Source organism: Dromaius novaehollandiae, chromosome 16 (genome assembly GCF_036370855.1).
Source record: "Dromaius novaehollandiae isolate bDroNov1 chromosome 16, bDroNov1.hap1, whole genome shotgun sequence".
NCBI lineage: Eukaryota > Metazoa > Chordata > Aves > Casuariiformes > Dromaiidae > Dromaius > Dromaius novaehollandiae.
Window position 1 is genome coordinate 21,282,781 of NC_088113.1, and position 62,629 is coordinate 21,345,409.

The 62,629-nt window shown below is 48.7% G+C and overlaps 3 protein-coding genes and 1 long non-coding RNA gene across 7 annotated transcripts in view; 1 reads left to right on the forward strand and 3 right to left on the reverse strand.

Moving 5' to 3' along the window:
- Positions 1-549: 549 nt before the first annotated feature.
- RPRD1B (regulation of nuclear pre-mRNA domain containing 1B) lies at positions 550-28,622 on the reverse strand. 2 transcript variants are annotated; one of them, XM_064521736.1, is made up of 8 exons: positions 28,256-28,622; positions 26,344-26,473; positions 25,105-25,238; positions 18,020-18,132; positions 16,058-16,184; positions 14,837-15,012; positions 5,033-5,088; positions 2,846-3,069 (listed from the first exon to the last, which is right to left on the reverse strand). In XM_064521736.1, the coding sequence occupies exons 1-7, from the start codon at positions 28,404-28,406 to the stop codon at positions 5,056-5,058; spliced, it is 864 nt and encodes a 287-aa protein (XP_064377806.1). In that variant the 5' UTR covers positions 28,407-28,622; the 3' UTR covers positions 2,846-3,069; positions 5,033-5,055. The 2 variants fall into 2 exon arrangements, with proteins under 2 accessions (XP_025962886.1, XP_064377806.1); XM_026107101.2 differs by lacking the exon at positions 5,033-5,088 and having other exon boundaries at positions 550-3,069.
- A 68-nt stretch (positions 28,623-28,690) lies between these two features.
- On the forward strand, positions 28,691-45,047 carry TTI1 (TELO2 interacting protein 1). 2 transcript variants are annotated; one of them, XM_026107100.2, is made up of 7 exons: positions 28,693-31,238; positions 31,752-31,943; positions 32,737-32,885; positions 33,725-33,865; positions 35,337-35,541; positions 36,275-36,362; positions 43,180-45,047. In XM_026107100.2, the coding sequence occupies exons 1-7, from the start codon at positions 28,952-28,954 to the stop codon at positions 43,394-43,396; spliced, it is 3,279 nt and encodes a 1,092-aa protein (XP_025962885.2). In that variant the 5' UTR covers positions 28,693-28,951; the 3' UTR covers positions 43,397-45,047. The 2 variants fall into 2 exon arrangements, with proteins under 2 accessions (XP_064377805.1, XP_025962885.2); XM_064521735.1 differs by lacking the exons at positions 35,337-35,541; positions 36,275-36,362 and having other exon boundaries at positions 28,691-31,238.
- Positions 29,350-39,031, reverse strand: LOC135330143 (uncharacterized). Of its 2 annotated transcripts, XR_010391959.1 has the most exons (4): positions 38,833-39,031; positions 37,156-37,422; positions 33,712-34,073; positions 29,350-29,434 (listed from the first exon to the last, which is right to left on the reverse strand). It is a non-coding gene; the product is annotated as an uncharacterized LOC135330143 (long non-coding RNA). The 2 variants fall into 2 exon arrangements; XR_010391958.1 differs by lacking the exon at positions 38,833-39,031 and having other exon boundaries at positions 37,156-37,619.
- A 5,691-nt stretch (positions 45,048-50,738) lies between the features above and the next one.
- The window catches only part of VSTM2L (V-set and transmembrane domain containing 2 like), an 18,138-nt gene continuing 6,247 nt past the window's right edge, over positions 50,739-62,629 (reverse strand). The window contains exons 2-4 of the mRNA XM_064521737.1: positions 54,662-54,831; positions 53,750-53,800; positions 50,739-51,323 (exon numbers count right to left, since the gene is read on the reverse strand). Of these exons, the coding sequence (XP_064377807.1) occupies positions 51,012-51,323; positions 53,750-53,800; positions 54,662-54,831 (533 nt within the window). The 3' untranslated portion in view covers positions 50,739-51,011. The remainder of the gene's footprint in view (positions 51,324-53,749; positions 53,801-54,661; positions 54,832-62,629) is intronic.

Below are 62,629 nucleotides of genomic sequence, written 5' to 3' on the forward strand. Positions count from 1 at the left end.
TGAAGAACCCACAAGCCCCCCCCGTGCAAACCTCTGAGATGATTAACACACGATAGACTGCAACGATGCTCCTCCTCTAAAGTAGGAACACTTTGACTAGGCAGTATAGCAAACAAACCCTGCCGGAACAGCAGCTCTTGATGCTTGTAGAGGAAAGCCGGTCTCCTGTCTCCCAGGTTTGGCTTTAAGTGGAGAGAGTAATTATTTACATGTTCCTCAGCACAACCTGGATTAATTTATGAATTAAGAAGCTAGCCTTCTGTACCTTCTGTCCCTCAAGTCAGAAATTATTCCAGGACAGCATATTTTATTTTTGTTGCAGTGATGAGCTGAGAAAATTATACATTGATTTGGCTTATAAACTTTTGTAAAATGTGACTGTTAATTTGGCAAGTCCAAATGATACCCCACACCTACAAACTCTAATGTACGGACCAGTCAGCGGTCGCTGCCCTCTGACTTTAGACCTCTGAAATAAAGCAAAGCCCATGGTGTGCCAGTGTAACACTGGTACTGTGAATAAAAATAAAAATAATAAAACCACTACTATTCAACGACACCCTCTTTATTCAAAAATAGATATCTATGAGACATTTCAGAATATACTGCTGTCACAAATGGCAGCCTATACTTCTAAATTAATTCCTAAAATCAATTCATATACAGATTTAAGCTTTTGTTAAAAAAAAGACACACCTTGGGGAAATCTGCTTAACCTTGAGAGAATTTCACCCAGTTTACCAGATGCCCTTTGCCCAAAAAATAAAGCAAATAAAATTAAAAACGAGACTTCATTTAAATTAAGCAAAATAAAACACACATGTATATTTGGAAAAACAAATCAAAACATTTCAGTTAAAAAAGAAAAAAGACATACAGCTTTCTCACAGAAGATCTGCCCAAAACAAAGTGAAATGTCAATACATTTGTCTACATAATTTTTTTTAATGACAGCTTTTTTTGTCCTATAATGGATACACATTCAATCAATGGTCAAAATAATTACTGGTTAAAACAGCCTCAGGGTAACACCATGAGCTGAAATAGGATAGAAATGGATCTTCTGGTTTGGGTTTTTGAGGTATTTTTTTTTTTTTTTTTTTAATTTTTGGCAAAAGCAGAGAGAATATACAGTGCTTTATCTAAATATTATTTGGACCATAAAGGGTTGCACAATCACACTAATTCATGGAAAAAGTACTTCTGTCACCGAAATTTTCCTGTAAACTGAAGGGAAAAGCACATTTCTTGGCTGGGCAGTAAGGGTGCAAGAAGTTTAACCGGAAAAAAGGAAATAATAAAAAAAAAAGGACGAAGTGAAGTGTCAGTAAGAAAAGCACACGAGCTTTTTAACAACTTCATGACCAAAAAAAGCTGTATTATCTAACTGAATGCTGAATATGCTACCTAGTATCCTGTAAAATAAATTAATGAGAACGCAGAATAAGCTTTGCATTTCTGTAGGTTTCCTCTCATGTCTTTGACAACAGCAGCTTAAGACTATAGGGAGGCACAAACACAGCACATTACTTTGACTAATTTCAGCCTCTGTGTTACAAAACCTGTATTATCAGATCAAGTGTTTCCAGAAACTTAAGATGTTTTATAGTGAGAGGTGCTAAATTTAAAAAGAATTGTTAGCCAGATTGGAATGGTTTTTAATGATTAGAGAGTCCAGCTTGTTAAAGCTAACACACAAACTGAAATCTAATTACATCCATGGCAGTTAAAACATTAGCTAGCAGAATCATGGAATTAAAGAGTATTTTAAATTTGTTTTTTGACTTTTCCCAATAATAAAATCAACTCACATTAATCTGTGACACAAAATTAAGTACATCCTTCTAATATCTACATGCATGGTCATGGCACATGTACATACAGGATATGTGCACACATACGGGTCTATATTCTATATAAATAAAAATTTATACCACATTTAACTTCTGCCCACCAAATAGCTTCACTAAAGCTAGAGAGAGAATTTATAGAATAGTATTTTCAATGTAATCTTCCTCAGAGTAAATCAGACAGTACCTGTCACTGGGATATCACCAGTTGCAATCCACCATTCCAACCTCTCAGCTAGTTAAAGCAAAGCTTCTGTGACCATCTACTTTTGTATAATGGAGAGGAAAAATGTGGTATAAATCTACGGTAGCTAGAACAAAATTTACTTCCACTCTTGTTTAAGTAATATCCAGTTCTGCATTGCTCAGCAGAGCGTAAATTATGAAACTACCTCTAATTCACAAAGAAAAGCTGTTTATTTTTATTGCCTGTGGTGAGTCTCGATTTATGTACATGCCAAATAGGAACTACCTTCATATCAGCCCTACAACAGTATGAGGAACTGTAGATTTAAGAAAATATTTCTCTGTACCATTGCTCAATAGATACCTTCTCCTTACACTGGCATGGCACAGTATCTGCACACATACACATCCCTAGGAAGCCCACTAGCCTCTCTACTGTTCTCAGATATGAGGTTCAGAAACCCAACTAAAACAGACGAGACTGATTCAGAAATAATACACACTTTTACAGAGAAAAATGTTATATGGTCAACCTTTCTTTGAAAACTTTCCAGGTATATATGTACATGATTCGCATGACTTTTGTGGGGGTAACAAGTGCTAAGAGCAAACAGAAACTAAAGAGTACAGGAAAAATGTGAGAACTAAGTTTGCCTATATGGACTACCCCCACTCCCTTTAGAGCTCACAAAAACTCACTCTTTATCCTCCCCTCAGCATGAGCCAATGTACACAGAGAGAGGGTGAGCGTGAGCAGCCAAGAGGTTGAAAGCGGGGTCTGCAAGTTCCTTCCTACGGGAGATCTTGGAAGACTGGATTTCCAGTCAACACCAGTCTTCTTACTTCTGCTGGTAAAAATGGAAACTGGGGGACAGCATTTGTTCTAGTCTGTTGAAAACAGGTCACCAGCAGACGGCAGAGGTGCCAGACCTCCTGTAACATTGGGCAGCAGCGACAGATCCGGAAGGCTCTGGATGTGCGACTTCAGCTCCTTGCGGACCTGGGTTACCCGAGCAAGCTTCTGTTTATATTCCTGAAGGAAAGAGACAAGGGAACAAGGATTAAACGCAAGTTATTTAACAGCGCTTTTAGTTAAACTAGGAGTACTTTCTAGGTGACAATTCTGGGAGAAGGTGGCAAGGTCCTGGCTCTCTGAGCATGCGCAGGCACAACAGCAGACCTTATCGCTTGCACCCAAATTCACAACCTGATATCAACAGGAAGCCCACAAGCTTTGGCATCCCAGAACCACTACTCCTGCTCTGAGATACATTACTTCAACAGGAATAACAAAGTGCCCCCAAATTCAAACTCCCTGGGGTCTGGGAGAGTATTTGGGAGAAGTATCATTATACAGTTGCTCTGTTCTTGTATTCTTCCCCGGGCAACTGTCTTTCGCTATTGTCAAAGACAGAATAATGACATAGCCTTCTGCAGATATACCTCTGGCGGGACTGCCAGCTTTATCAGCAGAGGCATTACTCTTCTGCTAAAACGCTCACTTTCTTCAAACTTGATCAGCTTTGAATATTTAGATAATCACATTTTCCCTTTTCAGTTATTAAATCAAAAACAAGTGTTGGTTGTGAAATAGGGTTTCCTCTATTAATACAATAACCCCTGGCTTGCTTTGGTAAATCTGCCATTGTTCTGAGGGTTTAAGAGGCAGCTAGAGATCTTCAAGCATATCTAGAGCATAACCATGAGGTGAGAGACCCTAATTTAAGCCATGATAGCTTTTATGATGGAAAGGATGCAAAATCTGACTTTGTATTATTGATGCTTTAAGCTTTAATATGATGTGTACTTTTCCTTAAAAACACCACTGTATTATTTGCTTTTAACTGCCTTGTTCTACAGGACAGCATATCTGCAGACACTGTAACCTTATTTGGATCCAACCAAGGAGGCTAATACCCCTAATTTGCTATATCACAGTCCTAGGGAAAAACTAGATCAATTCCAAAATATCATATTTGTTCAAGTATGCTGCACATAAGATTTCCTTTTGCCCGCACTTAAAGAGGAATTCTGCATAGATACTCTCTAGAAAGAGCAGGAAAGTAGCCAAGAATAAAGAGAAATCATTGCCATTAGGTGATTTGTGTTATTAGTACTTATTAGTACCGTATTAGACAACTCATTAGCAACCACAGCAGCTGTAAGCATTAGACTGGCATGTTAGCAAATAACACAGAAATATGCATATGATCACTAAATGTAAATCAGAGAAAGACACATCCAGACTGGACTGAAACCAAGCAAAATACAATCACTAAAATTTTCAGAAAAGTATGAAAATAAAAGGAGAAAGGCAGCAAGTTAAAAAACCCAAAGAAGGAACTTGCAAGTAGTTTTTCCACAAGTGGGGTGTGGATTGAGCACCAGAACTCCAGTAAGAAATATACATCCAGCCTCAAAAATCTCTGCTATCCAAAAGAGACCAGGTAACAGTGACTAGTATGTAATGAGAAGACAGAGGAAGAGTTTGGAGCCCAAAAATGAAAGAAACAACCTTACCTTGTTAAATTATGCTTAGAGACCATTTAAGAGCAGACCAATACATTCATACCCAAGTAAGCTAACTAACACAAAAGCTCAATTAAGGATTGATATTCACATCATCTTCAAAGTTATGTGATTCTAAACATTAAACAGTCACAGAAGACAGCTACTTAAAATCATATAAAAATCGGTATTGTATCATTTCTTTTGGAATGTACCAGTCTTTACCTAATTGCTCATGCCATATATCGTGTCATCTCCAAAATGCAGGAAACAATGGGATTAAAAAAAAAAAAAAAATAGTACACTGAGTGGATTTCTGTACAGTCACTTGTAATATTAACTTACTTTTGATTTCTTAATTACTTGACAAAGAAAGAACAGTTTACCAGAGAAGTGAAGTTTATCTTTGAAGATCAAATAAAACTAGGCACACATTTAATCATGACATCTTTCTGAAGAGTTTACAACTTTAATCCATTCTTTCTAACCTTCTCAGCGATGGAAATTCTCTTCACCTTCTCCAAATATCAAAGCACAGCAGTTCCTACAGGGTTACAAGCAATGGGTTTACATTCTCTGTATTTCATTAATTTGAATTAGAATAGTGAGAGCAGCAGAGCTGATTGCAACAATACAGAATATCCCTATATCACGAATGGCTATATAAATACGTTCTGTACATTTCCAGCCAGCATCCGAACTAGAATGTCCTTTAACAGCCAATTTCAAACCTGTATCATTTTACGAGGCCCAGTGAGTAAACATACCATTACAATCAATCACTTCTGTTAATGTATACGGGACAATATATTGAAATAATCAAACGAAGCTCTACCAATTTCATGAAGTGTACTGTTCACAAGCCTTAAGTACAATAACAAAAAGCAGCTCCAGAGAAGGTGCACCCATTAATTTAGGGTTCTGCTTTTTGTTCTAACAGAAGACAAAGAATCAAAATAAGAACACACTCGACAACCCTAGTCATACCACTCTGAGAAATACTTCTGCCATCCAAGATTAATTAAAAAAAAAAAAAATCAATATATTAGGAAAGATCTTGGGCTAACTGCAGAACAGTTTAAAACTCAGCAGTAGTTGAGACAGGAAATAAAGCATAAGGAATTGGTAGGAAACTATCAGAGAACAGAGAAACATTAGACTAGGATACAAATCCTGATGCCTCCGCTTTTCAAATACATGCAAGACAGGTCACTCTACCCTCAGAAGTGTAACAGAGAAACAAGAACAGTTCAGTGAGTAACAAAAATAAATCGAGGACATAAAACAGATTTTGTATAAGACTTTAAAAATTCATGTATTGAGAGCTGAAGTTAATTCTTCCCCCCTTCCACCTTCCAAAGCTACTCACTTAACTAATACAACATAGGACAAATATTTTAGTGAAAGGAAGGACAATGGACAGCACATAAGAGTAAAACTGAGGCATGAAACTTAAATAGGGAAATATGGCAAGAAAGTGAACTTCAGAAGACAGAGAACAAAAAAAAAAAAAAACAGAAAAAGATGGATTTTTAAGCATGAATGCAAAACAAAAGCGGATAAAGAGGAGAGAACTGGAAGTACTGATTCAGCAGTCTGCATTCCTACATTTATCATATTTCTCCAAGAGAATGTGGAAGCTGACGTGGGGGAAAGGGAGCGATGGTAAGCCGAGTGCTCTGCTGAAGTCTGGCAACTTGATGATTAACATGAGGCAGGGAGACAGCAGAACACCACTTCTTGCACATACAGAATATAGACAGCAAAAGTATTTATTATATGCCAAATGCTTACAGATGGAAGGTAGATGTTGCTAAATTTAGAGATTGTGATTTTTTTTTGACAGAAGACCATCTTAAAACCATAATTCAGGACCCTGTCAGAGAGTGATGGATATCAAGCTGGGAAAGAAAGGGCAGTGCTTTCTCAAGAATGCCAAACTCTATAAAGGCTGAATATCAGCAGATTTTTTTTTTATTTGGCTGCAGTAATTCTTGCTAAAGATAGGAGAGAAATCAAGAATGATAAGACAGCTGGCAAGAGCAGCAAGCCTGATAAACAGGGTAGAAGGTGCAAATTCCAAGCATAAACCAAGGATTGGCTTAAATTGCGAAGATCATGCATGAGAATTCTGTAAAAACAGATGTAATGTAATGTCTGCCTCCACAGGAACACTAATACCTTGCCACTTTCAGTGGAAAAACTGACAGGAGGACTAGAATACTCTACTTATAATGGATAATTAGGACTAGAATACTATACTTTTAAGCTGAAGACCATTTATGTGATTGTACAATTATATTAAATTCAGACAGCATAATTTCTTTCCTGATAGAAATATTTAGGGGGAATAAGAATCTTTGAAATGCCTTTCTTGATGGCGCAGCTCTGAGAAAACACTCCTATGAATGAATAACCACCAAGATGCATGCAAACCGTGATTCTGTCCCACTTTGTACACCAGCACAAGCATACAAGCTTAGGGACAATTCCTCTATGGATTAACAATGGCAACGTGTTCTGAGATTTAGAATTAACAGCTTCAGATGTTTAGGAAAACACTGTTCTTGGCATAACCCCATTTTTAGGGATATTCTACCTTGAGAGCTCCATGGAGTACTGAGCTATGTGAAATACCTTCTTAATTTGAACAGGGACTTTTGCACAGGTATGATGACAAAATAATTCAAGTCACCTTGAGAATCGCATCTGTGCAATTTTAAGTACTTATACCTTGTTTACAGGATAATTCAGGCATTAACTACTCTAAACAAAAGTTTTGGTTAAAGCAGTAAGGCCTAACTCCTACCAGGTGAAAAAAAAAGAAAAAAAAGCCTCCCATGAAAAGGGTAGCCCCACAGACATTAAAAACTCTGTCTCAGAAAAGGGTGGCTAAGTTCGGGAATGGAAACAATGTTCTAAGGGAATAATCCACGATCCAGGAACCAAGATTTCCTAGAAGAGATGATCATTTGCTGGACAGATTTGATGCACAACACAGACTGCATTAGAGAGGCCATCTCCTTTATGCTTAACAGTTTCCATCTGCTCTGGTACCGACATCTTGCTGATTCATGGAAGAGCAGTAAAGGACCAAAGGGACTGGACACCAAGGTTGGATCGGGGACTGCAGACTGAACTGAGGCACCTGCGAGGCGTAACGAAAGGCAGCACCAAGAACAAAGCAATGATCTGAAGACAGGATATCAGTGCTTTGCTACCCAGTCCTTCCACGCAAACACAGCCTGGAGGCAGTCCATCACTTCCAGATAACCACTCTCAGAAGCAGAGAATTCTGAAGTCCCTCTGGAACAGGGAAGAAATGCCTACTAATGAGAAGCAATCATAGACCTCGTTATTTTCATATGAAGTGCAAGTCACATTTATTTGAATTTGCCATCTCTAATATTCAGCAGCATACACAAGCTCTACTCAGGAACACATGCAAGCAGAGACATGCAACCCCCTTCTAGGCTCAGTGGTTTTCCTTTTTTCACAAACCGTGTTGTGCCTATATTCTGCAATGCAGGACTCTGGAAGCAGGGTTTATGAAGAATCATGTTTTCCAGATAGCTCCCATACACGATGTGCTCTGAAAGCACACTTTGCAGATTTTTGCATAAGGTCCGTCTATTCCATAAAACTGAAAAAATAAGTAGTGCACTTAAAAGAAACTGTTGCTTTCTGAGGTCTTAGTTTGTACTCCATGTGTCTAGCTAATTGCCTCACTGCATAGTCAGCTTTCATTAAGATTAATAGTATTTGGATGCTATTTGCCTTTTTTAGACAAAATAATGAGATCTTTGCTGTAGCAGGACTTTGAGGACGATGCAGGAACAACTGGCGCTGTGCCTCAGGAATGCCTTTTCTAATCAACATTCTCTTTCAGCATGTGGATTTCTAAATCCACAGCAGCCAAGTGAATTAGATATTTAGTCCTTGAAACAAACACAAAATCAGAATTAAACAGCACTGAACAAACATAAGACCTGATGGAAGTGTTTCATTCAGAAGGAGCCTTGCTTGAATGTTGTAAATCTGGCTTTAATTGAAATTAATTTTGAGGACTGTTGCATGGCTTGGTTCACCTTGTTGGATTACACAGTGTGAACTTCATTTTATTTTAGCTTAGAATTTGCACCGAACACTTCCACTCCTGTTCTGGGCCAAGCAATAACACTGTAAGTCATCGCAGCAATTGCATCTACTGAAAAAACATCTAGTTAAGTATTAATGAGAATTTAGAAAGTAAATAGGAAGAGCAGTCAGTCAGCCTCAGCTTTGATATAATATAGCTTAAATCAGATATATGAAAGCAAAATACCTGCCACAGAAGTCAAGAAAAAAAAATGAACCAGAGGCTCAACAACTGTACATAGCATAGTAAGAGCCTTGACAGTAACATGCTAAAAGTCATGTAAACATTTCTAATTAAAACATTAAATATATAACACTGACAGAGCAAGATGTTTCTTAGCACTTGCTGCTTGCCACTTAACCTATGTAAAGGACTTTTAACATCTATTCATTAAAACACATTAGAATATGACTGTCAAAATGACAGCATATCTATAAAAAAGACAAACAGGAAACATATTGGGAGAAAATTACTGGAAGTGGAAAGCTTTCTAAAGCAAGGATAGCTGTTTTCATGCTCAAGTAGTATTTTAACAATATACATAAGCCCTAACCTTACAGAATTTTCAGACATAGCACATTAAAATGAGAACCGTAAGACATATAATGAAGTGCAGATTATTATTAACCAGTATAACCACTAAATACCTAGAGAATCACCCAGCAGCATTTTTTGCATAGATGATTTATGAGATAATTTTAAAAGCTTACAGTTTAATTCTGCTCCTGTGCTCAAAAACAATTCTACAGAAGATCCCCAGATCCTGTGCTACATGTGCATTCACTTGAACTCCTATCAGGCTATTGTTTTTTGCCTTTTAAAAAGCAGTTCAGCATTCCCCTTCCATTCTCCAACTTAAGCAGCATGTTTAGCGCATCAGCAGTTTTCTTCTGCCTCCAAATTCCTCAAGTGTCGTGTTTGAACAAGCCCACTTTTAAAACTGTATTCTAGCCAGTACTTCATACCAGATAAGCATAAATCAATTTTCCCCAAATGAAGGCAGAAGGCCTTGGCCAGCCCACCAAGCAGAATTACTAGCAGGTAAACTAGGGGAGAAAATAGGATTCTCCACACCAGTTACAACCCCCAAACCTCTTAGAAAGCAACTTTAAAGACCCTGTCTGAAAACTGGAGACATGAATTCGCCTTACAAGGAAACATTACACTCATAGAAATAAAAAGCTTCTTGGTCCAAAGAAGGCAGCTGACAAACGCTAACACAGACACACACACACACACACACAAAAATTTGAGAGAAAAAAATGGAAAACAAAGTATCTATTACACATAAACTTGCTTATTTTCCATTCAAATTCAGCTGAACACAAGTGATAGATCAGACACGTTAAAGACCTGATCCAGAGACCACAGTCCTCACAACGATTTGTGTGCTGGGCTCGGGTCACAGCCCATGTAACACCTTGGAAAGAGACGTGAACCTGCTCTGATACGAAGCCAGGGAGCTGCACAAGCATGATGGCAAGCATGACCCTGCCCTTCGTCCTCTACAGGGCTCATTAGTTCAAGCCCAGCACTGCACTGATACAGCTGCTTGACAGAGCAAGCCACAGCCCTGCGGGCCTACGGCTGCACAGTGCACCACTTTCTTCTGGAGTCCCGAGACCGGAGCGTGTGTTCCACCGTCAAGGGGACAAACTGCTTCCAGCAGCTGTCCCAACTCAAGAGCAACATCACAGTCAATACAGCAAGTATTTTGCGGCATCCTTACAACTATACAGTCATGAAGTCAGAAATCGGAGAGGGAAACATCTTCCATTTCACAAATTCAGTGCAGAAGAACACACCTCAAAAGCAAACTGAAAACAAACACTAGCCTAAGAACCAGTTTCTCACTTTGTAGCAGCAAAAAAAGCAACAAAGAAGCTGAGGCATTTCAACGCTCACAGATACATTACCAAAGAGGGGTTGCACAGATTAAACAACATGCAGATTTTAAAGGTGCCAGGAAACCATGAATGTTAAAAAAGAAAAAACAAAAACAAAAACCCCCGCACAGTTCTCAGTGAGATTCTAAGCCAAAATCTTTTCAGGTGCAAGTGAACAATCAGAAAAATTACTCTAAACTGAATCTTAAATACAATGCATTATTTCATATATAAAGACACACACATGTATACACACCCACACTGTACTATGGATATATACACACCCTATATACGATGTTCTTAATGTTGCCTTTTACAAATGCAGGTAGACAAGATTGATGGAGGGTGTGGGGAAACACTCAGCACCGCTGACTGCATACCAAAGCAGAAACCCTGAATGCATTTTCCCCTCTTTTCCCCATTAGACGAAAATACTCCCCCTCCACCTACTCCATATTTTATACTGTCAGCAGTTATTTTAGATACCCATAAGGCTTTCACGTAATTTGCCTTTTTCTAGCGCTGCTTTCACTTGATTTTTCTAGTCTCATCTACTTAGTTGACTTTATTTTACAATCACCTCGTACACCAACATGGAAGTTGCCTCCTGCAAATACCTCCCCTACATTTCTATTCTATCCAATTTTCCCCCATTTGTCTGCCATGCATCTACAAAAAGAGCACAATGACTTCAAAAACGCAACCCTTCCCCTTAATGCCCTACAGACTCAGGTGCTGAAGGACAAAAAAAAAGAACCTCCCCAACTGGGCACTCAGTAATTACAGCAGGGTCAGTGATGGCCAAAAATAACACATGGGGCCTAGAACTTGCAATGAAAGCTAAATATTCACATGAGATAAGAAGTCATTTTATCTCATTCTTTATAGAAATATCAGTTCTTGTTCCTATGCTGCATTTGAAAATAGATTTTAGTGCCTTACACCTATGACAGCAATCTAGGCTGAGCTCTGATCTAGTATAGGTTTTGGAAGATCATCTAGCAGTTGCAGTATTAAGCTCATAATTTTGGACCGAGATGAAGCATCCTTTAAAAAGACACGCAGTTTTCAGACATCAAGTGATACTGACAGAAGCCATGATAGTTTTCAGTAAATTAACCTAATATTTACTCTTAAAAATACATGCCTTGTTATAGTCTGCTTATCCTCAGCTTTGGTCTGGTCAATTTTGCTCTGCAGGCGACTGCCAGAATAAAAGGAATTCTACGTTCCCCTCCTTGTAAGTGCTTTTACACCACAATCAAGTCACCACAATCTTTTCTCAATAAAGCAATCCTCATTATTACACTTCGAATTATCCAGCTGCTGCCTGGGAATTACTATCCTGAAAGCAGACTTTGTCCATATGTTGTAATCTTCAGGCCCTGTACTATGTTTCTCCCTTCGAGTTACCAGTGTTTCTTAGCGTTATGCTGTTGAATCCTCACTCGCGCCAATCTTTACCAATGCTCAAGTGTTACTCATTGTCCAAGACCATCTTTCTCAGCATACTGCTCCTTGATAAACAGCTTTTCTGCAACCGATGACAAGAGTTTTGTGCTCCAGAGTTATAGTATTGCAAACTATTTTGGGCGTTAGCCCACTAGAAATAAATACACTCAATCTACGTATATAATATTTTGAGAATCTGCTGTTTCAAGAGGGATAGTACTAATAGGATAAGTAAACAACCATAGCTGTTTACATGGCAAAAGCTTTTTCCAAAGATGTAAGATTAGCTATTTTCATTACTATCATAACGAAAGACTTCATTTTATCAGCAAATCAAGTACAACAAATACCCAGGGATTTTCTCAATCACCTGTTTCTCCCATCTTAGAATAAAGTCCTGATTCACATTACTAAGTAGGAGCCCCCATTCCCCACCTAGCAGCCTTGACTGGAATAAGGTACTTACTGAAGTAAACAATCCATCTATATCTAAAATGCTATCTCATTTGAGAGGCAGGAAGCTTACCTCACCAGAGAAACAACTTAGAGCCAATATTGCCAAAGATGATGGAAAAGATCTCAAGAGACCAAAACATAGTATGAGAAAATATTCAAAACCTAGATTGTTTTAAGTTATTTTCTTCTTTCAGTCTTTGCTTAAGTAAATGTTTTTGTGTTTTTTTAATACATTTCCTAATTGCTGCAAGACTTTGGATACTTCTATTAAAATGCTTATTAGCACTACAAAGAAAAACCCTGGCCTTTATCAGTAGCGTTACTGTCAGAACATCAAAGACTCAAACAAAACTGATCAGCAGATACAGCGTGCCATATCTGTAACCGACATATTCCACTATTTATTAACCCTCTGTAAGTCAAGAACGATGGAGTACTTTAATCAGGCAATATTCCTCAGCTAAGATTTGCTATTTGAAGTGAATATAAATTGTGCCTTCATGTTAAATAAGTATTTAAGAGTCGCATTTCCTGCAACTTCTACAGAACTAAGGCCACCTCGTTTTGGTGGAGAGACAAAGATGCTATCCTAACCAGATGTTTAATAAAATCTTCTTTAATATCTGATGTATTAAACAGCATGTTTACACTTAACACTAGACAAGCAACTTGCCCATCACCACCAGCAGGATTATTCCTATGAACAAAGTAGTTCAGCTCATCTGGTTAACAGCTTAATTTGCAACTCGGCCTCAGTAACATTTTTAAAATAACATTCCTTACCAAAAGCAGAATTTCAAAAACAAAAACAATATGCTTACCACATCATTTCAGTTAGTTTGTTAGAAATTTTAATTTAACATTGTAACTGCAAATTTCTTAATTTTGCATATCTTCAAACTGACTAAAATTTATGGATTGTTCTGGGCCTCTTAAAATGCCTCTGTGCAGCATTTCCCTACCCATTTCTTGCTTTTCTAGGGATTAAGTCTATTATATAAACCTGCTTCTACTAGACAGGTGTCTTTTTTCAGAAAGAAAAATAAAAAAAATTGACCCAAGACTTCCACTAGTATTCAGCAAATAAATCATGTGCCAAACATGATCTACTTTATGACATCTTTCATATCCATGGCTGAAAGTACCTTATTAATGACTCAGCCATAAGACAGACATTATGTTTGAAGAAATTTAAGCTAAACAAGCTAATAAAATTATTTACTATCAACACTAATTCTGAACACAACACCAGCACTTGCCCTTCTGATTTCAAATCTGGAAAGGCAACATGTTCACAATTACAAGACATTCAGAATCATAAGGACACACTACAAAAAATACATCCAAAGTGAAATTTACCTCAAACAATGTTGCCTAGCTGTCCAAAGATAAGGTTCGTCATGACAGTTAACAGAACATGCAATCGCTACAACAGTCTCCTTCCAGAAGACTTTGTCCTCTGCAGCAATTCATGTCCCACCCAACAGCTGTTCTTAATAATCAGCAGCCGATAGCATAAAGAAAGCCCTTAATGTGTTGCCAAGGGGCAGTTTAACAGATGGCAGAGTGACATACAACCGAAATCATTAATTAAACTTCCATATTAGTCCCAGGGTGTGGCGCTGAAAAAACTTCCTCCGAGAAGGAATGTTTCAGATAAATGGCCGTCTGCCACCGCCTGTGTTCTCACTCTAGGACTTGCGGCTGAGGCCGAGTTCCCACTAGAGGAGTCTCATTTTTACACACTCTCCTGCCCTCCTTGTTCACGAGAGCTATGGCATGAAATGCAAGTCATCATCTTTTGAGATCAGCCCAATTTATACTTAATTACAGAAGCTGTTGGTAAAAGTGGCTGTTAAAGGATACTAGAAGATCTCATTTAAACTGCATCTGCTTATCAATTAGGGAGTGGGAAGAGAAATGAAAGGCACCCAACCATAGGCAAAAGACAAAACAACCCCCCCCCCCCCAAAAGAAAGAAAGAAACAAACAAACAAACAAAAAAACAGCTTAGGGTAAGGGGAGCTCATTTGGAAATTCATTCTCATTTGGAAATGAGAATTTCATTTTAAAAAAAAAGGGAGGGGGGAATCTGAACCAAACAAAAATGTTTGTTAAACGAGTATACTTTGTTACAAAGTTTTGAGTTCTGGGCCTTCCATGTCCATGTGCAGTAAAACGTCTTGGACCGATTTGTTTTCTTCAGTGTTTTTACATTGCTTCTTCACCCCTGTTTTACTCCAAATGGAAAGATAACTCCTAGAACCATCTTCACTGACAGAAATACCTTACTTAGGAGTCAAGTGGGAGTATTTGCTGAGACAATCCATTTGCCAGCACTGCTTTAAATCAGTACTCACTTCTAGCTTTTTCTCTTTTTCTGTCAATACATCCTTTTGATTCTGCGTGTACTCGATCAGCATGCGTGCCAGCTGGCGCCGGTCTTCCAGCTCTGCTGCCAGCCGTCCATTGTACTCTGCTAGTAACAGACATGCTTCATCCACAGTCTTCGAAAGACGTTCTGCTGCCTCTTTGTCTACGTGCAAAAGTGTTCAGTAATTTACAGGATGAAGTTTAAAACCTTTTATCTTTTGACAGAAGGGTTATAATTCACCAAGAGCATGCACAATAACATTTCATTCATAAATACGGCCCTGGCTTGATAGGAAAACAGAACTCTAATCACAAGGAATATAAAGAAAATGGGCAAGACTAACAACTTGAGAACAGCGCTTTTCAGATACTGATGAGACTGACTGTATTTTGTTCTTGCAGAGAGGTCAATGATTAGAAGTGAAAAAAATCTATAAAGTTATCCTCTATAACAGATTAAACTAGAACTTTAGGCTGCACTGTCAGAATTTATTTAAATCACAGGGTTTTAATGTTTAAACATGGTGCACACTTTTTACTTCCTCTTTTCTCTCAGTATCTGCTAACATATTCTTACAAGCAAACATACAAATTGCATGCTAGTCTTCACAGCTGGACACAGCAATTGTGTATTATAAAAGACTGAATAAGTGACAGTTCATAATAAGTTCTAAATTAAACTACTTTCAGGAACAAGAGTCAAATCAATTAAACCTTTAAAGGCTTCTATTAAGATTATTTTTAAAATATAACTGCAAAAGTCACTTCAAATAATGACTGTCAGATTTATGGGAGTAGCAAGTTTCTTTTTCTGTAGCTGTGAAGGAGTACATGTGTACTCAGCACGGCCTGACAAAACTCATTAAAATGCCTAATAGTCAAGGTGTTCAAGAGTCAAGCACATCCATTTGAGAACTCTGCCTCTATTTCCTCTACATTCTTGCAAAATGCTGTTGATGCTCTCCAAGCACAAAAACCTTTGTAAACGTGCAGATTGGTCCAAGCCAAGAAATGGAAGAACGTATACAAATTTCATCTTCAATTATATTTCATAGGGTTGTGATCTATTAACTACCCAAGAATTAGAAAACAAGCACACAAAACCTGAAATTTACTCCCCCTGTACATTATGATTATGTAGAAATCAAAGGTTTTTTTTTTTTAAGTTATTCTTTGGACCCATTTTCATTCACCATTAAGTTTCATACCTGTAATTTTCTCCAGTAATGATACATCCTGAACTTCCTGAGGCAGGGAGGCAATTTTTTGCCGCACTGTTGCATCTCCTGATGCTGCATTTTCTAAGTCTTGCAAGGCTTTGATCAAATCCTCAGTCTACCAAATGGAAAGACAAGTAGGCTATCATTAAAACCAGGTAACTTCTATGCTGCTTCCTGTGGATATGGACACTGCATTACCCTCTGAGGTCACTTACCTTTGAAGGCAACCATTATTGGAGTATTTTCTTCAATTAATTTTTAAACAGTTTCTTCCTAACACACAGAGTATTCACTAAGTTTACAATATACTAGTATTTATAACTTATGTGTAATTACATCATTATTCAATGGATCATCATTATTCAACACTCTGCAGTTGAAAACTTTTCATTCCAATTAAGAGAAGTGACCATTTCAGACAAAGCTGAAAAGACCACCACCAATTTGAGAAACAATCAATCAATCCTTGGCTTTGCATCAAATTTGGTCTGCTTATTTTAATTCTGAATATTTCTTTGACACTTTCCCTTAGCATTAGACTAAAAGGAGCGTACATGCACCTTTTGTTCAACTCTACAGGTACACTTCGACTTAGCAAGAAAAACTTGTATCAATCTAAACAATACTGTCTGTCAGCTTTTTATAGTTGCCAGTTTTAGAATTTTGTACTTGGTTACCTACTATAAACTTTGACTACGATGAAAAATACCCCTATTAAAGCAGACTTTATATTGTCCTCCTTTAGTAAAGCCATTGATATTCCTCATTTAGCTAAATTGGCTCTTCAGAAGCACACGGCAGTTAAAATAGACTCTGCTGTATCCCATCAATTTCATCTTCCAGCTATTCTCAGTGCATGGAGAAAAATGCATCAGTATAAATAAATATGCTCAAAAGGTATCTTAGCATAAGATGAATTTGGATGAGTACTGCCTTATAAGGACCTTCACTGACCCACCATATCCCCTCCCCCTCAAAAAAAGAGTGAAAGAAAGGGAGATTCCTTGAAAAAGTATTCTGTTTCTGTGTTGTAGAACAACACCCAAGGTTTAAGAGATAGTTTTTGAAACTGCAAGGCTAGCCCTGTAAACAACTCCAATTTAATACTTAGTTTGAAAATTAATAAAAACATTGAAAAAATAGCTTTTAAATAAATATCTTATGGAAGTCTTGCAGTTTTATCAGAAAACTAAAGATGTCCATTGCCTGCCTAATATTTAGTCCTTCTTTGCAAACTACTAATGATTTCCAATAGTAACAAACACAATGTTTACATTAAGAGAAACCCGGATGCCTTGCAGCTCATGAGGTAAAAACAAGAAGCTCCACTCATTTCTTTGACAACTGCAATTTATTTTTATATTTCAGTGTTTACAGTCTACCAGATGGATGGCGTAACTTTTTATTTTTTCAAATAGACAATGGTTTAACATATGTTCAGGTTGCAGCCTTAAATAGTCAAAATGATTCTCTTTATTCCGTTCCTATTATTACCACATCGCTAACATGTCAGCCTCAAAATAAAGTCTTTGAAATTGATTTTTGTAACCAACTCCACACAAACCTATCTAAGACTGGGCTTTTAATATACACATTGAGACACATGTCCTACAAAAAAAAAAATAGTTTTAACTGTTACAACTTTGGTTTTGAGAGATCACGCACCAATCTTACGAAGCATTTAAAGTACAGCCTGTTCTTCTAGCAGTCCTTTGAGATTCTTTACCGGTAGCACTACTCAGACCTTGGTTTAGACTAACTGAAATCGCTCAGATGTTCTGCAGTATTTTAATATGAGAAAAGAATCTGTTCCATTACATATTGGCTTCTCAAACCCCAACCGAGTTTCTCCAGTAAATGGCTTTTGCTTGTTGGCAGCTCCACCTCGTGGCTGTACCACACGGGAGGTCGCTTTCCAAACTCCTCCCACCCTCGACCCTTGAGACGTACCAGAAGCGGCCCAGCACTAGAGTCTTGGGGTGAGTAGCTCCCAGGGTAATCATCATCTTCCTCCTCCTGTATTTGCTGAAAAGTCCGCTTTAAAGACTTCTTCTCCTCTGCAACTGAAGACACATATAAGCAACTCATTTGGATGCCAGATCTACACACCTCAACCACCTCTACTAAAAAAGCACCAACCACTACACCAGCTGCTTTGATGATTAGGCCTCTCTAAAGAGAAGGATTGGCCACAGATGGACTCTAATATTGGCATCATATTGCAATAGCACACCAGCAAGGGAAGGCTAATCTCACCCACACAAGTCTATATACGCATGTGTTCTAAGCACAAGGATGCGGTCTTATCAGCAGTATGCACTGCACTTATATCTTTGTGCCTTCTACACTGAAAATAGGCATGGCAAGAAAATGCCCTATTTGCCAATAAATGGCAAATCTTCAACACTGCTCAAAATCTCTGGTTAATACTATGCATGTATGTAAGGGTTCCCGACCAGGAGAAATGGAGGATGGATCCGAAGATACATATGAACTAAAGAAATTCAAATTATTTTTTCCATCAAGCACATGCTCATGGTGGTCTTACAATCAAAGGACAAATAACTGCTGGTTATTCAGCCTTCCACTTCTCCATCAAAATAAAGACCTCAAGACAGCTCTATCAAACTGAAGCTCTGCAACAAGATGCGACAGCAACATCAGTAATGGACAGAACATGAACTGATCTCCAAGCAGGTAACCTGTAATGCCGCAGAAATAAGGATTTCATAAAGGAAGACACTGCTGGTTGAATGAATCTTAGCATAACATGCCTTAGCTTGAAAGGGAAAAGCCAGTTTGAGTCAGAAGTCTTAATGCAGTATTTGATCCAGTTACAGAGCCTTCAAAAGAAAAGAACTCATTTTTCAGACTTGTCATCAAAACTCAGAAGAGTGAGAGTAATTTGTAAGACAGCTTAGGACAGAGTCCCAAGAATATCTCTTGAATGGAATCAGGTCTCACCAAGATAATCATGGAATTCAAGGGAAACAGTCAGAATATACACAGATTCACAGAAAAATCCAAGATCATTCTTGATTTAAAATGGTATCAGTCTGCCCAAATCTAATGAAGAAACAAACAGAAACGTATGCCCTTAAATGCTGAATTTTGCTTGTCTTGTGAGCTGAAAAAATGTTATTTTAACAGAGAGAAGGTCAGAGGTGCTGCGCATCCTGCTAGCGTGGGAAAAAACTGAACAATCTCCATAAGGCAGACAAGAATGCATCTCTGTTAGAGATCAGATTAACTCTATGGGAAGCAAAGCAGCACAGAAAAAGTAGTTATCCAAAATCAGATGATATTTTGATGTATGCTAAAGTAAAGCTGTCTAGGCTAGAAAAAGGTATGATATAGTTATTGTACATATACAACTGAGGAAAGAGAGTACTTGATAATATGACTGATAAGCAAATAAGATATCAGATTAACAAGAAGAATGGCTGCAGTCCACTAAGGTCTGCAAAAAAACAAACACACACACCACACACATAGAATTGTGGTCTGCACATTTTCTATTCAAAGTGGCCAAAGAGAGTATTTAAAGTTACATAGCCTTGGTACAATGTGCCATGAATATTTATCACTTGTATGTACTTTATATTAAGTAATTAACCAATAAAACATAAACAGAAGGCAACTGACAGAAGAGTGAATGACCACAGTGCATACAAAAGTGAAAACATGAAGGAGAATTGTTGGAGAACTGATCCTGCTGTGTTGCCCACTGGTCTATCCCCCAAAAGTTTCATGCTTGCTATTAGCCTGCTACTCTAACACAGAAGCTTCAGCATTCAGTAAAATTTTCTGTCTGAACAAGACTGAGTTTGATTAGAAAGACTCTAAAGATGATAGGTGCATGAATATCTGCAGGCCTAAGTATCAGTACCCAGCTGGTGTGCTGGAAAAGTCACAACTTCCTGAGAATATGAACAGCAGCTAACGAGACAGTGCCCAGGAGAAAAAGGAGCCTAGACAAAGCAGTTGGCTTTACAGTACCATTTTGGGCACCACATATGTGGGATCTGGCACTCTTTCTTCCTTGGATTGCTAAACAAGGGCAGCAGAAGACCTCTCTAAAGAATTCTGGAAACACCATTTCCATTTCACCCAAAAAAAAAAAAAAATCTATTTTCAAATACAAGGGACTATCATGAAAAGAGAGAACAAGGAAGTCAGGCTTGAGTCACAAAGGATCCTGCCTAGGTAGCTTTGAAGATCTGCTAACCATGAGTAATTTAACTGTTACAGTTTACACTTCTGAAAAAACTCTCAAATCCATCAAAAAAGAAAAAACATTACGAACATCTAAAACTGATCAGAATTCAACAGTGGTATCAAACATGCGGCCTCTGAAACAAGCGAGATATCCTTGTAGAAGATGGACAGTTTCTTCCAGGAAAATTAAACAGCCCACTGTTGATGCTGACACATAAAGAAGGTAGAGAAGCCACTGCTCAGAGAAGAGATGAAGTCAGCTTTCCTGCTTCTTCTGGGTCTTCTTCATAGCTCGAAAATGAACCACTCCCTAAGAGCCTTCAAAGAGCAAAGCACTGTGTTTCTCCAAAATGACTGACAACTGCTGTCATAATGGTTTTGCAGTGAAACTTCAGGTGGTTGTTGATCTCACAGCCGCAGTGTGAGAAGCATCCAAAGATGCCTGTAAATGTATTTCTTCACCAACTGACTTTTCAGTCTTGAAATCATCTGGTGGCTTGAGGAGGCTTATAATGTATCATGGGCCAGCCTTTAGTAACAAAGTATGAGTTTTCCTGTAAATTGGCAAAGAATGAACTCTTCCTATCTAGGATGTTTACCTTTTTGTTCTCTGCTCCTGAAGATCAGTTTTAGAGGTAAACAGACTTCTTTGATTTCATTCCAGGCTCACACACACAATATATAGAAAGCGATAGTGGAATCTGTACATGCATTCAAAAGAATAACTAGAAATTTAAAACTTTGCTTTGTTACAAAGAGTGGTTTTATATTGTCTTGAAATTAAGAACAAAAAAACCTTAAAATGAACATATTATCATCTGTTGTGAAGACTTGGTTACATTCAACTCCTCATCCAAGAAGCAGCTACACAATATTCTAAGAAATTCCATATGTAGATTAATGAATTTCACTGGTGGGACATAGGCAAGTTTATATTTTCACAAAAACAAATAGTCCTTAATTTAAGTGACGATTTACCAGTGTTGGCACAGCTATGCCATGTGCTTTTTCTGAAAACTAAGCACACAGCTGTAGCTTCCATGACAAGCTGCATGAGCAGAAGCTTCTGCCTACAGAAATGAATGTGAGGAAATATGCTAGGAAACTCCACTCAAACAGATATTCCAGATCTGGAGTAACAGATAGACTTCTAAGACAGAGGTTTTTACTTCTGAAATTCTAAAGATAACTGTTTACTTGAAGGGTAGAACAGCTGAATTTAAGTGCTTTGTTTACCTAGTGCCAGAGCTATCATCCTCAGCCAGCATAATCAGAAATAGGCCTCCCAAAACCGTAACAAAACAAAACAAAAAACCCCAGGCTTCATGTTCCAAGGAACCTGATACAAGAGGGACACTTTTGGAAAGCAATTTAGGACAAAATATTGAACACAGCAAAAAACTAATCTTCCTGAAGAAAAAAGACCACCATCATAGAGCACCAGAAGACAAAGAACAACAAAATACGAGAAACCTAATGCTTTGGTGTACCTTCCAACTATTCTAGCACCTTGATTTTAAGGTGTAGATTATTCATGATTGTTAAGTTCTTCTTACAACATATATTCTTTGGTAGCCTGTCCCACATCAAGCATAACTAGAACTGATCTGCTCCAAAATGATACCTAGTCCTGTCCCCAAGTGCCTTTATTTCAATTATTCTTGGAAGAATCCCTGTCTGCTTTCCTTTTTGACATTTTTTCCTCTGTATTTCAATACGGGTCTTACTCCCTATGCCTCAGTTTGCAATATAAGCTCAGTCACAGAGGATGGGTAACAACAGTTCCGTTCTACATTATCTTGTGACACTCCCACATCAGAGCACACTCAAGGACTTCCTTCAACTGTTTATTAAAATGACAATGAAAACCTGTCAGCTATATGGGTTATATTACCTAAAGGATTTTACATCAAACCCCTGCAGACCTATTTTTTTCCAGCACTTAAGATAAATGGGTTCTTCTCCTCCCTATCCCTTGTAAAAAGAAACATTCTAAGAAAAAAAAAAAAAAGAGATTAATGAGAAAGCAAATGCAAGCTTAATAAATACATTCAGAGTTGAAATCCCTATAAATAAAGATAGCAGCATTCAGAAGTTTATCTGTATGTGTATGCATGTTTCCTTAACAAACCTGAAAGACTGTGACATGGTACTAAATTGCATCACTCTAAGGAAGTAAGAGCTAGGAAACATAATGCTTAGAAAGGGCAGGCACTTCTCTCCCACCCCCCCACACCCTCCCTTAAGGGGGGATTTCATTATTCATGCAGTTCCATGGCAGGTATCCAGCATGTGCTTCCAACTGAATTACTATATACACATCTATCTGAGGCTTTGCTATTAACGAAACAAGAAATGGGCTGCACCATTAGAACATGCACAGATAAGTTTTAATGATTTCTCTTCTCATTCATACAGGACTCTCTTACTCTGGCAAGTTTCACAGCTGTAAGTAGAGCTGGTACACTTGAACCCAGGCAGAGCCGTCCTGTTCAGAAAGCAGCACCTACTCATCCCAGTAATTTAAGAGGCCTTTCACACATTGCAACATTAAAAAGCAGCAGATTTGTCTGCACAGACTTGCTGCCCTATCTTAGGCTTAAGATGAGTATATTCATCACCACTGCAACAGATGCTTTTAAAAAGCTTCAAAACTTTGTTTTAATGGCACAACACTAAACCAACCTAAAGATACTAATGCTACCCATTTCTAACCTATGTCTACTTTGTAAGCATGCAAAATCAGGAATTCAGATTTTGGGGGTTTTTTTTTGAAAAGTGGTGTATTATGGTTATTCCATTTTTTATGGCAAATGCGTCTGTAAAACAAGCAAGATGGACAATAATGCATCTTCTGTTAGCTTGAAAACAGAGACTTCTGCTACATAGATAATTGCCCACCAGAAACTGGACAAACACCAGCTTACATTAGAAAGCCATTAAAATTCAATATGAAACTAGTTCTTACCGTTATAAAGCTAATTTGAAAACAAGCCAGTCAAAACAAGGAGAAAAAGTCAAGACAACTCTGAGTTTTTCAATTTTTTTCCCCTTATTAAAAAAAAAAACCCACAATTTGTTTTTTCCAATGAGTTGACAGGAAGGCAGCAATACCCACACTTCTGAAAAAGTCTGGACTGTTCTCTCAAACAAACAAACAAAAAACATTAATGCTCATTTACCCAGATATAAACTAACTTTCTAGCCATGATGTGCACAATAAAGTTCTTAGAACATCTATATTCCTTCTCATTTTGTTTCCCACAAAGTTCTGTAACAATTAGGAAGAGTTTGATCTTGCGCAAACAGCTGTAAGTTCAGAAGGTAACAGTAGCGGGACTGATTGATACCACCGCTCAGAACAGCGGATGATACTGAGCAACAGGTCATCCATTGCCAGTTCACCTGGATTTCATATCAGCGTTTTTTTGAACAAGAAGCATCACTTTATTAAGACTAAAAAAGAGATATGTTTCTAGGTACCTTAGCAGATCAACAGTTTCAAACACTCAGTTATTCAGTTTAACAAGAATTCAGGCATGCAGAATCTCTGTCCTTTCATGACAAACAGGTGTCTTAAGCACTATGCCCAATCAAGAAAAAGCAATCAAATTTGCACTTTCATTTAGAGACTGTACATGTTCCAGCCCTCCCAGAACACCCTTCCACCTTCCCATTCACTCATGACAGAGACTCACTTGGGAGGTCATGTGGATTCCATGTCCCGATATGGAAGAGAGAATCCCTTCAGGCAGTTGGCCTCCAAGCATTTGGGAAAAAAATGCAATACCTTCTGAATGTTACAATTGTTTACATTGAGTTGGAAGGTACTGGTTGTAAGTTGCTAGATCTGACCCACTCACTAATTTTGCCTAAAGCAGCATGTTAAAAAACAAAACTGTAACCACAGATGTATGACTTCACATGCTTTGCTCATGTCTTCAGATTAATACCGGTCAATTACCATTATCATCCAGTAAAAGGTTTACATGCATCTTACTTGTTTTCACCAGCTAAGAATAGCGTAAGGATACTTTACTAGTGATTAAGCCAAGTCTGCCATGAAGTATAGTACCTCTGTGGGGAACAGGGCAAAATCTGGCCAAGCAGCTTTCTGATTTTGGCTAACTTGAAAAGACTGAGACTGAAAGATTCTCTTGACTGGAACTCCTCAATTTTTAATGACTCTCACCCTCAAGAGGCTAGGTATCCTCCTACTCTCCTCTTCACAGTACTACCAGTTAAATTTCAGATGCTACGACAGAAGAGGCAGTACCTGCCAGAGGAGTAGAAAAGTACAGTAAATTCAAGAAGTCTACACTGTCTCTCACACCTGCCTCCTGCAGCAATAAGGTTGTAATCATGATGCTCTAAGGTTACTAAATGATGCAAATTATTATGTTATTATACCAACTGACATCATTTGGAGAAAAGAGACCAGATAAGCTTCTGGGCATATATTCCAATATTCATTTATTAAAAAGTCTTTGTTGAGTCATAATAAAGCATAACAACTACACAAAATAAAAAATAAATATGAAAATAAAAGCACAAGCAAGATTGAATAAACCATTATAATAACCCAGCTGATTACTCTCATACATATGAAGTGGGACAATTTTAACTCCCAAGCAACAGTTCCTTGTGTCCTATCAACTTAACCTGACATCAAAAGGCAGCCCTAGAGTGTTCTGTCTGCACACACAGAGCCAGAATTTACCTGATGTTAAGCTCATTGCTGGGAACAAGTCATGAGGCAATAAACTGGCAAAATGGAGCTTGGAGTTTAAAACAACAAAAAACCCCACCACACTCACCTTTAGTTTGGGGGCTATTGGAGTCTTCCATAGAAAGTTTCAATTGTTGTATAAACTCACTGCCATACACACTCCTTTCTTGCCAGATATTAAGCAATCGTTCCAAGGGCTTTTTGCAGCCCTCATCTGCTTCTCTGTTTAAAGATTTAAGAAGTGGTTATAGTTCAGCTGAAAACATAAGAAATGTTTTAAGAAAGCATCTTCCAAATAAGAAGTTGCACCCATTGCAACATCTGCACTTTTGGAGAGACTCTTTCTCATGCTCTCTGGCATAAACTGTACAAAACACACTTGAAGCCAATTTTCCTCTTATATTAGAAGCAAAGATTGCCTGAAAGCACCCGACCTTCCCACCCCAAGGGAAGGGCCAGAAAAATTTTGAAGGAAGAAACTTGGTATCTTTCAGAATCTGCAAAAAGAGTTACAAAACACCTCCCAAGTTGCCATATTTTCTGTTTAAAGTATTAACCTGGAACAGTTGTTTCAGTCAATAACATCCTAGTTAAAAAACAGATTGTTTGGATCATTAGGCATTTAAATGTACTTATACAGCACACTGAAAGTTAGATAGCTATCCAGAACAGGATACCACTAAACACACATAACATTAAAGTTGTTTAGTTGAGATAATTATTATTATGCTATTTAGAGAAAATCTTGACTAAATGGTAGTCCATTTTCTGGCAGCTGCAACACATCTCTCTTCCTTTCACATATAAAAATTCTTCCTTCTGCTAACAAGGAAACTAGTAACTGTTAAAACACGCAATGCAAAAGAAATTATGCTCAAACCAGAAGACTGTCAAGAATCCGGTGACTGAAAAGTATCAGATCTGTTTTAAAATCTTCTGAAAAGGGGAAAGAGTCATCATTATGTAGCTTTAAAAAACACGTGCAACAATTAAATGTCAGTACCTTTGAACAAGGTGTAATTGTCATCTTTGAACAGATCTGCAAGATCTTTTAATAACAATTAAAATAAAGTATTTAGGAATTGCATGCAGAGCAGAAGTGTTTGTGAATCAGCCCCTCACAACTTTATATAAGTATCCCCCAGGAGAAAGATTAATACTAAACAGTTCCTATCCACAAAGTAGTCAATGTCCACTTTCTACTAGAGACGGGGTATAAACACTCCTGAAATTAAAAAAAAAAAAAAAAAAAAGTAAAACTTGTTATAACAAGAATGCAAAAACTTTAGAGAGAAAATTTGAGTTAAAAAGTGATGTAACAACGTACCTGGCAACATGAGAAAAAGCATCCACAAGAACAGATTCAAATTCCCTAGTAAATTCAGGACCTTTCCTCTTACTGTTCTGGATGACATCATTTGCTAAATATAGGAAAGTAAGCTTCCTACTCGATTTTGCTAGGAAAGGAAAAAAAGATAGTTTGCAATTGTTTCTCACTTCTTTCACCTGGCATTATTAACAAGCTGTTAGAAGTTGCTTATACTTTTTTAGCCTAAAAAAAGAGTTCAAAGTATTTCTATGTTACTATCACAGCAATAGCAGCCAGAGGCCTTCAAGTCAAGTAGTTCTTGTCCTCCTTACTTTTGCTAGATTTTTTCAATTAATTTATAAAATAATCATGAGCTTGATACTTTTTGTGCAGTCATCTCAACTCTAAAGAAATCTGTGCAAAAATTAAGCCTTAAATATGTCTCAAAATTAAAACAAATTGTTCCAACCTACCAACAAATTAACATAACGCTAAATTTATTTTTCATTATTTTTCATTCATAAGTTTAAAAGTTTGCATAGAATTACTTAGGATAGATCCACAGAAGGAATAGTGAAACTGCAGAAGAAAACTATTGCAGAGACTCATTTTTCTTAACAATGCTCTATGGCAACAGATTTAAATTTGCTCCCTATATCATGATTCTCCCAATCTGACGCCATCAGATTCTACTTCACCAAGGGCAGGATCAGGAGGAGATGTGGTTCTCTAGAATACAACAGTCGAGAATGTACATACACGAGCCAGAAAGCAAACGTGCTTACTGCCACAGCAGGTCCAATTCAGATCTTTCAAATATTCGTACTCAATTTACTATAAATGACAACAGCTAACAATCACATGAAAGATGTTTTAACATACTCCAATTAGGACTTCACACAGCATCGCACAGTACAAGGGTCAGACACTGCTGGCTGCAGAGGGTGAGAAGGGTGACATTAACAAGACGCTGGCTGGTTTCAGGGAGGAAACATCAACAGTGACACTGGCAGACTTCTTATCTCACTATGAAGCTCTTCAGAAAGCTACCAGCACTTGCAAAGGCAGACTTTAGTTAAGTTAATCTCCAACGGAAGAAAGCACAAAACATTTCTGGATGATATTACCAAACAATTCTTCCATATCTCTACAGTCAGCTTTACTTTGCATATCTCCTAGTGCCCTGGCGTAATTCTTTATTGGAAAAGTAAGAGGAATCTAAAAGAAAAACAGCCAACAAAGCACTTTCACAGATAACTTGAGGACATACAGAGAAAAGGAAACCACCATATCTTTATTTTACAGCCAAGCTGTCTGGCTCAGTGAAGATTCAGCAAAGCAAGGTAGCTGAGCATCCTCTGCTCCCTCAACTAACACTTCGCTATTTTATCAAAGTTTCTAGCCTCTTGTATTTCCAAGCACCATCTCTAACGGTGTGCACCAAAATACACGCACGCCGCTCCACGTTAATTTGCGCACTGACCTCCCTCCAGGCTCTAACAGAAAACCAGCACAAAACGCTCTCCACGCGCTTGACGCGCCTGCTAGACTGTAACTCCCGAGCTCTCACGAGTTACAAAGTTTTCCGCTTGCCGAGACAGAGTTCAGAGACCGGGACCAGAAATAACCGGCCACTCGGCAGCGTCCCGCCCCCGGCCGAGCCCCACAGGTGCCAGCGGGAGCGCGCCCCGATCTCTGACAGGACCGGGGCCGGCCCTTCGCGCTCGGCAGCGGGCAGAGCAAGCTGCCGCCGCCGCCCGGCTCCGCGCGGCCGTTGCGCCCCTCGCCCAGACGGTGCGGCCGCCGCGGCTCCCGGCGGCACCGGGGGCACCGCGCACCTTCGCCGCGGCAGGCCCGAGCCGGGCCCCGGAGGGGGCGGGCGCCCCGCGGGAAGCGGCGGCCGCCACCCCACCCCCCTGGCGCCGCGTACCTTTGCGGAGCTCCCGGTGCCACACGGAGACGATGGGCCCTGCGTGCTTGCGGTGGTGGATGAGCCACAGCGAAAGGGTCTGCACGCTCTGCTGGGAGTTGCTCAGCTCCGACAGCTTCTTCTCCAGCGCCGACTCCGAGAAGGAGGACATGGCGCCGGGCCGGCGCCACGGCCTGCTCCGCCCGCGGGGGAGGGCGCGACACCGCCTCACCGACAACAAACCGCCGCCGCCACAAGATGGCCGCCCGACCTCTCACCCCGCCGCGGCGGGTCAAAGGGCAGCATCCTACGGATCGCCAGAGGGGAATCGGGGAGCACCGCTACGGCCGGTGCAGTTTGCATGCACCGGGGGGAGGGGGTAGCGCAGCAGGGCGCATGCGCGGCCGCCTCGCTGGAGCCCGCCAAAGAGGCAGGCGCTCCCCCCCCCCAGCCGCACGCATGCGCAGTGAGCACATCCGGGACCTTTCTCGCAGCACTCCCACCCCGCCGAGCTCCGGGGGACGCTCTTTGTGGCGCCGAGAGCTTAGGCTGTCGTATGTCACTTCCGGCACGTGGCAGCCCCGCTACGGGAGCAGGTAGGCGCGCCGCTGTCGGGGGCCACCCGCGCCCGGCGCCCCCGCAGGCCCCGGGGCGCAGCGGCCCCTCCGCAGCCTCCGAGCGCCGCTTTCCAGCCCCGCAGGAGGCGCAGCCGCCAACATGGCCGTCTTCGACACCCCCCAGGAGGCCTTCGGGGCCCTGCGGCCCGTGTGCGTGCAGCTGACCAAGGCGCAGACCCGGGAGAACGTGGCGCAGCTGCAGGCCCGCCTCGGGGCCGTCAGTGCCGCGGCCCTCCAGGAGCTGCAGGAGTACGTGCTCTTCCCGCTGCGCTTCGCCCTCAAGGTGCCGGGGCCCAAGCAGGAGCGGCTGGTGCAGAGCGTGGTGCAGTGCATCTCCTCTGTCCTCGCGGCAACCTGCGTGAAGAAGCAGGAGCTCCTGCAGGAGCTTTTCTCCGAGCTCTGTTCGTGCCTCTCTCCCCCTTCTGCCGTGAAGAAACCAGCCTCGCTGTCGGAGGAGTTAAAGCTGGCTGTAATCCAGGCGCTGCACACCCTGATGCACTCGGCTTATGGGGATGTTATCTTGTCTCTGTATCAACCTTCCACCCTTCCTCTCCTGGGATTTGCTGTGTCTTTGCTTCTGGGCCTAGCAGAACAAGAAAAAGCAAAGCAAATTAAGATCTCTGCTCTGAAGTGTTTACAGGTCCTAATTCTGCAGTGCGACTGCCAGGAGCATCAAAACCTAGATGAAGATGAGGCACAACAATGTGGGGATTTGTTTGCTTCCTTTCTGCCTGGGATCTCTATTACACTCTCTCGGGTTATTACTGGAGACATCAAACAAGGCCATACAACCACCGTTTCTGCCATCAGACTCTTCTACCAGATTGTTGGCTTAGTAATGTCTGATGAACAGCTATCAAGAGTCCCAAAGAATAAAGAGAAGCTGTCAGTGGAACAAAGCAGAATATCAGAACTCATGATCCATAGGGGACCTGACTGGAGTAAAAGTACTGCAGAAAAACTCACTCTCCTCATACATAAGATAGTTGAATTTTCTTCAGTTCACCCCCACTGGAAGGTGAGGCTGGAGCTGGTAGAACTGGTCCATCACTTAATGAGGAACTGCAGGCAGTCGCTGGTGGATTCATTCAGTCATCTGTTAAAGGCCTTGGTTGGGCTGGTTAACGACGAGAACAGCGAAGTCCAAAACAGGTGTAACGAGGTTCTGCAAAGCATTGCAGAACAGAGGTTAGTAGCAGAAAACAGGGCTCTCGCTGATGTTCTGTCAGAGAACCTTCATTCCCTTGCCACAGCTCTTCCTCGCCTGATGAACTCTCAGGATGACCAGGGCAAATTTTCTACTTTGACCTTACTGCTTGGCTATTTGAAGCTTCTGGGCCCCAAGATTAACATTGTCCTCAACTCTGCAGCCCACCTCCACCGTCTCTCTAAAGCGCTGATGCAAGTTCTGGAGTTGGACGTGACAGACGTGAAGATTGTGGAAGACCGACGCTGGGGTTCTGAAAGCTCGTACGAACCTCCGGGCTGCTTGCAGAAGGGAAAGCGTCAGAAGAAGTACTTCCGCTTCTTCACAGAGGAGAAGGTTTTCCAGCTCCTTCAGCAAGTTTGTCGTGTTCTTGGCTACTATGGGAACCTCTATTTGCTTGTGGATCATTTCATGGGGCTGTACACCGAGTCTGTCACGTACCGAAAGCAGTCTGCTATGGTCCTCAATGAGCTGATTGCAGGAGCTGCTGGAGTGGGGGTGGACGTCCTTCATGAAAGGGAAGATCCAGTGAGCATGGATGATCTCAAAGGGAGCATAACATCCATCCTTGATGAATACACAGACCAGGCAAACTGGTATTTGATCACTAGTATTGATACAGACGAAGTTGGCACTGAGCTCTCTGTGCGGCATTCAGGACTTCCCACCAGTCCAGGAAGCGCACACAGCAGCGTTCTCATTCCACCCTCAGACCCGCACCTTTCCACTTGCACTATGAACAGCAACATCTGGCAGATTTGTATCCAGCTGGAAGGCATCGGCTGTTTTGCTGCTGTCCTAGGGAAAGAATTCCGGTTGCTTCTGCTATCAGCTCTTTACCCTGTGCTGGAAAAGGCTGGTGACAAGACTCTACTCGTTAGTGAGACAGCAATGGGGACGCTGGTAGACATATGCGAGGCCTGCAGTTACGACTCCATGCAGTGTTTGATTAATGAGAACTCTGACTATCTGGTGAATGGGATTTCCTTGAATTTGCGCCAGTTGGCACATCAGCCACATGCTTCCCGGGTCCTGGACACTATGCTGAGGCATTCAGATGCCAGCTTGCTGCCGCTGGTAGAAGATGTCATCCAAGATGTCCTGTCTACACTTGATCAGTCTTACGATAACCAGGCTTCCACTTTCCTCAGGGTCCTCTACTCATTAACGGCAGCTTTAGGTATCTAAACGATGTTTACTTTGCATAATTCAGTCTTACTTTCACTGAGGTGCTTGTCTCTGACCTTTCAGCTTACAGTGGGACATTCCAAAGGCAGTTTCAAGTCGATGAGGTGCTGCAGCATGGTGACAGCTGTGCTTTGCTTGACGGGCCAGCTCTCAGGCAAAGACTGCTGACAGTGGTCACCATCCACAACCAGTTTCCTGTTTGTCTGACCTTCAGCATTGTCAGACCATAGCCTGTGCCAGTTCAGAAAGGATGGATCTACTCCTCCCATAAGCGTTCTGTAGGAGCACACGGGGTGTATCCCTGTCTACATATCCCTGTCTGCATTTAGCATTCTCTTCTTATCCTGTCAGGGAGGTCATGGTGATTTGACAGCTGGTGCCTCATTCTGCAATTCAGTCCCACAAGATTTGAGTCATGTTGTTCTCTCAAGGAATCTGTGGTACCTTGCTGACTTGCAGGAGGGGATCATGACTGCTTCGTGACTTACCAGTTCCTCTTTTGCAGTCCAGTGGTTTGGAACATCCTGCCGCGAGGAACACCAAGGGCAGACTGCTGAGTGGCGGAGCAGAACTTTGTCCCAGGTGCAGCAGCAGCAGCTTGTGACAAGGCAAGAAGTGGAGCAGTTCTTCCTCGACTATGTCAGACAGAAGCAGATTGCAGAGGGCAATCTCCCTGACGCAGATGATGAGGAGGCAGGTCAGTACTGTGCAGGACTGGGGAACAGTATGTTGAACTCGGGGAAAGACAGGGACTTCTGAGGTGTTCTTTTGCCAGGTGGGGGACTTGAGACCAGGCTGAAATACTACCACACTCCTGGCCATCTCAGGTCCACTCTGAGCAGACTTTAGCCCATATAAGGTGCTACTGGGTGTTCCTGCTTAGTTCTGTGCTCAGGAAAGCAAACAAAAAAAGAAGATAAAACGGTTGCAGATCAAGGCTTGCTTTAGGCCTGTGACACAAAAAACCACTGTGCTTTTCCTCACCTCATAATAGGGCATTGCACAAGAGGCTCACGACCCAAAGTTGCCTCTTTGCAGAATCAGGAATTCCTGCACCATTTCTTTCCTGGCATATGATGACACTACTTCCTGCCTGCCTGGCCTTGGCAGGCCCTGCAGACATTCATATAGGGAACATTTGCTGTCTCTTTGCTGGACTCTGCTGCAATCCTGACCTTTAAATACTTCATCTTTAAATACCTAGGCTTTTCATTTTTAATAAAAATCAGTGGGAAATAAAGAAGTCTGTGGTGAGGAGAGACTGCAAATGTCAGGCTAACTATGCTCTCCAGTAAAGAAAGCAAGCCTTCTGCTCCCCAGTCCCACACTCTCGCTGAATCTGCCACTTAACTCACAGAACTCAAGCACAGGCTTGACTATACCTAAATCAAAAATGCCAAAGGTCTTATTTGGGAATCTGCACAAGAGTCGTGGGTGGATATTGGGATCTCTCAGAACTTTCAAGTCATTATCGTGGTTTTGTTTTCCAGATGTGGTCCCTCCCCTTGCTGAGCCTGAGCGAAACAACTCTGACACAGAAGGAGAGACGCCACTGCCAAGCCACGCTCAGCTGGCCAAAGACGTGATGGAGAGGTGCATCCACTTGCTATCTGACAGGAACCTCCGAGTGCGGCTAAAGGTTAGTAGACGCTGGCTTTGAGGGGCAGGTGGTGCCCGTGAAGGGGGCTGGTGCTTCATCAGCATGTACGTGGCACATGTTGGGCTTCTTGCTGTAATGGGGTTAGTGCTGCCTTATGCTTTTCAGAACAGACCCTCCAAGCGTTGGCAAGAAAAAGGGGGACAGTTTTCCAAGAGTAGCCTGGCTGCCGCTCCCAGAACAGACTGAACGCAGTCTCAGTGGTGGCTTCATATCAGGAATCTTTCCTTGATGCTCATAAGAGTTAAGTCTCGTGCCTCAGTCTTTGGAGAAGAAACATCTTTTCTCCCATCTAGGCCTCCCATCCCCCCTTCCTCAAACCCTAGTGCAGAGACTGATAAACACTTCAGAAGTTTCTAGGGTGATGATAAGCAGGGCTGAAAGTCTGGGTTTTTTAATTATGAAAAATCCTTTGAAGGTGGCCTCCTTTTAAAGTGCAAAGCAAGACAGAAAATGCAGCAGTGAGGCATAACCCAGATTCTTACCACGCGGGCTGCAGTCGTGCTAGGTGATTCTGCTGGCGTTCTGTAGCAACACCAGGGTCCTAGTGCATAGCTGAGCCTGCAGGATCAGGCCAGAAGTTGTGTCCTTGTCCAGCCCAGCCCCTGTAGCCCAGCGTGAGTTATGTCACTGTGCTACTTGTTGCTTGCAGAATAGGCCTGTGTTCTGTGCACCGTTCAGTTGATCCCAGTTCATACTGAGGTAAAACGCTGTCATTCTGCTGTCATTTGCCCTGATGTAACTCTGGGGATCCACCTGAACGCCTGGTGTTTCGGGCACTGCAGCAGTTTGAGGGTCTGTTACTTACCCCCCATGCACAGGTCCTGGATGTGCTGGAGCTCTGTGTAACTGTCCTGCATCCTCATGGAAACCATCTGCTTCCCATGGCTCATCGTGTCTGGCCAGCTCTCGTCACCCGGCTGATTAGCGACGACCCTCTGGCAGTGCTCAGAGCCTTCAAGGTACAGCCGTGAATCCTTGCCAGCAGCCTTCAAGTTGGTGCTCAGAAGGCAAGCAGCTAAGCCACTGCTCTGGCCTGCATGAGAAGCACTCACTTCGGAGAGCGATTTTTTTTTTAAATGTGGCTCAGAACAGAGGGGTAGCACCTTGCAGTGGGTAGACTGGTACCACTCTTGCAGCTTACCCACAGATCATACCTTGACACGGCTCCTGCAGGAAACAGCAGTATTAATTGTTATTATAGGGAAGGGGAAACCAGTTCTTTTACAGCCTAAGCAGCTGTCAGAGGCACTGTGTAGTGCAGCTTATCCCTTGCCTGAACCAGTCTCAGCAGCCCCCTTTAGAAGCACCCCACCTTCTTAGTCTGAAGAGGAGGGGTATTTTTGTGAGAGAGGAAATGGTGGGGGGGAAGTTGCAGCTGTACCTAAAGCAAAGACTTAGCTTCATAGTAACAACACTTAGAGTTCCTGACTCTGTCAATTAGCAGCATTCTCTTCCTGAATCAGGAAGCTGGACAATAAAACATGTTACTTGAGGTTGCCAGCCCCAGAGTTTTACAGGGCTTCCTCTGCTATGCAGAATGAGATTCATGTTAGAGTCCTTCAGTATGAAGGAAAGGAAAGTTTCAATGCCCCAGATTTTGGGAGCTATACACTAGAATTTCAAAGTAGCCATACCTTGCGTGTGCCTGCCTTAGAAGAATGGAGAGGCCGCTACACAAAAGCTAATTAACACTTGGGAAGTTCAAGGGATCATTAGAAGTAGCACTACATTTGGGTTTTGTTATGAGAAGCATCCCAAGAGTGTATTCTTTCTAAATCTCAGAACAAGAAGTATAGCATCAGTATAAGCCAAATACAACACAACCAAGATCTCAGCCCTGCATACTAAGACCACATACATGAGCTTCGTGAAGTTTCAAGAGAGCCAAGTTTTGGCCACGTGGATTGGCCCCATGGGTTGGCCCTTCAGTTGTACATGTAATTAAGGCTGTTCTCTAGTCCAGTTTGGTTTCTATCCTGGGCACACACCAATAGTGCTGGGTGCCCTATGCTATAAAGAGTTGCCCTTTCTGCTCTGTGGCATACTTGTGAAGATGGACTGCTTTCACTACAAAGCTGATTTATATTTTAACGGCACCTTGCATCAGAGGTTTCTTCAGCTTTTTTGCATAAGGCTTCACAGTCTACTCTTTCCTTTACTGTGCTGAGGAGGGAAGTGCAGTCCCACAGGGTTAGCAATATGAAATTGAAGAACAGGACGCAGGTCACTTGGCCTTCCCCATCAAGCATGCAGCTTCTGCTCATGGCAGTAATAGCAGGTGCCGTCACATTGCTCTCAACTGCAAACAGCTATCACGGGAGAATGCCTCATCCCCCAGAGTGGTGAAGACTGCTGAGCATAGCATCCTTGAGCAGCCTACTCAGACTTGTATCTGCACTTATCCTCCAGTAACTGGTGTTTCTCCATTAGGTGCTATGTACCCTGGCTCAAAAGTGTGGGGACTTTCTGAGGCAAAGGTTTTCCAAAGACGTCCTGCCTAAGCTGGCCAGCTCCCTCCTCAGTCAAGCCCCAGCCAGTGCCAGAGCTGGGCCTGTGTACAGCCACACACTCGCCTTCAAGTTACAGCTGGCTGTGTTGCAGGGACTGGGTTCTCTGTGCGAGAAGTTAGACATGGGTGAGTACCAAGGAAAGTATTAGATAGTATGAGATCTCTGCCTGGCTTAACTCCTCTCCTTTGATCTTAGCTGACCAGGCCTGTACTTGCTTCTCATCTCTCTGCTGCCCCATAGGATTGATTTCCTGATTTCCCCAGCCTCATCCCTTTCAAGTCATGCTGGGCATTAATCTTTCCTCATTGAGAGCCTATAAAAGAGGGCATGGTCGCTTTACTCCCCAAGAAACAAACTAGTGGAGAAGATTCCCAGTACCCTGTAGAATCTGACTGCTCATCTCACTTGTGCATGAGAAGTGGGTATAAAGTGGAGTTCCTGGGTTGCTGCAGCCAGGTGGGTTGGGCCATACTTTGTTCCTAATTAATGGGAGAACTGATAAGCCTCCAGGCGAAGTTGACTGGTTCCATTTGGGGACATCTCTCTGGATGACCCTTTAAATGCAGCACATCACATTCTTCTACTGAATGAACCACTGAAATTCTCCTGGGGCAGATTTTTGGATGCAACTTTGATGAGGGAAAAGGTTTGCTGGTTAGTTGTTCTTGTCCTCTCTCAATGCCCTTGATTGCTTTCTCAGCTCTGCAGCAAATGCTCAAGGGGACAGGTCAGAAGAGCTCTGGGTCAGACAGTTGGAAGGCTCAGAAGCCACTTGCTGCCAATTTAGAGCAGAGCCTATTAGGCGGCAGCAGCTGAGTAGGTTACCTCCTACCGTTCTCTTCTGTTCCATTTCTGCAGGCGAGAGTGACCTGAATAAAGTGGCAGATGCCTGCCTGATCTACCTCAGTGCCAAACAACCCATGAAATTGCAAGAAGCTGCCCAGAGGTAATGTCTCTTAAATGCAGGTGCATCAGATGTACAAGGAGTGTGGGGAGGGAAAGCACAGTAACCCCTTTTCTTTTACACCTTTTCCCATTCCTGCCCCCAGCATATTTGAGTCCTGTAAAGCAGAGTCTCTCGTGGAAGTTAGCCCCTTTCTCTGGTGAAGAAGCAGTTACTACCAAAATGAGTTACAGAGATTAGCTTGTCCAGAAATTAGTTTATTTTCAGACTACCTCTCAATTCATCTGGGGACAGAGGTGGGAAGATGTACTACTTGCTTTATGCTAACCACCTCGTAAACTAGAATTCTTAGGACTCGGCCCATTGGTGGGGTAAAATTGCAGAGAAGACAGTTATACAGGAGAATGTGTCACATTCCCACATATTCTATCACTAGTGGGTTTCATGCTTAATACCTTCTGCAGGCTGAGATTTACTTCTGCTGTCCTTCTGTTTCCTGCCCCCCTCCCCATGATTCCTGTGTCATCACCTCAGCCCCTCTGCTACAGAGACTCTTTACAAGGGAGCTTTATACCTCTTTCAGTCCTATCTCCTAGACTTCAAAGTTGCACCAGAACCAACAAGGTCTCACCCACCAACATCAAGAACTTTCCCTAAGACTTCAGAATTTCTAAGAAGTTATTGTTCAAAACTTATTGCTTGTCACCAGAGAAACACCAAACAGCATGCAGCCTTGCAAGCTCAGACAGTAAAGCCTGTTCAAAATTAAATTATCCATGTGGATCAGAACCATCAGAGAAACAGGTCTGTTGTAGGACCCAGTGAAATGACTTACCTTTCCAGCTGCCAGCCTGCAAGAGGCCAGTTCTCCCCAGGCTCAGCCATGTAGGCCGGAGTTTGTTTGGGACACTGTCAGTCCTGGCACCAGTTTCTTCACTGTCTTACTCCGAGAAGGCTGGGAGCGGTTGAAAGGGCACAAATAGTTTAGATGTACACACATTAAGTCTATGAAGTGTTGATAGACAGACTTGGTTGGTGTTCAGAATCCTGTTCTGCATGTCCTGCTGTCAGCATAAGAAGCACTATTGTCATATGTTGTCACCTGGAAAGAAGGCCAGAGGTTTCAGCAGACAAAATCAGTTACAGAACATGTAAAGTGACCACGAAAACCAGGCATTTCTTTTTCTGCTGAGGGGCAGGGGTAAAAGCCACCCTCTTTCTGGGTGGCTAACCTTCCCTTCCCCTAATGGCGGAGGAAGCCAGCTGTGAGCAGGCTCAGCAAGCATCGCAGGGTTCAGAGGGCTGACTGTTAAAAAAGGAAAAACTATCAGTTGCCTTTCACCTGAGTGCAGGGCTCCCAGGGGCGTGCAAGGTGTGAAAAGCTTTTGTGCGGCTGGGCAGCAGTTCAGGCAGAGAGAGGTCTCAGAAGCTGTAGCCATGCCTTTCTGTTTGTATTCCAGAGCTGGTGAGAATAGGTTTATTTTTACCCTAGTGGCTTTTATTGCATCACAGCAGGCTTCAGCAGCATTCTTTCTGCAAAGGGTTTCTTAGCTGAAAGATTGTATACCCTTAATACAACATACCTTTCTTCTGTGTAAGCAAAGCAGAACACCAGGATTCATTTAGATATTTGGAATCTTAAGCTTTTAAATCACAACACAGTAGTCTAAAAAGCTGTGTAATTTAACAGCGGTGCAGGAAGAAATATTGAATTAGCTTTATGGTGTGACAGAGTCATTAGAAGTTATATTGTCAAGCAACTTCACTGTGGTTGGAGAAAGGGGAGCAAAGTTCAAGGCAAGAGTAATTTTCTCCTGTGTAATATTTTTATTTTGTTTTTAAGTGAAAAGTGCCACATGTCACACTGCTCCCCCCATGTCTTTAATGCACTGTACATTACATATTTCATTGAACAAAGCAAGATCTTCTGTGAACAGCTCTCTTGGATAGCCCTGTTGCCCAAACACGTATATGCATCAAGGCATGCATCGTGTCTGGCCTGACGTTAACCATGCATATAAGGTAGCACTTTTACCTTTTAACTATAATGCACATGATATGCAGTTTCAACTTGCAGCAGTCAAAATGAGTTTGTACGATAACAATCAGCTATAGTTCCATGATAAGAGTCACTTCTCAGCCATACTTAGCTTCCTTTCTCCAGCTGTTTAAGCATCAGATTCCTGTAAGCCCTGCTCCTTTTCTTTGCTCTCCATGTGCCTGAAAATAATCCTGCAAAGTAACTCAGGCTGTCATAGGGAAGGCCCTTTGTATCTAGGCAAGGGCAAAGTTATCAGCCTGCTGCATGAAAAATTCTGAATTTTAAATGCTGCTAAAAACAGATATAACAGAAATAATCTTACCCACAGCCTGAGTGCCAACATAAGTCACTTGACAACCCAGCATTATCACTGCAGAAATCATACAAGGTAAAGAGATATTTGGAATCAGCTTGCCATTTTGATTTATACTAAGTGGTATTTCCGAACAAGAAGTAGTCGCTATTGCTCACCTTAATGGATTCTAACTGAATCCATGAGTTGTGACCTGCCAGGAGCAAGGTCAGCTCTTATGAAGCCAGTTGTATCTCCAGCTGACTGAGTTTAATTCTAAAGTGAAGATTCTGTAGGCACATAAAGGGCTAAGCAGGAACTTTTGGCCAAGGTGCTGGAGCTTAAAGGAGGAAAAGAAGAAAAAAAATAAAGCAAGAGGAAGCTTTGTCTGTCTTCCAGGGATGTTATCATGCTACAGGGAGGCTGTTTAATCCCATTTGTGGGCCCTGTAGTTTTATTAGATGAACCAGTGGGAGTAAGTGAATGTGGTATATGCAGCATAGTGCAATACTCAACAGGCAGAAATAGATGCCGGGAAAAAATGAGCTCCAGTATGTCTGAGGAAGAGAAAAGGGTACAGCAGGCTTTATTGTAAAATGACAGCTGGTAATATTCCAAGAGGGGAATATTATTCAAAGCTTGTAAAAATAAATAAATAATTGCACACACACACTGAAGAGGAGCTTGGGAAAGCCAGGGAACACTAGTTACATCTTTGCTTTTGTTGAAAGCAAGCCAGTGCAGCTGTGGGTAAGGTGGCCACGGGCACTCAAGCAGCTAAGTTGTTTTGTGGTGGAGGTAAGAATAGGGAACAAGACAGAGGGGGAGATGTGGTAAATTGAAAGTCACAATACATAAAAACAGATTCTGATCAATTTATCAATTTGCCTCATCCCTGACAGACTTCTCACTTTCAAAGCAAAACAACACTGAAGGAAAAGAGATTAAGAAATTGTTATTGGCACACATCACCACTTTCAGAAAGAACAGTTCGGCATTTTTTCAGTTTGAAGTGACTGTTTTGAAATGAACACACAATTCTTTTTAATAAGTCTTTACAGCCTATAAGGTTTACCATTTGACCTTTTGGTTAACATCCTAGATAGAGATCATTTTTTTCCCCAGGATGCAGAAATATTTTTTCTCAGTTGTCACTGAAGTCTGTGGTCAATTGTGTCTAGTTAACATTCGGCAGAGATGCAAAAGCCAGAAAGACTTGTCCTTTTGCCAGTCTGTTCACATTGTCCCTGGTTGCTTTAGATTTGCTTAGGCCTTGGGAAAAACACAAAGCAATAGAATAGTCTAACTCCACTCTGTGCCAATAGAACAAGTTGTTTAGTACAACTGGAACAAACAGGAGCTATTTTTGGACCTTTTTAGACACTGAAGTTGATTACATGGCATTAAAGACACCTCTTTTGGTTTGACTGTGTAGTTTATTGGATACTTATTGACAGCTGTCATTTGCAAGCTGGGCTGAAGTACACTAAAACAGCCACCTGCACAAGGCAAAATTCAACAAAATTATATTTAAGTAAAAAAGCAACAACAGAAAACAAACCTGGATTAACCCCAGGATTCTTTGCCATGGAAACAGGTTGCTTAGAAACTACCTAAGAGTTAGTTTGAAAATGTAAAAGTCAAGTTGTTCTTTAAGCTGCACAGCACTCCAGGTTATCAGGAGATAATCACATGCCTTAGGCCATTATGGGCACAAGAGGCAGTGGAGTTCTCCAGGGACCAGCTAATCTCTTGAGGGTTGTTCTCTCTGGAGCAACTGATTGGGACGAGGTTGGAGAGCAGGATGTCTTTGCTCTGAATGTAAGAAGTAAGGTTGTATACGTGCTGGAAAAGCAGAAGCCAGCTGAATAACATTCTCCTTTCCCATATTTACTTCCCAGTGATTCATATTTCCTGCCCAGTCTCCCCACCCTGACTGTTCCTATCAGCCCCAGCCATGAGGAGTGAGGACTGTTTCTCTGCAGCTGCCCACCATCAGCAGCCCATCAGAAGCTGGGGAAACCAACTGGAACCTGCTGTTTCCTAGCAGGTGGGCAGCTGTACGCTCACACTGTCACAGCTAAGTGAGCACCAGCAGGGCTGGGAGAGCGCTGACAGCTGCCAGGGCTTGGAGAGCTGGTACAGGGATTTCACCAGGTGGAAGCTCTAGACCCTGCCCTAGCAAGCCTGCTTGCAGTCTTGCTCAGTCTGACACCCATGGGAGGCTAGCACGCAGTTCAGACCAGCTCCCCCTTTTTCCAATCGGCATAACTACAATGTTGGAAAGCTGGGGGAACAGAGATCCCCATGGACTCACCTGAGTCCGGCCATCCCCCAAAAAGAAGTTGCTGTTGCCAAAACAGTCATTTCCAAGCACAGCTGTCATTTTGGAACATGTTCACATTGTGTTCTTCTGGAAATGACAGATAGGGACTGCAAGTACCCTCAGGAGCAGGCACTGGCTCACAGTGGCAATGTGTTCACTCACCGCCATTCAGACACCTGCACTGGGAGAGACAGGCAACTGGTTAATAGCAGAGAGGCAAAGGCAACTCCTTTGGCTGCTCATGGAGTAACAAGTGAGTCATGCCTCAGTGAGATTACTGTGAAGAGGCAAAGGAGCTTTCTAGTGCCCCCATCTCATTTCTTCATTTTTTCAGATTACCTATGGCTCTCCCTTTCAGAGCACAAGAGCAGATGAGAGCTTCTAAACAGGATTTCTGCCTGCTCTAGATAGGAAGCAAGCTCACTTTAGGGATAAAACTCTTAGTAGAAGTTTTGACAGCCATCAGGCCTGTTTTTGTGTGGCTTCTGTAGCAGATGATAGTCTTTGGTTTCCATTTTAGAGAAGAGTTCTATCCTGTAATTCATAGCAGAACAAGCAGGTCTCCCCTCCGATTTCTTTTCCTATTATCTCCCCCCAGCTGTTTTTCTCCTCTGTGGCCCACTGATTTCAGTGGAAGCTAGACACCTGAAGATCTGTGGCTAGGCATCTACTGAGATTGTGGAAAGCTGGCTCATAAGCTTGGTAAGTGCTGAGTACCACTGATGCTCAGTCTCCACTGGAGCACAGAGTACTTAGCGCTATACAGGATGAGGCCTCACAACCCTGTCAGGGCATCTTGTAAATTCTAGTTTAATTTTGTACATGGCACAGCCAGGGAACTTCATAACCAGTTAAGCCCAATATGCCTTCTGTGCATCAAATCCTGACACAAACCCAGCCAAGCCCAAAGGTTACTGACAACAAGAACTGGCAGAAAGGCATGAATAAGTGTAACTCATGCAAATTAGCCATTTGCTCCTTTGCTCCTAGAGGCTTCCCATTCTTCAACAAGGCTATCTGCAGCATCTCTTACAGCAGCTCACAATTGGAGTCAGAAGTGTGAAGTGCCTACTCAAAAGTTAAATCCCCCATCTTATGTGGCACATTGAAATTCAAAGTGAAAGCCATCAGCACAGCAGTAAAAAGCATTATTGGAAGTTGTCACTTCTCTCTTCCTCCATTCTATTCTTAATGAAGGTTTATTTAAAAAAATATTTTAAAAAAACTGCACTGTGAAAGATGCTTTGCAGAAGGAAAAAAGCTTGGAGGCAGTGAATAAGAACTCAGCCTGAGGAGAGACTCTGAAGCATGAGACCTCACATAAGTGAAAAGCCCCCCAGCAGAGCATTCAGCTCTCCTGTGGCCTAGCCTAGACAGCTGTCCAGAAAACTCCTCATTTTTAACCTCTGAAAGGGAGAAAAGTTTGGCTGGGTTGACCACTCACTCCCCAGAAACCAGACGGGGTAGTGAACAAAGTACAGAACCTCTTAAGATCTCCGTGGGAGGGACTGTCCAAACATAAGTAGCATGTGCAGTATGTAGTCACCTCTCCAGCACTTGTCCCCTGTTAGGACAGGCTGATTTAGAAAGGTTTTTGCCAGCAGCAGCCCCAAAGCACTATGGCTTTCTGTGTGAGCTGGAAGTGCTTTTATTCTCAGCCGCGTTGGCTTTATGCAGAGTTCTCTGCATTCACCTGCAAGTCCCCTACCCACCTCCCCAGTGACCTGGCTCCACCTGCCTGCGCTTACTGCAGGACAGTAGCAAGACCTCCCTGGGGTCCTCCCTCCCTGCTGTAAGAGGCCACTGATCTGCTGCCTACCCTGGAGCCACCTTGAGTCTCACCTACAGAAGATTCGGTCCTCTGAGTTTAATACCCCCTCCTGTGATGCTGAGACCTTATGCTGAGTCTGAAGCCTGGCTCAGTTATTCACCAGCTCCTTGTTTGAGGTCAGTAATGTACCGCTTAGCATAATAACAAATTTTCTCCCACTTTCCAATAGACATGAAACCACTGAACTGTCTTCTCTTGGGCACAGAAACCATCTTAATGGCTGCCTAATGAGCCTCCAAATCTGTTCAGCTGTCAGAGGTTACAGACAATGTCAAAGCTTTCCACAGTCATTTGTTAATGACCCTCTTGGGCACAAATCAAAAAGCCTTCTCCTTACTCTTCTTTCCTTTCTTCCCATTCTTCCCAAAGTGTTTTCCTCCACTTAATGCACGTGGACCCCGACACTACCTGGCTCCTCCTGAACGAGCTCTACTGCCCTCACCTGTACGAGCCCCCACATACCAGTCTCCGTCCCGTGACGCTCGGTGGAATGGGAAGGCAGCGGAATGAATTCACCGATAACGTGCTGTTCCTGCTGGAGACATTGCAGCGACGAGAGGGTGCAACACTGCAGACTGGAACATGAGAGGCATCTCCTCCTTGATAAACCCCTGCAGGAGCTGAGAGGGCAACGAGGAACTGCTGGGATAGTGCTCACCTGGGGAAAACCCCATTATTTAGGCCCTGAATCATTCCAGGGAAAAAAAGGGAGGTTGCCAGTGTGGGATACTGGCTGAGACACCTCCCCATGGGCAGAGATTTTTATACAAAGGGTGTTTGAGAATGAGGTAGATACATTGCCCTGATTCCTCTGGATTTGTACTTCCCTGCACACAGTGCTGGAGGGAAATCCAAAGGTCATATCATCTATTTCTTCAGTATGAAAAGAAAGTCATTTTCCAGCAGTAGCTTGTCTGGACTTGACTGTTGGGTGATACCCTTCAGCCCAGACTCCCTTCTGGGGAGTTAATGTGGCTGCTGTCTGGCCTCCTTGCATTGTCAGTAGAGAAATTGTGATACTCCCTTCTGTTCATAGCTGGAAGATGATCTGACAGCTTGAGCTGAAAGTTATTTTCTGGCCTTTATTCTTCTTAGGGACAGAATTCTCTTTGGGGTACATAAGAATTTTTTTCTGATAGCAGCTGACATGAAAAACAAAAATTAAAAAGTTGCATTTCCAATAAATTCCTCACCAGCACTACTGACAAGAGCAACAGTATCCCAATATCCTCTTAGAAACATTGATTCTGCTCTTTCATAATTTACTGTTTGCCAAGACCAGCTGGTGAGACTAGACAAATGAATTGTGCTTCCTTCCTTGTAGTTCTCTTACAGCTGAGCTGTAGCAGACTCTTTAGGAAAAATAGCCAACCTTGATTTACAACTTGTAAATCATTTGAGAATCTACCTCATTCCCAGATAACTTGTTCCCTGGTTAATTGTACTCCTTGTTAAGAATTTGCATGTCTCCTGTGTGAATTTGTCAGGCTTCAGGTTCCAGCTCAAACTCTTCTGCCCTTCTTCACTACTCCGAAGACCATCTACTCGAGTACCTCTCCCCCACAAGATGTTTGACACCAGTCACGCATCTCTTCACCTCTTGGTAAAACTAGACAGAAAGGGCTTTTCCAAGTTGGTCTCCATAAGGCCTGTTTTCCAGATTGCCTGCCGTTCTTAAGCTTGTTGCTTGGACCTCTCAGATTTTTAACACCAACACTCAAGGAGAACTATATGAAGTGTTTATCTGTACCCCAGCATAGCCTACCAGGTATATGTGTAGGTGTTCAGACAATGCGGATAGACATTTGGTCTGAGTGCACTGCTGCCATGACTGTTTGCTTGAATGGGTATAGTGCAATGCGGTAAATGGAGAGGAAGACTATTGCTTTGTGGCCTGCTTCCTACCTGCTCCTGCAACAGGGGACTTCCCTCCAGAACCAAGGAGCTGGCCTTACCACTCATCTGGAAGTTGTCACGAAGCTCCCGAGTCCTCCAGACTCATTCCCTGGAGACTGTCTACAGATGCTGCTTTATTTAGGTCAGCTGCTCTCAGACTGCTGCATCTCCTGCATGTGTCAGCTTCATCCAGAATGACTCCTGACACCAGGCTGCTTTACGACAGACACTTGCGCAAGTTTTATGCTAGTAAAGCAAAAGGACAGATTCTTGATTGTAAACTTGGAAGCAAGCTTAGAAATAAGAAAAACAATGCAATAAAGTGTGGTTTTTATATGTAACCAGCTTTGTGGTTCATGTGCATCATTGTTGGAGATCCCAGCTGACTGTCCGATACCCCTCTACAAACACACACACACACACACTCTCTCTATATATATGACTTCCCCTTTCCTTCCTGTTTGTGTTCAGACTTTATTCCTGGTTGTATTTCCAATAAAAACCACAGGCTCAGTGACTTTATACTCAGTGGGACAGAGCTACAGTTCAGCTTTTACCCCTTACCCTTTTTTAATACATATCAAGTGCTTAACTTTAGGTGGGGTTTTGTACAAAGGAACAATTAAAGCTGACCTGATGGGGGGAGGTAGGAGAGGCAAAAGGTGAAATATTACCTTTGGTCTTCAGAGCACTCCTGGGGTTGCTGCAGGATTTTCTCGATTGTTATAGTACTTAATAAAAATCATCTGTCAGATCCACACATTCCATCAAGCTTGCCTCTAGTCCTCGGGGGAACTCACACATGACAGAGCAGCAGCACAGATACGGCACTCAGTGCTTCAGCCCAAACCATCTGTTCTGGTCTCTCCACTCACCACTTCTCCCTGCCCTCTCTCTTGCCAGCAGCATGGGGTTGTCATGGGCTCTGCCTCTTGCCAGGGAAGTACAAGTTTAACACTGCCATGGGAACCTCAACCATTTTCCTGCAACTTGGTATCAGCCCGCAAACCAGGCTGGTGAGAAACACCCCTCCTATTACCAGGATTCACTGGCTTGTCACAGCTGCAGACAGACAAGTGATTTATCTGCACATGCTCTGCTGTGTTTGAATTTGTTACCTCTGGGAAGCAGAACTCCCAGCCTTGCTAGACCCACCTCAGCTGAAACATAAGGCAAGCTTAAAAGAAAAACAAGCTTTATTCTAACTTTATGTAGAATAAAGTTATACATGTTTTTGTAAGGAAAAGCATAAAACCAACTGACATCTGACTAATGCTAGCCAGCAATCTCATTTCTGGCTGTCACTAGGTGTTTGCTGGGGGCGTCAAAGCTAGTGCAGCACCTGCTCCGTTCAAGCGCAGGACCTCTGAGAAGCTTTACGTGGCCCTAAGAACCGCAAAGGCAACTCGGTAGCACTTCTGGTGTCATCTTTCAGAGCTGATTAAAACAACGGTGCGGCACAGCCGATAACCTTGCCCACATCACCTCGTGGTTGCTCGTGCTGCCGAGCTCAGAGGCTACATCACCTCTACTGAAGGCAACTTCCTTGCTTTAGTCCGCTTCTCTCCAGAACTATTCCAACAGGCGTGTAGCTTCTGTATTTGCCCCAAATTTGGCTGTTGTGCTTTACAGGCAGTTGCATGATAGGGTCTTTTTTTTCTTCTATGAAAACTGAGTCTATAAACCACCCATACTTTGGGAGTAAAAGCTTCCCACGGTCACCAATACCCGGAGTTGCTGACTACCCAGAGAGTCAGGAAGGGCCTTCGGTACAGACCCAGCACACCGGTGCTCCTGGAGCATCTGCTGCAGCCAGACACCTGCCAAAAATCGTCCTGTTCTAGCCCAGTCCCAGCGATCCTGCAGACCACATCTCGTGGGGTATTCGAGGACACCAGCCTTCGTGCGTCTGCACCACGGTGCACCATCATCACGCACAAAGACAGGCATGGGGCTCACGGGCAGTACAGCCACATGAAGAAGTCCTTGACCCCACTGCTGCCTCACACCGGCTGCTCTGCATCTCCCAGTCAAGTCTGTACAACGGTGTGCAGGGCCAGGCCGCAGACCAGGTCCTGCCGAACCCTTCAGAGATGTAGTTGTCTTCTACAAGAGAGGCTCTGTCGCCACGGGAATCGGGATCTCAAATCTGCACCTTCAGCTCTCCCTTCCCTGTGCTCGCCCACCCCAACGGCCCTGGAGGAACCTGCGCGCGTCAGGCCCGGCCGTGCAGCCGCGGTGGGTCTCCAGCAGATCACAGCAGATCACCGCGCTCCGAGGCCTGACACAGCAGGCTGCACGGTGAGACCTGGCCACCACGCTCCCTCGGGGCAGCACGTCATCCCAGCTCGCTTTCAGCTTTTCCCAGACACCCTGGACGAGACCAGCGACACGGCTGACCCCTCCTCCCGTTCACGTTCCAGCTCACGTTTCCTCCAGCCCCCTCAACTTTTCCCCCCGCGAAGGGATCAGCGTCACATCCAGCTCGCAAGGAGCAGCGACGCGGACAAAGCGATGCACGCGCCCACCAGCCGCACGGCGCGTCTCAGCGCAGCACAGAACGCACCTTGCTTCCTTGCAGCTCTACCCCACGCTGGCAGCACGAGGGACTGGAGGAAAGCAGCAAGATTCAGAGCAGCACGAGTCAGCGTAGTTAAAGAGGAACCGGAGGCTGCTCTCTCCCTGCCAGTGCTTCTCGTAATTACTTGGGGACCAGCAGCACTGCAGAGCCTGTTCGGAGAGCTGCAGGCCAACGCTAAAACAAAACAAAAGAGCTGCTGCACTAAGAAAAATGAAGCAAAGCTCCCCCTCCCCGTTCCCTAAAGCAAACCAGAGCGCGGTGTTCAGCGCGGTGGGCGACAGTTATGGATCCGGCACGTCGGAGCCTTGCTCCCCGGGGCGCCGGTGCTGCCGACGCCTCTGCTGCACGCGGAGCCGGGACGCGCCGACTCCGGCTCTCCTGGCCACGCTGGCGTGCGACCGCGAGGCTGGGAGACGGGGTTAAGCCTGCGGCAGCTAAAGGCGTTTTATCAGACAGGTGAAGCCAAGCAGGACCTGCCTCCTCGGAGAGGGACATTCCCATTTGTACCTTATTTGTTCGGGCTCCTGCCCAGACCTGCCCGCACCGCACACGACACCAGCACGCTCGCCCGCTCTGCCGGCTCCCGAAACCCTGGGACCGTAAGAGGCGGGGGGAGCCCGGCCGGCCCTCGGGGAGGCCCAACGGCAGCTCCGGTTCGGCTCGTAACCCGGAGGAGCGGCGGTGCCCGCCGGCAGGGCCGTCGCCCGCCCTCGGGGAGGGTTTTCGGGGCTCTTCTTGCCGCAGAAAAGCTGCTCGATCGCCCCTACGCTGCGCTTCCTCGGCAGGGACAGCGCAGGCGGCAGCAGGGCTGCAACGATAGGGGAACGTTTCTGATTCCTCTCTTCATTGCTCTCTTTGCCGTGTAACAGGGCTGGTGGCAGAGGAACCACTGGAACCCGCTGTACCAACCAGAGAGGGGGCCTCAGGCTGCCGTCGCAGCGCGGGCTTCCCGGCGACCGAATGAACCAGCTTCTGCTTTCCGGGCTGAGCGAGCACTTACCCGAGAGCCCACCGCCACCGCGCCACGAGGCAGCTCGGGCCGCACGCTGCCCCGGCTCACGGGGGAACACCGCCCCGGCTCGCGGAGAAATGCCGCCCCGGCTCATGGGCTGCTGCCGCTCCGCAGCCGTGTCCGGGGGGGCCGTCGCGGCAGGGTGGCAGGTCGCTCCTGAGCCTCCGGGGCAGGAGCAACGGGGGTTTTTGGGAGCAGCACGGTGCACGTGCAGGGTAACACCCCAAGTGGCCGCAGCACCCCGCAGGCGCGTGCCACTAGCATTCGGAGCGCTGGGAAGGCAAAACGAGGGAACAGACTCGCCGAGCCCATCAGGGACAGGCAGGACCCGCTGGTGCGTCCCGCCCGCGACGCCCTTCCCGGCTCACGGGTGCTGCCTCTCACGCAGGCAGACGCCCCTTCCCGCAGCCTCCCAGGCCCCTCTGCTGCGGCAGCGCCTGCCGGGACGGCTCACGGGCCCTGCGACGCGCAGCCGCAGCCGAGCGAGCCGAGGCATCACCGCACACCCCGCGGCACCCGCCCCGTCCCGGCTCGATGCCGCCGCGGCTGCGGGCGATGTCCGATGTCCGTGCAACCCCCTCCGCTCGTCTCCATCAGGCCTTCTGGCACACGGCTTCCCCACCCCGTTCATCACTCTCCAACGCAGCTCAACGGCCTCCCCAGGCTTCGCGGCTCTGTTGGAGATTTTCTCTGCGGACGCCGTCGCCAGCCGGCAGCGGGGCCGGGCGCCTGGCCCGTCTCGGTCACAGCAGCCTGTCACATCTCTCCCCGGCTTCGTTATCGCCCCTGCTTTATTACAGGCAGAGTAAATTGCTTTTGTCTGAAGGGGGATAATGGTCAGCAGAGTGACTGCGTGGAAATGGCATTTTCATGAGGCTCAGTTTTCCCCAGCAGTGACTTGCATGTTAAGCTGGGTCCATTTACAAACGGGCAGGAGGGCTTCGCCACTTCCCCTGCCTGCTGTGCCCTTCCTCCTCCTCCTCCTCAACAGGCTTCGCGGCTCCCAACACCAGCAGCGGCCACGGGGAACCACCAACACGGCGGGGCGGCCGGGTGCCGCGTGGGGCAGGGCAGCGGCGCGGGGGCTGGAGCCGCTCGGCCGGCCGGGCTTGCACGGAGCCACGTGCCCCGGCGACCAGGCCCCTGTATCCCGCTCCCAAAATTCCCTATAACCTCAGCAAAACAAATCTCTCCCAATAAAAGATGTTATTTTTAAAAGCTTGCCTCCAGGTTTCACAAATTACTACGATTTGTTTACCCTCCATTTGAGGTGATTTGCAGCCCTTTACCCTCCTCGGAGCAGCTCCAGCCTGCCCTTCCCTCCTTGCAGATTGTTTTTATTGCTCCGGTGGCCGATTCCTCCCATCCCCTCTCCTCCCACCCAAGAGATATGTTTCCCTGACAAGAAGCATCAGTGCAACACAAACACGAGAGGCTGTCGGGGAAGATCTACGCACCGGCGATTATTGCTGCTCGCGGGCAAGCGGCGTTCCCAACAAAAGCCCCCTTTCCCTGGGGCCGCCAATATTTCTCCCCTGACGGAGGAGCATCCCCCGGATTTATGGGGCTCTGCACAGCTTCCTCCTGCGCCTCCGCGGCGAGCGGGGAAGGTGGTCGCCAGCCGCCTCCTTCGCCGGCACCGAGCAGCACCGGGCCGGGGCTTCGGCTGCGGCCGCTCCCACGCGTGACGAGCCGCTCAGCACCGGCACCCGAGCGCCGCGGGGCCGCGGGGGGGTCACGACCTGCAGGGCACCGCCGGGACGCCGCGGTGAGGGCCGCCTCCCGCCTCCCGCCCGACGCGCGGCGGCATCGAGCCGGCCCAGCCCGGGTGGGGCCTGTGCCCCCCCCCCGCCGCCGGGGAACCGCAGCTCGCCCCGCGCCCTGCCCAGCGCCGCCCCCGACGGCTCCCGGGGCCCAGGGCGAGGGGTGCCGGGCTGCCCCGGCCCCATGGGGGGGGGGAGCCGCCGAGCCGCCCCCGCCGCTTACCTGGCGCCCGCCCGGCCCCGCGCAGCCGCCGCCCTCGAAGCGCGCCGAGCCCCCGGCTCTGCCGGCACCGCCCGGTCCGGTCCGGTCCAGCCCCCCCCCCCCCGGCCCCGCCGCCCCCCCCGCGCACAGGACAGAGGCGGCCGCGGGTCGTTTCAGGAGCTTTATTAGCTGCAGCGTTTGGTGGTCACAGGCGGGGCGGGGGGGGCCGCAGCCCCGCTGCCCCCCCGGGGGTATTTACACAGGGGGGAGGAGGGGGAGGAGGAGGAGGGCGAGGTCCGGTGCTGCTGCCCGCCGGGGCCCGGGGTCGCTCGCTCTGCGCACCGGGGGGGCCGGGGCGACCCCCGCCCGACTGCCCGGGGCGTGCGCGGAGCCCGCGGGGGCGGCGGGGCCGGGGGGGCCGCTGCGGAGCGGAGCGGGGCCGGGGCCGGGGCGGGGGGCGGGGGGCGAGGTGCGAAGCGCGGGGGTCGGGGGGGCCGGGCCGGGCTTGCGGCGGGGCGGGGGGGGGGAAGGAAGCTAGCGGGGGGCCAAGCAGCGGGGCGCCCGGCCGGGGGGGGGCTGAGCGGCCCCGGCGGGGTCTCGCTCCCTCCCTCCCGCCGCGGAAACGGTCCCGCTCCGGCGCCCGAGTCCCGGCGGTGCCGCGGGGGGGCCCGAGGCGTCCGCGTCGGCGCGGCGCAGAGTCCGGGGCGGCGGGGGCGGCGGGGGCGGCGGGGCCCGGCCTCCCCCCGGCTACAGCGCGCAGGACGCGTCCGCCGAGCGCTTCCGCAGCTCCCTGCCGGCCTTGTGCTGGTGGCGGTGGGGGGGCGCGCGGGCCGAGCCCGGCCGGGGGGGGTCGGGGAGCGGGGCGCCCCGCGGCCGGGTGTCCTGGGGGTGCCCGGCGGCCCCCGCCGCCTCCACCCGCAGGTAGGCCTTCACCTTGTGGTGCCGCGCCTCGCCGTCGCTGGAGTCGATCACGCGGCACTCGTACGTCCCCTCGTCCGTGGGCTTCACCCGCGACAGCCGCAGCTTGTGCGAGATGTTGCTGCCGACCACCTTCACCACCTGGGCGGAGCGGAGCGGAGCGGAGCGGCGTCAGGCGGCCCCGGACGCCGGGGCCCTGCCGCTCCGGCCCCGCGGCGAGGCCGGAGCCCCCGCGCGCTCCCGGCCGCGCCGTCTCCGAAGATGGATGCGGAACCGCGCGGGCTAATTAGCTTTTCTACCAAATTGATTCGCTCTCAGTATTTATCACCCAATGAAATTTAAGACTTACTCACTAGCCCGAGCTGCGGCTGCTATTGGGTTAGGTCAATAAATCAGATTTATCACCCGCCCCGAGGCCCCTGGCTCCGTTCCCTATAATCACACTGGATGGCAAAGGCCATTTTTCTACTTGCCACCGCATTTGTTAGCTGAACATTTTATGGTGTTTAGAAATTGGGCTGGAGGCCGCGGCCGACGAGCCGCAAACCCCTCGCTGAGGAGGCAGCGGGACCCGAAACCCGGGCGGGGGGCAGCCGGGAGCCTGCCTTATTCCCCTGGGAAAGGGGGGGGGGGGCACACGGCACCGGCCTGGAGCGTGCAAGAATATCGGGGCCATAATAGAAAAGGACCTTTAAAAAAAAAAAAAAAAAAAAACCTTTGCATTAGCAGAACAAGGAGTCACTTAAAGAAATTAATGGCTGGGAAATTCAGAGCTAAGGCAAGAAAAGCCCAATTTGCGGGTGGAGCTGCCTGGCGGGTTGCAGCTGGGTTGTAACAGGGCCGGGGAATTTTACGACCGCTCGTAACGTTCACGGCTCCGCCGCTGCCGGCGAAGCGATGGCATTTCATGCTCGGAGGTGCGAAGCGGCCGCCGCGGCAGGGGCATCGCCCGGGGACGGGGACGGGGGCCGCGCTGGGGACACGGTGCTGCCCCGCGGGCGCTTTGCGATGCGCGATGCCTCAGCCGGGCACCGCATTTCTCTAAACAATTCAAAGAAACAAATAAATGTGTTTGCTGCCGCCTGCCAAATCGCTGCGATAGTTTTTCTCTCTGCCTCCCCTCGAAATGCCACACGGGCTCCCGAGGGTCTGGAAACCGGCAGCGCTGAAATACCAGCTCCTCTGAAAGACGTTTTTGTTTAAAACAGGGGAAGCGTCCCCGGGGGCCGGTCTGGCAGCCCCCCCGCAGCCCCCCCCGCGCTCCCCTCTGCTCCCCCTCGCTCGTGCCAACGCGCACGCTGAGCACGGGGCTCCCCACACAAAAACACGCTGTTTATCACTAAACTAAGTGTGTTTTGGTGGGTAAGAAATGGCTACGGGGGTGCCCGCTGCGGTGGTTTCTGCATCTGATTTACATCACTCCGCGTTGCTTTACGCTGCCACTCGTTTTCAGTCAATCTGCTCTTTCTCTGTTACGCACGTTTTATCGGAACCACTTGTGGTGGTGCCTCGTCTCTGGCCATTTATCTTCTCCACTCTGTAAACGTTTAATAATCAAGCACATTTAAAATAACGAAAGGAGAAAAAGGTTCAAAAATCAGGTCTCTCCCTGGTGGCTCGATCCTGAGGAAACGGCAAAAGCGTCGCGCCCGGACTGCTTCGAAGTAAATCATGGTTACACGCGCACATGCATCGCTTGCACCCCGGCATGCAATTAGCTGCCTAATTACGCTGAGGAACGCAACGGCAGAGCGAGCGGCGACCCTGCCCCGGGACAGCGGCACGGCCCTGGCTCGGCCCCGGCAGCGCCGGCACCGACGCGGCCCCCGGACTGGCCCCGGGACTCGGTTTGGAAACGGGCTGGAGGAGCCGCCCGGTGCCGGTGCCGGCGCAGACAGAGGAAGGGCTTCGCGCCTGCCGGGCTGCAGCGACCGAGCCGCGGAGCGTTTCGGGGCCATCCCGGGAGAAGCGACCGGCGGGGGCTCAGGGAGCCGGGAGAGACGGGGCCGGGCAGGGGCAGCGGCGGGCGGAGGGCACCGCGGCAGCGGGACGCCGAGAGCATTTATTTCATTTAGCTAATTACCGTCTCCTCATTCTGCTCACTGAGCCTAAACGGCTTTGGAATTCCAACCCGGGAAGTAAATTAGGTTATTTTCTCCTTAGCATAAAGTCGTTCCTTAGATGCCTAAAGAAATCCAATATGATGCATCGCTGGCTGTCGGGCTCCCCGCGCCGCCCAGACGCGGCAGCCCTGGGCCGGGCAAAGCCACCGCGTTCGGCCCGGTGGGGCCCAGGGGGCGCGGGCGCCTGTCCCCGGCTGCTCTGCAGCGCTGGGGCTCGGAGCGGGTCCCTGCTGCCCCTCGGCACCCCCCGGCCTCTGCTCCCCGGGCCACGGCGTCCAGCGAGCGGGGCCTCTTCGCAGGGAGAACGGGGGGGGGAAAACCCCCAAAGAAGCCAGGTGCCCCCCCCGCAGCAGGTCTGCGCGGTTCCGACTACCGGCACTGCAGGGAAAAGTTACAGCTGTGCCCTCGATTAAAGTCCTTGCAAGACTCATTAGCGAAACTCACGCTTATTTTTGTCGCGTCCTTCCCAGCCTCCTCCTGCTGCGATGCTTTTAGCTGCCGGGAAGAGAGGGATGGGGGTGGCGGGAGAGAGCGAGAAGGGAAACCATTAGCTCGGCTGGAAGGAGGGAGAAACCCATCAACCTCATTCCCGCCTCAGCCAGTAACACGCGCTTCCAAGGCGGCCGGGCCGGGGAGAGGCGCGCGAGGAGGAGGAAGGAGCGGGGCTCTGCCTTCCTCCCCGGCGGGGCTGGCTGGGGCCGTGCGTGGGACCAGCTCCCGCGGCTGCTTCCCGGCCCGGCGCCGCCCGGATCGCCAGGAGCGTTTCCCGGGGCTGCCCAGCCCCCGCCGTGCGGAGCCCCCCCCGCCACCCCCGGCAGTGCTCCCGCGCGATAGCGTCCCCGACACCTCTCTTGATTGCCGGTAACGCGGGAGCAGCTCGCTGCCAAAGCCCCTGCAAAAAAGGCTCATTAAATACCTAGAGCTGCCTCTCCATTATTTGGCCCTTATCACTGTGTGAACAGAAAGAGAGAGAGAGAGAGAGACAGCTGTTTGCCAGGACCGATATACGGAGAAATGGGGGTGGACCGGGGGGGCTGGGGGGGACGGAGATGAAGGGACGGTACGAGGGGACACGGCTGCGACGGGGCGGGAGGAGGCAGCAGGCAAAGCCTCCGGCGGGCGTCCTGCCCCGGGGGAGCCGCCGCGGGGGCCGGGGGAGCGGGGAGGGCGGCAGGACGGGCCCGGCATCGCCAGCCCCACGGCCGGTCCCGGGCGCAGCCGGACCCCGAGCGGCCCCGCTCCGCAGGGGGAAGAGGCTCCACTGGTGACGGGGACACGGTGGGAAAGGACCCACTCGTGACGGGGGACCGCACACTCCAGCAGCACGTGCAGGGCAGGGGGACGGCAGGGCGTTACCTGGTTGGAAGCCCACGTCTGTTTGTCCGTCCAGTCCTCGTGGTTGCGGACGTACCACCACTGTATCTCAAGCGAGTAGGAGGGGGAGCCGCTGCCTCGGAAGGAGCAGGCCATCTCCACGTCCTCGCCCGCCTGCGCCGTCATGTCGTGCGGGGTCTCCGTGAACAGCGCTGCGGGCAGACGGAGCGGGGGATGCGGCACCCGCCCGGGACGTGGCCGGGGTCACCGGCGCGCTGCTCCCTCCCCCGGCAAAGCCGCCGCCGGCCCCGGCAGACGCCAAAGCCCCTCTTGCAGCTCACCCTGCCCCAGGGACAAGTCTCAGCTGATGGGGCACTGCCGCGGCCCTCGCTCACCCGTCACCCCACGTCCTCGCCGGCTCCTGCAGACCCGCCGCTCGCCCCGGCCCCCCGCGGGCAGCCGCAGACCCTGGGGCCTCTCCAGCCTCCCCGGTCGCCCCGTCCTCCCACCCCGAGCGGGAGCAGGACACCTGCGCCTCCAAAATGCAATAAATAAATAAAGCACGGCCGCATCTTGGCTTAAACCAGAGCCTAAATGAAAAACAAATCCTTGTTTAATGCAGCCCCCAAACAGTCTCCCACACGCCATATGGTTTGCTTTCCTCTCTCACAACAAATATTATTCGCAGGTGTAATTAGAATTCTTTTCATCTCCTCTGGAGACATCGTCGTCCCTCCGCAAAGCCGCGCAGGTCGCCCAGGACACGCTGCCGTCGCAGCCCCCGGCCCCGCACCGAAGCCTTTCCCCGGGGAGGCGGGTCAGCTCCATCGCCCCTGCCCGGCCCGCGCGCCTCTCCCCCGCCGCAGCTCCGTCATCCGCAGCCCCCGAGAGCCGCCCCGGCCCCGCTCCGGAGGCTGCCCGGGCTGCCGCCTCCTCCGGCCCCGCCAGGCTCCCGGGGAGCCCCCCCGCATCGGGACCCCCGGGCCGTGGGGAGGGCGTGCGGCTCCCCGGGGCGTCTCGCTGCGCCCGGAGCCAGGCCGAGCGCGAACCGTTATCAGCCCAGACAGAAAAGTTAATGCCTTTAATATCGCTCCGTCCCCCCGGACGCATGGAAATCCCATATACTTATCGCTTTCCTTTAATCCATCTTAGTGGGGAACCGAGGAAACGACACAGCGCAGGGGGTTTAGCGAGCGTCCTGGTGTCCCGGCACGGCTCCCACCACGGCTGCCGTGGGACTGGGACCGGGAGCCGCGGGGCACCACGGGCCGGGGTGAAGCCGCCACCGCCCAACCGGCCGCCCGAGCGCCAGGGCCCCGCGCCGCGGCTCCGCGACACATGGCAAATGGCTGCTCCCGGCTCCTGCTGCGCCATCGCCTTCGAGCAATTAGAGAGTAATTGTGCACATTCTCAGATCATTGCCTAACAGGGATATTACCTCCCGGGCCCCTCCGTGATCTTCCTGCTTTTCCAGGAAACGCAACCAGCAGGATTCCCTGATCCCGCTATCCCCTGCCGGGCCGGCGGCTGGCTGGCTGGAGCCGGGAGGGGCGCAGAGACCCACGGAGACGCCCACGTGCCACGAGCTCGCGGGCAGCCGCGGCACTCCTGCTCCTGCCTCCCCTTCCCGCATCCCCCAGCAGCTTTGCAAAGTCTCCCGGCCCTCCTGCTCTCCTGCCGCGCCAGCCTCTCCCCAAAGCACCGGTGCGGTTGCCGTCCCTGCCGCCCGGGAAGGGCCGCGGTGCAGCCGGGCAGGCTGCAGGCGAGAGGCGCCGACGCCGCGGGGCACCGGCAGCTCCGCCCAGCCCACGCCGAGCCCCCCCGGGCCGCATGCAGCGGCTCCGGCACCGGCCCACACGTGTCCCGCGGCGGGGGCCCAGGATTCCCCCTCGCCGCCCCGCCGGAGCCCTGGCACAGGATGCGCTGGAGCCCGGTTGCAGCTGCACCGCGGCCGTCCCCGTTGCAGGGCTGCTGCATCTCCCTCCTGTTCCCCGGCTGACGTCAAGCTGCGGGACGGCAGGTAGCACCGAGCGAGCTGGAGAGCTTTCCCCAGTGAGCTGCTCCTGCGCTAACGCCCCGTTTAAACGCCCTGTGTGCTGGTCTCGGTAATGCACAGCAGCTGTGCCGGGAGGCGACGGCCCCGGCCGGGCCCCCCCTCGCTGCCCCCCGCCCTCCCCTCGCCCACCCGAAACGCGCACCTCCCGCGCTTCCCGGGCAATGTTCTCCAGACTCGTCCTCCAGGGAATCTGCTTTAATTATCGAGTTTAAGGAGCAGACAATGCGGTGGATAGCCTCAGGTCTCCAGCCCATGTCTAAATTACTCAGAACACAATTAAAATCAGCTTGCACAGACTGAAATTTGGCAGATGAGTGGAGAAAGGGCTTGATCGAATCAAACACCTTCTTTCTTTCAGATTTTAATTGGGAAGCGCATGGATCTATTAACCGCAGGGCTTGGCCTCCTCGAAGCACCCCAAACCCCAGCAGCGGCACTGGGGACCCGGCCTCCCGCAAAGCCCCGCTCCTGCCTGGGCTTGGGCCAAAGCTGCCCACGAGGCCCTTGCGCTCGGTGCAGGTAATCCCGCCGCACCCGGGCCGGGGCCGGGAAAAGCAGCGGCTGCTTGGGCAGGCCGGGCGCTGCTGCGCGCTGGACCCCGCCAGGTCCTCGGGGAGCGACCGTCTGCAAACAGGTCTTCCTCCTCCTCCTCCTCCTCCTGCTCCTGCTGACACGCGGCTGTGCTCCGCAGCCGTGCATCCCCGGGGTGCAACGCTGCATCACCGGGAGCAGGCGGCAGCCGGATGGGGCTGGGCAGGGACCCGGCCCCCGGGGAGCTCCCGGAGGGCTCCAGCCCGGCGGCCGCGATCCCGACCCCGGGCGAGTCTCCAGCCCGGCGGCAGCTCCCTTGGAAGGGCCGTTCAGGCCGGACGCAGCCGCCATCCCGCTCTGACGGGGATGAGCGCAGCCTCCCAGCTCACGCGTGTCCAGGCACCGCGGTCCGGTCCCGGGGCTCTCGCACCCTTCCTTTACCGGCAGCTTTGAGTGAGACGGGCTCTTTGGGGCAAAACCTGCTCCTGACACAGCTTCGGGTCACTGCTGGTCGTCACCTCCATGTCTGCGCCATGGCAGCCGTGTCCCTTTGGTGCCAGGGACCCCGTGGTCCCCATGGGATGTCCCTCATGCACAGGAATGGGCATCCGAAGCCGCCATCCTCCAGCGGAGCCGGAGATGGAGACGTGCACGGGGATTGCTGGAGAGGAGCCCAGCGCCCCGGGAGCTGCAGCCGTGGCAGCGGCAGCCGGACCGGCTCCAGCCGAGGACCCGACCCCGCGGCGCGCGCCGGCACCGGGACACCCGGAGCAGAGGCCGGGGCTGGGCGGGCTGCGCCGCGGCGGGCGAGCCGGCAGTGCCTGCCTCCGGCTGCTGCCTCCAAACCCACCAGACCCCCCACGAACGCACTCGAAACGTGGCGATCTCGTGGGGCCGGGGGGCTTGGTGGGCTGCGGCCCCGCTGCTCTGGCCGGGACGAGCAAAGGCCGCTCCGGAGCCGGGCGCATCCCTGCTGCCCCACTCTGTGCCCCACACACGGGGCCGGGCGGCCGGCTGGAAACTCCTAACCGACAGCTCCCGAAATCACCCAGCAACGGGCAGCGGAGAGCGAAAGAGAGACGGTAAATAACAGCTGGAGACGTTTTGGGTGAGCAAGACCCCGTGCCCAGAAAGCAGGAGAGCCTGGAGCTGGCAGCGCACCTTTCAGTCTGCTTTTGAGTTGGAAAAGACCACTCGATGCATTACACAGAAAAGCAGTAAAGGCGCCTAATAACTGCAGCTAATCACCTTTGGGGCAGCGCGTGCAGGGCACCTCGCCGCGGGAGCTGCAGCGGGATTCGAGGGGAGCCGCGCGTGCCCGGAGCGGGGCCGGGCTGGGCCGTGCACGGAGCCGTCTCCCGCCCCGCCGGCGCCGCGGTCCCTCCGCACCCCCTCGCCAGGGCCCTCGTCCTGCGCCGGGACGGGTGGGAGCCGGGAGAGGGACAGCGAGGTGTGGGGTGACGCGCTCCGAGGAAGAGCAGCACCGTGGCCTGGAGGCTGGATGAGCGATGAAGTGATGGACAGAGCGAGAAATTCCAGATGAAGAACAGCGAGAGAAGAGAGATTGGGGGTGGGAATCATCTTTCCTGCCTGCTTCAAAGAACAAGTGGGATCTGACAGCGGGGGCCGGCAGCTCCCGGGGGACACAGCACGGAGGAGACGCCCGCGCTCGGAGACGCAGGACGTGCGCGAAGGCTCCTCCGCCCGCGACACCAGCCCGGCCGCGTGGAGAACCGCACTGGGGAGTCGGCGACGGTCCCCGCGGCTGCAAATCCTGCCCTTCGGGAGCGAAAGTTTCACTTAACATTAATTGCTATTTAAACTTCATTCAATATTTGGAGAAGCTCAGCAGATTTCTAATAACTGCAGAGCCGGCGCCCTCCGGGGCCGGGGGGGCTGCTCCCTCCTGCCCACCGCGCAGCCCTGCGCGCTCGCAGCGTCCGCAGGCCCGAATCACAGCGATGAAGCTGTCCGAGCCCCCGCACAGCCCCGGGTGGATGGGGCAGAGGAGCCAGCAAGCCTGGAGGTGCTGCAGCCTCGGCCCCCCCCGGCCGAGCGCAGGCCAGGCGACGGGTTGCCTCCGTAGGCGAGGAAAAGAAATGCCCAGAAAAGGGCAAGAGCAGCAAACCTGCAGCTGCTGGCGAAGATAAAATAAAGAATTGCTTTAATTAGGGCTGTTACAGTATTACCCTCCGATCAGCCGGCGATTTGGCAGCTGGCGGCCACGCTTCCGAACGGCCCATGAAAGTGATGGACAGTTTGGGGACCCTCCGGAGGTGACTCATAGAGGGCCGAGCTTTTGCAGGGGCGGGGACGACAACGCGGGCAGGGTCAGAGATGCAGAGCCTCCGCCAGCCTGCACCGAGCCCGCCGCGACACGGGCACACGGGGAGTGGCGTGCGGAGGGACAGAGCTCGGGCGTCCCCCACCCCCTGCGCACACCCAGAAGCGGGCTGGGAGCTGCTGGGCTGCTTTGTAGGAATGTGGCTGGAAGAGCCGAGCCTAAGGATCAGCCTGGTGCACCCGTCCCCATCCAGCCCGGCGCTCCCGTCCCCGTCCAGCCTTGCCGTCCATCCCTGGCAGCCGCCCCTCGCTCCCCGGCCGGCACGCGAGACCAGCACAGGCCCCTGTGAAGACACAGCGTGCACACACACACACGCACACACATGCACACGCACACACACGCACACACGCACACACACACACATGCACACGCACACACGCGCACACATGCACACACACACACACACACACACACGCACGCACGCACTCACGCACACTCCCGGGGAGCAGCTGCTCAGGCTGCAAGTGCATTAGGAGACTGTAGCCGAGCATCACCTTCAGCGGCGCCAGGCAAGCGCCCTCCTCAATCAATACCGCGGGCCCGGGCGGCGCGGGCAGGCGAGACGTGGCAGGGACGGGAGATGCCTCGGCGGCGGCCCTGCTGCTCCCCACGGCGGTGCAGGGGCTCCCGTGGCCACGGCGGGGGCCGTGGAGGGGCCACCCCGTGCACGGTGCACCCCAGCCCCGCGGCGCGGAGCAGCGCAGCCCCGGGCCATCCGCGAGGCCGGGCACCCCCACGGCACGCAGCCGTGCCCGGAGCCCTCCTCCCCGGCAGCGCTCCCTGCCTCCGGCACAGCCGGCACGCTGCCGCCCGCGCCCCGGCGCCTTCCCGCTCCCTGCGCTGACATTGCGCGCGTCCTCCTCGGCGGGGGGGGGGGGGGGGGGGGGGGGGGCCGTAATGGGCTCGCCGCGCCGAGTGCTTTATGGCCTGCTACCTGTCATAAACTGAGAAAACCAGGATCGATAAATCTTCCAGGAAACAAAAATCAGGGGAAATAAAACGAACTCAATGGGGAAACGCAGATAAACAGAATTGAAAGCGCCTGCTGGGACAGCTTGGTGCGCTCGTAAACCCGAGATATACCGGCGGCTTCGCCGTGTCCCCGCCGGGGCAGGGCTCCGCACGCAGCCAGCGCCGGGGGCCAGCGCCCGCACCGGGCAGGGCAGAGGGCGGCCGGTACCGGGGACGCCGGACCCGGCGCCGCGAGGACGCGTGTCCCCTCGGCCGGGCGAGACGCGGGGAGGCACCGGGGCCGGGGGCGGGGGGGGGATGCAGAGCCCAGTGCATCCCACCTTGCCCCAGCACTGCACTGGCCCCGCAGGACAGGACGGGGCGGCTCCGTGCCCCCTCCACCGCCGAGCCCCGGGGCCACCGTGGCGGTTTTCCAAATGAAACGGCTCTGCTGCCTCGGCAGCCCGGCTGGAAATGCGCAGGGAGCCTGCGCTGACGCCCTGCCATCGTCCCTCCAGCGAGCCGCGGCCACAGCACTCCGACCGCAGCAGGGCCCCTCCTTGCCGGTGCCTCCCGGCAGCCACCCCCTGCTCCCCGGCACCAGGCCTGCCGGCATCTCCGGCGGAGCCCTGGAAGGAGCCGCGCTGCCCTTCCCGGCCCCGAGGTCGCAGCATCGCAGCCGCCTCGGCGGTGGCCGCCCTGCGCGTCCCGAGCTCTGCAGGCGAGAGCAGGGCGCTCGCGGCAGCCGCGGGGTATCGGGGGGGCGGAAAGGGAGTTACCAACGTAACAAGGTTTGAGCGCGGGGGGAGGCTGCCGGCGCTCGCGGGACGGCAGGAGCAGCTTTGCCAGAACCGTTTCACGACGTTTCGCCAAGCAGCCGCCGGCAGAGCGGGTGGGGGATCCCTCGAGGAGCAGGAGGGGCCGAGCCCCCCGCAGCGGCTGCCGGGAGAAGGACCCTCCCCGGACACGGCCGGCACCGGGGCTGGGGGAGCACCTCCGGGAGCCGCGGGAAAGGGGCGGCCGAGGGGAACCGGTGGGAGCCACAGAAACCCGGGATCAGGCCTGGGCAGCCGGGAGCAGGCAGGGAGCAGCCGCGGTCGCAGCAGGGCAACGGGGAAGAAAAGCCTCGCGGGGACGGAGGAGCGGGACCCGCAGGAGAGGCGCGGGGAGGGGAGGGAGGTGCAGACGTTCAGGGTTTAATCAGACCAGCCAGAGCGCTCCAGATTAGGGCGACTTATTTTCCTTTAACACAGCACTGGTTTATCGGCGCTGGGTGCACGGGTGCTCGCAGAGGCCGCTGCAGGCAGGGAGCTGCCCACGGCGAGGGCTCTGCACCGACTTGCTGCGGTGCAGCGGTGCCGACCCTCCGGCAAACACCTGTGCGGAGGCTGCAGCAGACCAGGGGCAGGGGGGCCAGCGTGCCCGACGGAGCAACCCCCGTCTGCTGCCGCCTCCTCCCTCCGCCCGGAGCGCGGGGCAGGACCGCGGTGCCGGCCGCCGGGAGCATCGCCCGCTGCCCGCCCTGTGCCGCCTGCGGCCGCGGCACCCTCGCAGCTCCCGGTCCCCGCTCGCACCGGGTCCAGCGCGGTCCCGCTCGCACCCACGTCCCCATGCTGCGCTGTGCCCCGCGCACCCGTGCATCACCCCGGCGTGCCCGGCACAAGAGGAGCGCGCTGGGGCGGCGCGGGGCTCCTCGGCACGGAGCGCACGCTGCAAGGTGCCCGCGCGAGGTGCAAAACCACCCGGGGCTTGAACAGACCAGCGGGCGCAGAGACATACACACACACACACACACACACGGGTTAATATTTGGGTAAACACGCATTGCAGGGCAATTAGATAGGTATTGGACATTTGCAAAAGCATATTAATTGCCTAGTTATAGCTCTAGCTTGCTCTGTGCATTATTTACCCCACTGAACCGTTATAACACTAGTCAATCACAGTCTTTCTCTGCCTAAAGGAGCCAGGAGCTTCTCCGTCAGATCTGCAGCCGGTCTGGAAGGGGAAGCGCTGCCCGGGGGGCTGCGATGGTGGAGAACGGGCTCCATCCAGCCGCCACGCAGCCTTGCTCCTCCCCGGCATCGGCCTCGCGGCGGGTTTCCGCTCCTCTGGCCGGTCTCTAGTT

Bases quoted from the DNA above. Each gene is read 5' to 3' on its own strand.
- RPRD1B (XM_026107101.2), bottom strand. From the start codon at position 28,406: ATGTCCTCCTTCTCGGAGTCGGCGCTGGAGAAGAAGCTGTCGGAGCTG. The intron at 26,474-28,255 runs GTACGCGGCGCC...TTCCTTTCCTAG, and splicing joins GCACCGGGAGCTCCGCAAAG to CAAAATCGAGTAGGAAGCTT. The intron at 25,239-26,343 runs GTACGTTGTTAC...ATCTTTAAACAG, and splicing joins GCTTTTTCTCATGTTGCCAG to AGAAGCAGATGAGGGCTGCA.
- TTI1 (XM_026107100.2), top strand. From the start codon at position 28,952: ATGGCCGTCTTCGACACCCCCCAGGAGGCCTTCGGGGCCCTGCGGCCC. The intron at 31,944-32,736 runs GTCAGTACTGTG...TTTGTTTTCCAG, and splicing joins CGCAGATGATGAGGAGGCAG to ATGTGGTCCCTCCCCTTGCT. The intron at 33,866-35,336 runs GTACAGCCGTGA...TTTCTCCATTAG, and splicing joins CAGTGCTCAGAGCCTTCAAG to GTGCTATGTACCCTGGCTCA.